Source organism: Sinohyriopsis cumingii, unplaced genomic scaffold (assembly GCF_028554795.1).
Source record: "Sinohyriopsis cumingii isolate HCF-2022 unplaced genomic scaffold, ASM2855479v2 utg002043l, whole genome shotgun sequence".
In the NCBI taxonomy this organism is placed as follows: Eukaryota; Metazoa; Mollusca; class Bivalvia; order Unionida; family Unionidae; genus Sinohyriopsis; species Sinohyriopsis cumingii.
In genome coordinates, this window is record NW_028316112.1 from 1,236,376 (window position 1) to 1,308,464 (window position 72,089).

The window sequence follows — 72,089 nt, forward strand, 5'->3', positions numbered from 1 at the left end:
TCATGGCATGTCCTACAGTGACATGTTACATTAACAATACATACGATTGCCCGTTAATTAAATTGGTGTAAATGGAAAGACCATAAGAAACTGCACACAAATATATTTGAGCAGAGTAAGACATTGTGAGGAACTCACAAAACGGTAATATTTCTTCATCACGTTTGCTCTGTCTGAGGATAATAACAAACTGTCAGCAACATTTTGATATCAAGGTATGGATGTTATCGACTTGAATTCTTGTTAAAGACATTTACATGAAAATATATATCGATATATTTTTATGTGTGTAGAAATCGGCTTAAGTTTATTTTGATAGCAAATATATGAAAATGTCATACAATCGATTGGTTCATAACAAAATCAATAGGTAAGTAAAACTAGGTATACTGTATATGATTGAAAATAGCAGTCTCAAGACTGTTTATGATGCCATGAATGATGGACACGAATAGGTTTATCTCATTAAGGTTAATAATCTATGATACACGATATAACTTTATAATATTATGTGACTGTGTACTGATCTCTGTTTTCATAAATGCACGTATTAATGTGTTTTGTGGTTTTGTGATTTAACGAATCGTATAGACATATTGCCGTTTCAAAAGAACGTCGTCACACCAAAGGAACTTTAAATATATTATAAAGGACCAATATTCTTGAGACAATCTTTACTGTAATCCTATCTTGAAGATATGAGAAAAAAGTATACATGACCAACATTTCAGTTCACTTTCCTCAATACCTTCTTCTCCAAATGTTATCGGTTTATAGTACTTTTCATATGATTTCAAAATTTCATACACAATACTTGTATACAAACCCTGGTCAAGAACTAACTTTACAGGCATTGCTAACTAGTCTTAACTCATCTAGAAAAATTACACGTTAATTTTTACCAAACAACGATATCTTACTCTGTTTACAATCAGTATCGATCGTTTGTACGAAATGACTCTAAATGCATATAAATTACCTATATTAAATTACACGTTTCCTTTCAAATATTTAGATTTTATGAAATTTCATACGTTCTACGCAAATAAAGTTTCATGTATATCACCTAAAAAATTTAATCAGTATTAAACACATCCTAAATCTTTAAACCTGTTTGCAGAAAACCTTGTGATAGCATGACTTTAGTGCCTTTGTTCTAGTCCCATTTATTACTTCTCAGTGAAAATTATTTTGTTGTTGCATTTTGATTTCTTACTTTATCTAAGGACCGGCTTATTTCAACTTCTATTATTTGTAACATTATGTCATTATGTCATTACCATGTCAATGTATGATCTGAGCATTATGTTTGCGTTCAATGAACTACCTCTTATTTTCTATATTTGTATATATTATTTAATTATTATTATTATTATTATTATTATTATTATTATTATTATTATTGAAATTGAATATTTTGCTTCAGTTTGATATTTGTTTGTGGTGATCTTTTTATTTCTGTTGTTGCTTTTTCCCGTCCGTAAAGTTTCATTTGTCGTATTCACTTGAATAATTCATTGTTTATATTTTAATGGTGTCTTGTCTTTCGTTTCTGTTTGCTTTTCTCTAGTTGAAATTGTTTCGTGGATTTATTGTGATTTGTCCAATTTTGTATGGTGAAAGGGTGGTGCTGGTACATTTTTACTTCCTGCTGTGCAGTTGTCCTTACTGAGTTTTCATTTCACTCGTCTTGTATTCGTTTTCTTAGCTTTCTGTAGTGTAGTGTTAACTCTGCTTCGACGTCTGTGTAATGAGGACTGTGGTAATCATATATATATCAATCTTCTATCTCCTCATTCCCTCTTTTTGTTTTGTTTATTTTGGTGTTTTCGTTCAATGTGGCAGTCCATTTAAGTACTTGTTTCTTTTGTCTCTGACGATTTAATTTTCTTTTGTATTCAAATCTACGATATAAGTATAATGTAGTAATGAATTATTGCCAATATTCCAACAAACACTGGACTTGATTACATCGGTTTCGTAAGAATATTTTATAAAATTTGTTAGACAAACTTTTTGGACCATAACTTTGTGTTTGTTTTCAAGAATACAGATGTCATATTTTCAGTAAAATGTGGTCTTTACAAACCAGGTTCGACCAATTTGATCCACACGATGATTGAACTCTGTTCAGGATCCTGATATAAAATTGCTTATGGAGAGAGAGAGAGAGAGAGAGAGAGAGAGAGAGAGAGAGAGAGAGAGAGAGAGAGAGAGAGAGAGAGGAATTTAGATTGCTGTTCAAAATATAATCGTTGTCATCAAAGTCGTTTGGGGTAAAATCTCATTGTAGTAGTTTCACATGCTTGATATAAATAGTGCTCTAATTGTTAAGCATTAATGAAATACAATTCTAAATAAATAAAATATATGTTTTCGCAATGTTGCCACAATTGATTACATATACTATTTTCATATAACATGAACTAAACACGTCAGCATTAATTGCCATTTATCATAATGCATTAACCATTTACATTGATCAGAAATAATGGGTCTAAATCCTTACAACTGTAAAAGTTACATCAGATTCCATTTTTCTCTAAGTTATTATTGTCTCAATATTTTACTGCTACTAGAAGGTTGTTGGGGACACTTGACACACGAGAATAAATGTTTTTCTTGCATAGTCATCTTCCGGTTCTAAATATCTTAGATGCCATCGAAGACGATGTATAAGTTTGTTAGTAGAGCAACTTCCGTCACACCTAGCATCCCGTCTCTCTCTCTCTCTCTCTAACATACACGTGCACACACACGAACAGATAAAAACATCAATACGAAAAGCATGTTTTGAGCTACAAATAATATATTGTGAATAGTAATGTTAAGACCATTCAGAGAAACTGCACTATGTCCTCTCAAGTTAAACTTCGCGAGACTAACACTATGTAAGGATTCAAATTTATGACGGCATAAGATAGTTTCGTATTGTAGTAGTCAGTTCTTGCGAATCCAAGCGCACTGTGACCAAGCCTTCCTCTGGCACCTGTCAGAATAAAGTAGGTATACAACTTCTTAAACTCAGACGCGTACTTTACTTGCCATTAGAAATTGATATAATTACAGAATATTGCTGGCACCTCGGCCCGGTTTGATCTTTTCCTTTAAAGATCCGGTTTATAATTCGTTGCTCTAACAGTGTAATCAGGAACGTTAAAGATATATATGAGAGCTAGGAGTTTGGCTAGTGAGTTGTTCTTGTAATTAGTATGAGCTACGCATTCCTCAAGTTGTCACATGCAACATCGATATTCCACAGCGGATTATTGTTTGATGCTTTCCAGCTTGTATATTTCTTATTCTGTTATTAATTTTTCAAGTGTGAAATATTTCCTAACATATTAAATTATTATTATCATTATTATTATTATTATTATTATTATTATTATTATTATTACACAAACATCTGTGAAAGTGTTTCTGACCTATTATTTTGAATTGATTGAAATATATATGCAGACATTGAAAATACAACCTACAAATATTGTATGCGCTTTTCAAGCTGCGGTAATGGAAATAATATTCATATTTATTTGATGTTGCTGGATGTTGGCACTGTTTTACCTGTTGACAGAATGAATATTTGCATGGCCCATCTGATACATAACTAAAATGGATGTAAGGTAGTGTCCGACATTTTTGTAATGTTGGTCTTCTTCCTATTATAATTAAATGCACTCTCGGTATCTTATCCTTTTTGCTTATAACTCTAGCCAAACTGCCAATATTTTCTTATATTTACCTTTCCTTTTAATTTGAATAATAAAGGGAGTAAGATGTCATCAGACCCATTGTCAATATATGGAAACTCGATAAATGGGTCACCTTAATCGTATTGTATGTAAATTAGTGTTAAACACATAAATAAAAACTTAAATTACTTTATGTTACTTCATCTATGTGATCAACTTCGTGCCAACACAGAAATAAACATTGAGAGAGATAGAGAAAACGAGAAAGGTCATTGCTGAGAAACAAACTTTGAATGAGATTCTATTATTTATTCTAGCTTAGAAACGATCTATTTCAATTGATAAAGGTGTGTCCTGACAAATTACTGCATCATTCACACGCCTTGTAGTCGTGTCCCCACGATGAGCCAAGCTTATAAACAAACATTAAATTATATAAATGCATATAGCCAACCGTTTACCCAATCAGACCTAATCCTTTACAAAAACAGTGTGACAGAACGTCTGAACTTACAGTAAACCCATTTAAGAACATCTAAAGTTATATGGCTGCCTGAAATCAGTTATGTCGCTCTCCAGACAATGTTATGGCCATGCTATGAGCCAAACTTTAAAACAGACCTAGAAGGCTATATACCTCTTGTATTCACAGACACATCTATGTACAGCATCAGACGCAAGCTTTGAGAATGACCTTTTGGTTTATTTCCACTTAGAACCAGAAAACACGTTGCGTATGTATGACACCGCCCACCCCACCCCCGACAACCAACATCCTCACTGAATAGAACCAAACATATAAAAACAGACATAACAAGTTGATTGTGCTAATCTCCAACAACTTTATTGCTGAGGAAACAGACTTTAATAAGATTTTGTTAAATAATCTATCTCAGAACAGAATTATTTATAGTGATCCTTTCCTTCTCGGCCCATAAAGAAGGGTGTTTACACATTTTAAGACCATCTTCCCGCTCAGAAGAAAACTTATAAAACAGAGTATATCGATGCATATAGCCATCAATGTCCCAATAGGATTCTACAGAAACATCCTAAAAGGGTTAGAACTGGCCATCCGTGTGTAACGCACTGTTACATTATAAAGAATGAAGCCCCAACTATGAGATCATTTTGATTTGCAACCTACACGCGATCAGACTTCAATGCTAAACACATGAAGGATCTTTTTGAAACTGTAAATGTGTCTTGTTTTTTAAAGTTCTTGAAGGAAGTTTACTTCCATTCAAAATGATAGCTTGTGTGCAACCCTCTTCGTTTTGAATATTTTTTTTACAAACTTTCGTACTGTTAACCACCCTTAATTATCATTTTCTGATCTTTCTACAATTTGCAAAGAGCGTTTACTTTCCCAGTTGATCGCGGACCCTCGTATATTTTCATTACGTTTTTCTTGTGTAAATATTCGCCATTTTACAGAATAGTTGATCAGGCTGATTCTGAATTTTGTGACGATTCCAACAAATCCAGCCCAAATGTTTTATAACAAGTCTGCTCTGATTTGTAAACAAAATTCAGATATATTTATGGAAGACCAATACATGACCCACATTATAGTAGCAAACTGCTTGAAACAAATATCTTACGATGGTTTCCTTATAAACATAACTAAGTATAGTCAGGATACGCAATGGAATGATTAGGGTATTCAGATAAACATATACTCATGGATACAGCTAATGACAATTATGATTCGACTCCAGACAATGACAAGCAGAAAAGAATGTATCAATTACCTAATACGCCAAAACAATAAAACAATACATCTGTAGGACGTTCTGACAAACATACCAAGCGTGGGTCAAACAAAGCCATTATATGATGCTTTCCGAGGAAGAAGAAATATAAATAGGCGACAATATAAATAAAGGAACTTTAAGGATATTCAAACGGTTATGTAAGTGCAAATTATGCAAATGATTGTCACTCTCCTTTTCAAAAATTGAAACGAACCATACAAAAAATACTTTGAAACCAGCAGTAAACGTCTTTCAATCTGTAGGACATTCAGAAAGCCAAGAGTGCAAGAATCAGGCTAAAAACAAATAGGGTATCTTCCCAGAAGCTGAGACGAGGAAATGAAAGAAGGAAGAAATCAAAATGTACAGATTAGCATGAAAGCATGATTAATATCAAGAATCCATGCAGTGATTCCAGCTACAGCACAATTTGTGTTTTACTTACTATTGTTGTCATTTTTGTCAGCATTATTCGTTGCCTTGGCTATTTATTCAGTGGCTAATAAGCGTCTTGTTGCCTTAGTAAATTCGCCACAATTGGCACATGAACCGGATCGTTCGTCATTTTCGCAATACGTTGAGCCTGCAAGCAAAAGGTTAGTCATTTTAATTAACGAAACGGTCCTTCAGAATGTGGATCTGAGCAGTGAGATTAAATTATCACATAAATGTATCGTTTCTAAATTTTAAACGCTATTAAAAGTGTGTTCCGTGAAAAAACTAGTTCAGCATGAGGAGATTGTTATGTTTTCTTTTTATGATTGCTTATGTGCAAGGAAAAAACTGATAGGCGGTGCCATAAAACTGCAACATGTAGATTGTTGTCAATGGAAAGATTTACAACAGTCTTTCTCAAACATAAATCGATGATTCTGTCTGTACGAAAGATACATTGCCGTTTAAGTATCTTTTCAACTTTGGTTCTGAGCAATGACATACTTTTTTCAGGAGAAAGAGAATTTATTTGGTGCGTTTGAGAAGGTTCATTGTTCATTCAGATATTCTATCGCGTTGTTTTTGTACAGGATTAGATATGACTGGAGAAATGTTGGCTATATTCAGATGTATACTCATATATCTGTTGATCAGATTGGTTCACGGCTGGAAACTGACTATAATGCGCTAGAATAATGTGGTTCGGACTCAAGACACCGACATTTCCACTGATATAGATATCGGGTCCGAGGTGGAATATATATCAAATTCTTATTAAAAATTTCGTTCTCAGCATTAATCTGCATGGTGCTTAATAGCAGCAGCGTGTTTCCTCTGTGTTAATATTTGATTCTGTACAAGGACGAAGTTGGTTCTATAGAGTGGGTGGGGGCGATAAAAATGCAACGTTTAAATTGATCTGGTTGAAAAGGTAATGACGCCCACAAGGACTATCTCTAAATTTGTTTCTCATGGATGGAATAAATTATTATGTGGATATAATATGTCTATAGACGTTTAAGTCTAAATTCAACTCTGGTTCTGAGCAAGGATTTACTTATTCTGGACAGCGACATACATGTAATTAGTTTTGAACATTGATAAGAAAAAATAGTGCGTTTCATTAGATTCAATATAGGTTTATACAACTATCGTATTGTTTTTGTAAGGAATTTCTTCAGATTTGAAGGTATACACTCTAATGTTTGTTATAAACTTGGTTCATGCTTGGGATATGACCAGTAGGCGTGTGCAAGGTGTGGTTTCGAACAGGTGTCACGAGGTTAACGCTAGAACTTTATCGGTTGTGTGTTAGATATTAAATCAAATGATATTAAAAAAATGTCTCACATCAATAAGCTTCATGAAGTTGAGCACGAGCAGCTTGTTCTGCCAGTTTTAATATTTGTCTTTCGAGTCTGGACAATAATTTCCCCTTACGAACATTGCTTTTGTGATCTTGATATTCAAATAATATCTCGTTAAAAGGCCCTTTGTCAGCTAAACTTTATTTGAATTTAGAATATACCTCTAGTTCCACTGTTTTTATAGACATACACTCGCACGCTCCTCACACTCAAACATATTTACAGAACTGAAATTAAGTTTGTTTTAAACTGTATGTTTCAAATAGAAACAAAAACAACTTTGTGTGTGCTCCTCCTCTCTCTCTCTCTCTCTCTCTCTCTCTTCATTGACTCCACCATCTCTTTCACCAAAGAAATATTAGCGTTAACGCATGTTGGCTAATCTGTTATCAAACACTGATGACACGTTTACGAGTACGAAATACAACCAACCTATTTGTAACTATTAGAAAAAGAATTTCTCATTTTAGTCTTACCATATGTGACTTAAGGCCATGCAAAATTATAAAGTGATTGACGTAAGAAATTGTTACGTTAGCTAGATAGATAGATAGAGAGAGAGAGAGAGAGAGAGAGATAGATAGACAGATAGATAGATGATTGATAGATAGATAGATTTGTAACATTACGACAAGGTAATCCAGTGGAAAAAAGGAAGACTGTGTAAAATTAGAGGAGAGCGATTGTGATGCATATGTTATTGCTGTCACTTCAGCTATTAATTACCACCAGAGATTTTGATGTGCACATCAGACATTCCGTTCAGGAAGTTTGGAGAAAATATTACACAGAAGCAAACAAAAACAACAGTAACCTGAAAAGAAATAATCATGAAAGGAAATAGGGCCAGCTCGAGTTTAAGTTTTGCAATAGTTTGGGAAATATGTACAACGCCTGGTCACGAACCTCTAAATTAACAAGATAATGTTAGAAGCGTGTGAATAATAAAGTAAATGACGAGCGAACTGAAGACAGATCTCAATGAAGGTATCTAGAAGATATACGATTCGATGAGTTCTCTCAAATAACGAATTTACCAATAACAAACAGACTATATCATTCAAGCCACTTGTACAATAGAAACTTATTTATTTTGAGTGAGTGTAGCAAGAGTGTACGTAGTGTGATTTCTATCAGTAGTAATAAAACTAGAAAATTGTAACCAAATTGGGTATAGACGGAACGATTTAGTAGCTTATCATTGCTAACTGTAATGAAACGGCAGCTACGACATCTTTCACTTTTGAATGGCCATTCGCGCTCTCTGAAAGCATACTCTAATTGCTTTGTTTGATCCATGCAAAATATGGTTATCGAAGCCTCCTAGAGGCGAATTGTTTTACTGTTTTTAGAATGAATGTAATTGCGTTGTACGTTAAAGATATTCGTTGTTTGAAGTAGGAATATGTCCTTCTGTAGCTGTGTCTGTGACCATATGCTTATCTGAATGCACTAATGATTCCGTTACATACCCTAACTACTATTAGTTATGATTTAAGGCAAAGCATAACAATAAAGTCCTTTCTATCTGTTCAGAGGACGAAATTAATTGCAAGAAAATGTTAAAACTTCAATGGAAATAGCCATACGATTTTTAGCAAATCAGAGCGTAGTTGTTATAATAAATTACATTTAGACCGAATTTGCTGTAAATTTTCCAACCCTCTCCCACTAACCCTAAAGATGCAATCTTCGATCATGTACCTGTTACTCGAATATACCCAATACAACAATGATTAAATGTCTATAAATATAGAATGAGGCCGATCAGTTCCTCTGTAAAATGGATGGTATTTACATGTACCACACCACCCAATCTATTACCTCTGTGCTATTCATATACTGGTGGAAGACTAATGTATGGCTTATATTTTACAGGTGTTTCTGACTGCGACAGAAACAGATATTACACAGAGATTCAGAGCATTCATATTGTATTTGCGGTATGTAGTAAGAGAATTTCGACAGTAATGAAATTTCATAAATCCCACATTCTTGACGGTATTTGGACAATAATACAGATCCAGTTGATAATGACTTTGATGATGCTATATGGCACTGTTCCACACATCTGCATCAGCCAAATATATATTTATCGGCTAAATAAACATAATATCATACTCGATGAATCAATGGAGATGCATGAATCAGGCCAATTAAAATAAATGAGATCAGGGAGTAATCAATTTTATATTATCTAATACATGTTATATATGGTTATGTTTGATTATGTATTCTGCTATGCAATTTAAAATTATCTTTTCACAAGGTCTTCTGCAAAGAGACATAAAGATTTAGGCAGTGTTTAATTCCTATTAAATTGGTACAAATGGTTGACTAAATGCAGTTATATACTCTAATGTATATTAATTGGCGTGCTTCATTGTGGTAACATGACTATAAGGCCTGTAAATAATGTGGAATTGAGACTGCCGTTTACATTCGGATCGTTGTCATTGTACTCTAACGGGATCACGAGTAATAAAATAGCACATATATCCCAGCAGTATTCTTCTGACATACACAATGCTCTAATTGTTAAGTATAAATGAAATCCAATTTTAAATTAGGAGACAATCCGTCTAAATTCTTAGAGATGTAAAAGTTACACAAGGAATCTTCAGAAGCAAAATTATTTTGTTGTCATAGAAGATGCATACGTTAATTAGACCAGAACCCCACTCACATCCTCCCTCCCTCCCTCTCTCTCTCTCTCTCTCTCTCTCTCTCTCTCTCTCTCTCTCACTCTCTCTCGCTGTTCTCACTCAAACATACGAGCGCACACAAACATACAGACACAAAGATGAAGACCACAAACATATCTGAGGTAAGAAAATTTTATTCTGAGTGGAAATGTTAAGAGCTTCCACGAGTATGCACTATGTGAGCTCTAGTAGAACGTCGCCAGATTTACACAGTGTATGGATTTAGATTTATGACGCCTTGTATGGTTTCGTGTTTAGCACTGCTTTTCTCTGGTGACTGTCAGAATATTGTCGATATTCAACTTCCTCAACTCAGAGTCACTTTTTTCGAGCTATTATTGTTTGTTATAACTGCAAAATATTGCATGTACCTAGGCCTGTTACGTTAAATCTACATATGTGTGTTGGATATTTGGGTAGCAAATTGTTACTGCAAATATTATGAGCTACGAACATCTCCTTCTGTCACATGCAGCACCCATCTTCCCACATCCGATCATCAAATTATTTGTTGAAGTATCTCCAGCTTTTATATTTCTTGTACTGCTATTAAGTTTCCTACTGCGAATTATTTCGTAACATGCAAAATCACCATGATTATCATCATCATCATAATTATCATCATCATTATTATTATTATTATTATTATTATTATTATTATTATTATTATTATTATTATCATTATTATTCGGATAATGCAGAAGATGATGATGACTATCCGTATCGGTAATGGTATCGTTCCAAAGATATCGATGAAAGTTCGACTGGCATGAACGTGTATTTTTCTAATAGGCTTCGGTGATCCGGGCGTTATTGAAACTTATAGGTCATTGATAGATATTTTCTTGTAAAGGGATGTAGCCTTTGGCAGTGAGAAACCCACGGATCCACGACTGTTTCATTTTTGAATGGCTGATATTACCCAGCCAGTCATTTCATATTTCCCAGTCTGAAACGATTGAACAGTTTTCCATATTTTACTTTTACCATTCGTGCTTAGAATTCTCGTCCATTCTATTGTATGATTGGATCCAATTAGTATAAAGACATGACCGCAAGTAATGCAAGATAACATTGAAATTTTAAACTATTTGACACCGTGCATTTAGTTTCTAACATACCATGAATATTGAAAAGAAATGGAAGTATTCCGTAAATGTTAAATATTCCTCTCCAAACAAGTCAAGCGCAAGCATGTTGTGACCTGCTCTTTCGAATTCATTGCGATATAAATCGGGCATTGAATGTGCAGCCTAAATATTTTATCCGCTTTAAAATCTTCTACAATGTTAAAATATTCTATATTTTCTTTTTCTAGACGTTCACCCTGCTATACACGTTAATAGATAGAAAAAAATGTTTCACCGAAAGATGTATAATTTACTTTTATGCAAGGTGGTGACTGACTTATTACCATTTGATTATGACACAAAAGTGAAACCTCTCCTCTGGGCTATTTTTATATAAATGGAAACTGGATACAGGAGTCACTTCAAATGTTCTTTATGTAAAGCAATTCAAAATACTTAACAATTTGAATGTACAGTTTGGTGTATCAGCTATAGCACCAACTTCGTCCATGCACAGTAATCAACATTAAGAGAGATACAATGCTGCTGTTGTTAAAATAGTTTATTGCTGAGAAAGAAAATAGTAAGAAATTGTATTGTTTATTAAAGCTGAGAGTCAATATATTTCAAAGTATAAATTTGTGTCCGGACAAAGAACCACATTATTCACACACATTATAGTTATATCGTCATGAGGAACCAAGTTTATAAACAGACATTAGGGTATACCTTCATTTTGCCAACCGTTTACTCAATAAGATTAATCCTTTACAGAAACAGCTCGATAGCAAGCCTGAACTAACAGTGAACCTGTTAAAGCAAAACAGCTCGATAGCAAGCCTGAACTAACAGTGAACCTGTTAAAACGCCTTTAAGTTTACATAACTGCCCAAAACTAAGTATTTCCTTTGGCAAAACAAAAGATGATCGGGCACAGAACATAAATCGAATATAGTCATAAACGACTATAAACCTCTTCAAACCACATAATCATCTGTGTATTCCATCAGACACTAGCTTTCAGAAAGACATTTGAGTGTATTTCAAATTACAGCCCGACCATACGTGTGCCCCCTCCAGATGTTTGGTTTTGTTTTATTTTTGTTTGGAGGTGGGGGTATATTTTTGTTGTTGGTGGGGTTTTTTTGCAGAGCAGATCAGGGTTGTGATGCCAAATAATCTTTAGGACAAATTTGCTGTAATCTTCCCAACACTCGCACTAACCTTGATAATCCAATGTTCCATCGCATCGCTCTCATTCGAATATAGCCCCTACAGCAAAATATGGAAGGTCCCTAAGTATAGAATCAGGTCAGTCAACTATTCTGAAAAATGGCGTGCATTTAGTTGAACCACTCCGCCCAGTTTGTTACTTGTCTGTTGTTGATACATTGGTCGAAGACAAAAGTACAACTTGTATTTCACAAGTGTTTCTGACCGGGGAAAACACAGGTATTGCATATATATTCAAAACATTATTTTTGTATTTTCGGTATGTAGTAGCAGCCGTTTAACAGCAATGACTTCATAAGTCATACATTCTTGATCATATTTCAATAATAATGTACATCCACTTGATAAATATTTTGATGATGCAATACCAAACTGTTCCGGATATATGCATCAGATAAAAATGTATTGATCGGCCAAATAAACAAAACAAAATTCAAATTCGATGAACACATGAAGAAGATATGCATGAAACAAACCAATTAACATGTTTGCCATGAGACTGGGTAGTAATCGACTTGATGTTATTTCATATATGTCAGGTATAGTTCTGTTTGATTATGCTTTCCGTTGTTCAATTTTAAAATAACTTTATTTGCCTGTCTCACAGTTACGTTCAAGTATTTAAAAAGTCAGATTTGTATGCACATGTTTACTCTTTGTTTCCGCAGTTAAATTAAAATTAGCGTTTCCATATACATTCATCAGAAAATGTGTTTAACTTCTAAGTCTTACTATGCTATATGTGATTCTATATCATGGACGATTATAAAGTACATAAAATGGACAAAATAGTTCGTTGCTACATATATATATACACACACACACACACACACACACACATATATATATATATATATATATATATATATATATATATATATATATATATATATATATATATATAGACAGAGAGAGAGAGAGAGATTAAATGAAATGTGAGCTTACACTTTTTATCCCCAATTTAATGGTCGTTTTCAATGAAAGAATGTAGATATATATGCATAAGTCCAACTAACATATTTGGAAGTGTATGGGTGGTAATCAACTTCACGTTATTTCGCGAATGATGGATTGATTGATTATGCATGTTCTGTGCACCAGAACTGTAAGTATATTTAGCGCCACGGAATGGTTGCATCCTAGATCAATAACAGCTGATATAAATTTGGTTATCGACAACTGTTAGAGTAAACAATTAAATGAAATCATTATTTAATTACTTGTGAGTTGAATATCAATTATATCTATTATAAATAGAAGAGAAAATTAACTGATGCGACTAATTGACAGCTTGTACAAAGACGTATTGACTGCTTTAAAGGTTTAAATGGATCAAGAAAGTCAAAGAGATATTGATTTATACATATCATAAAGCTTATACAGATCAAGAAAGACAATGACGTATTGATAGCCGTAATTGTTTATGTAGATCAAGAAAGACAAAGCTGTATTGACAGCTGTGTATGTTTTTATATCTCAAGACAAAGACATATTGACAGCCGTATAGGTTTATGCAGATCAAGAAGGACAAAACGTATTGACAACTATGTAGGTTTATACAATTCAAAACAAAGACGGATAGGCAATATTAAACCTGATGAAGATTAAGAAAGACAAAAACGTATTAACAGCCGTGAATGCTAATACAGATCAAGATCTGGACGTAATGGCAGCCGTGAAGGCTTATACAGATCAAGATCAGGACGTATTGACAGCCGTGAAGGCTTATACAGATGAAGAACGATAAAGACGGATTGACAGCCGTGAAGGCTTATACAGATCAAGATGAGGACGTATTGACAGCCGTATGGGTTTATATTGATCAAGAAAGACAAAGACGTATTCACAGAATTATACGATTAAGCAAACCATTAAGTAAATAATCATGTATAACATTTACAGACATCACTAACTGTTGTTGAACTGAATAATGAATTTTTTAAAAATTGTTCACACCTCTTAAGAACAAAGTATTAGCAGACAGAAACAAAATAGAAACTAACGTTGACAATATTTATAAAGGTTGGATAAAACAAAAATAAAATCGAAAATATGGACAAGTTATTTAATGATAAAGCAGAAGGAATACACACAATGACTTGCCACTTGAATCAAAGAACATTTTTCCTGAGCCTCGACTGAGTCCATTCTTTTCCTTTCGCCACTAATTCAAGGCAACAGTACCTGTCAAGTGAATGGGTTTTAACATTGCAAATGCCACAAATAATGTTCCTCTAATCACTTATGACCAAACAGACACGAGTCGTTAACTTTACAAATGCGTGCAATTTCCTACCTCAAATGTGTATTACCCATAACCAACCATTCAAAAAACCGTAGATAGACAGTATCCTGTATTGAAACACAATTACTACGACCCTATAGTTTTAAACTAACTAATAAAATGGAGCAAAATAAAAATAAATAATCTAATTCCCTTAAATACAAACTGAAGACACAAATAAAATTATAGGATAACGAATTTAGTCACATTTAGTCCATAAAGTTCCATCATCACTCTTAAGGAATAAAGTTCTAATTCAATTTCATTTGTGCTTGAAATAAGATTCAACAATGGGTGTGTGGATGGCTTGTAGTAGCATATGACGTGGCAATCTCAACGGTTTTTTGATGAACCACAAAATAAAATCCAAGATGTCTTTGTTTTGAATTCACTATAATGCCCGTTTAAATTTTCTTTCGAAGACTATTATTTAAGAGCCTTTTGTATTTCCAGTTAAAAATAATTTGAAAACATAATGTACCCAAATCAGATACTGAGCACAGCAAATGCAAATGATTCGGCTTTAAGGTCTAACAGCACGAATGAATAATTTCTGAATAAACAAGCTTACAAAGAACTCTACTTGGCCCAGGTCACAATTAGTATTTTTGGCAATGCTATGTCTTAATGAAATTTATCCATTCTAAAATAATTATGCCAATAAAAATATAATAAACAGCGTTGTAAACATAATGTGATTGACTCAAACCAAGTTAATTATCCTAATATTTAACCCACAATCACACAAAAAAAAATATTATCTATGAATTACATTTTGACCAGAATAAAAAACAAAGTTGTCTTTAGTCAGGGACACAGTGCAGTTGACTTTGGACAAGGTTAAATCCAAACTACAATTAAACATATCAATCCACGATGGAGGAAAACTAACAAACACAAATAAAAATTAAATATTCGAAACACAATTAGGTAATAGTTTAACATCGGTCTCCATTACAGAGAAAACAATCTTAGCAAGCTATACCGGTTTATAAATTCTGAAGTCTACGCTTTTATTATCTATATAGATTGAAATGTCTCAAAACAAGTCAGATGTGAATCGCACAATTTAACTTGGTACTATTTTTTCATGAATATCTATATGGGTTTGGTGAACATCGGGGGGAACTAAGCCTGAGGCCAGATCGGTGCTTCACTCAAGTATTCTTAGTTTACCTTATCGATTAAGTATACTAAACAAGATAAGAGAATTCCCAAAGATAAAAATATTTGAGATGGTTCATCATATGAACCTAACTCAATCTCCTATCATGATTAAAGTACATTATAAGGTCTACTCCTTGAACTCTGCTGATTATTTGGTTCCCAAATATCTTCTCAACACCGGCTCTCATCAACGAAATAATCATTACAGTCTGACAAAGCTATACACGGATACATAAATACAAATAGTACATACCTTGAGTTTATCACAATAAATATTCCTCCTCGGATTTCAGATTCAGTCATTGCAAATCTATCATGTTCTTTAAGAAAGTATACGTACCTTACTTCTTTCACTCTAGAATTGTAAGCTAGTAATAGAGATTCAAAAATTGATCTACGGCTGCTTATAATTATTCATGATCAAAGATCTCGTTTTCGTAGCAATAAAATAAATCTATCTTTCTTTAGTCGCCAGCTTCGCCAAAAGAAATTAATCTGAATGTATTATACAATCTGTTACATTTTGTGCATTAATTCTTAATCCGTTTAGTTGTTAAATATATTATCGATGATATTCATAGAACTTGACTAGAAAGGGTATTGAGTATGATCGATAGATTATATATATATATATTATATATATATATATATATATATATATATATATATATATATATATATATATATATATATATATATATATATATATATATATACTCAAGGTAATAGCATAAAAGTTATATAATTGTATTTCTATCGGGAATTTAAAAGTGCAATAGACGTTTATTGTATCAAAAGTTCCTTTATATCGTGCACATTGTAGTGCTGATCACGCGTAGGTTTGATAGATCGAAACAATCTATAATAATGTACTTAACAGTGAATGATTCATTGCAAGTCTTATGTTGCGTATTTAGGCTCGAATAAACAGTGAAAACAACAAGCTTTGAAAAAACTTTAATAATTTATTTCCCAGGAAAATTCTGTAAGAATGGAAAAAATATGAACTTACGGTTTTAAGAATCAAATCCAAAAATAACATAAGAATAATCCACGAATACAATTTTTGAAGTCCTTATAACAAAATGTTCTACTGATTCCAAGTTAGAGTCCCGACCAAGAATCCAAGATGGAAGACGATGACGTATGCTGTATTATGTAGTGTTGTAGCCTACAGTTCCTTGTAGAAACGATAATTATCACTCCGGTTTTAGAAATCTAAATATTTTTTATATAAAAACTGTCCTTGTTCAACAATTTAACATGAGCACATGTATTTTCCAGGAAAAAATAATTAATCCTTTCGAATCCAAGCAATCTGAAATAACTCCAAGCACCACAACATACAACTTCCAGTGTAAGAGCCCAGCTAACTGAGAATATCTCTCAAAACAAAGGTTATATCGTATTCTAAAACTTAGAAAGGGGTCACATCATCATGTTCCAGAATCTCGTAGAAGTTATGTCCTTGTTAAAGATCGCGTACACACAGTGTGGTCCTGACGAAAACGAAACATTTTACTCTAAGAAAAAAGAAATTGTTTACATCTTAAACAGCTAGTTCTATCATGACCTCGACAACAACCAATCATTTTAAAATAGTAATATAACTTATTTACGTTGTTGCTACTAATTTTGAATCATGGTAAGGATCTATATCAAGCACCTGGTGTTTATAAAACGAACAGTCAAAGGTCAAACTATTTTCTGGAAAAAGTATCATCTCCAGTGAATAAATTTACATTTCAATAGAATGTAATGAAGAATGAAAAAATTTAAACTGACAATTAATTAATTAAAATGAATGTATGTTAAATCAAATATAATTAAATCAAATATACATAACACAATAAATGCACTCTGGCTGGTCTGTGCCATTTAGCATGTAAGAGTGGGTAATATAAGTATGACCAATTCTAATTCTTCCAATGACTATCTCGTCCCTACGGATGGTTTTCTAGCAAGAAGCCCATTCTGCTAAGGTTGGTTTGATCGCATCAAGTTTGTTATTCACTGCATCATTCCATAATGCATGCAACTTGAGGCGTGAAAACTTTGTGATACTAGGTTTAAAATCAGTGTATGGTATTTTAAAATCATGGTTCTGGGAATAGGGCCATTTTAGAAGCGCGGTCTGATTTTCATTACCTTTAATACCAAACTAGCTGGGTAACAAACGGTATACTATATTGTGAATGGTACACATCTCAATATTTTTAGTGAGAATATTGGTGAGTACTGGATTTGCTAATGTTATATTGTGTAGTGACTGAATTACTGATATTGAAGCGGAGAAGAAAATGGAGCTCAAAATACATTTCCTTTCGATATATTCCACAGCAGGGTCTATAGCTCTGATTTCGGCTGAGAAACAAAATCGATGTTCCATTTGGTAAGCGATAACTTTTCCATCAACACCCATTCATTGAACGCTACTACTTTATGTACATCTAGAGATTTCACGCATTTAGCTTTAAAATTCTTTATGTGTGGAATCAATGTCGCTTTTTAGTCGATGGTAATACCTAGAAACTCAACAACTGGTGTAAGTGTTCCGTCCAGCGTGAGTTTAGGCTCCTCGCGGTGTCTTCGTAACTGACAGAAATGCATGCGTTCTGTTTTTTATTTTGAGAATGAATTTGAAACCGTGGCAATAGCCCGATTTTGAATCTTATTGAAAGTTTGGTGTAGTTGTCTTTCAATTGTATGCATGTACTTTGATCGATAGGATATTAAGAAATCATCAACGTATAGGGAACAATCTACACCAGGAGCCAAACACTTGGTGATGCCATCAATCTTAATGTTGAAAAGCGATACATCTAAAATACTGCCCTTTGTCACACCCATCTCTTGCTCGTACGTACCTTGACTTCATTGTTAAGAGAAAGTTTGACATAAAGGAGGGCAGACGGCCTTTTAGACCCAGATACTACAGGTCATTCAGCAGCGAGTACTTCCATGTCGTGTCATTGGCCATTTCTAAATCAAAGAAAACCGCTACTAAATGTTCTTTCTTGATCATTGCGTCGCAAATAAATGTTTCCAGTCTAACCAGATGATCCTTTCTGCTACGGCCATATCGACACCCACTTTGAAAAGGAGATGTTAAATTGTTAGTTTCCAAATACTATATAAGCGAAGAATTTAGCAATCTTTCTATTGTTTTACATACACCGCTCGTTAGGGCAATGAGGCGACAATTGGTAGGATCTGTATTATCTTTACCTGGTTTGGGAATTGGTATTACTGTTGCTTCTTTCCAAACTTTTGGTATATTACAAGTAATTCATAAGTCATTGAAGATTTACAGAAGAGCTGTTAGTAATTGTTCTAGTAGGTGTTCCTAAAACTGATAATGCATTTCGATAGGCCCAACGAAGGTATCTTGAGCCCTTTCCAAAGTTATCGTTAGCTCCAATAATGAAAACGGTTGATTATAGCTTTCTGATTATTATACGTGACTTTCAACAGTGGTTTTTCTTTTTGAGTTTTTTTAAACTCTGAGGACTTCTGAATAATTAGAGAACTATCTTCAAGTATATAGAGTAACAAGAGATTAAAGTAGAAACGCATTTTTTCATGACGATCTTTTGTTTTCTTTGAAGGTGCGGTGAGCTTTAGCCCAGAGAATATGGTACTTATTTAAATTTTTGAACGTAAGACGATTATTAAATTTTCTCAGCGCTTCTATGGCTCACTTACATTCTTTAGTGAAGCAAGGTTTTATGGTTCATTTAATGTTCGGTAAGTGACCTTCCAATCATAGTCCAAAAGCAGCGAAGGAGAACAAATTGTTAAATCGATACATTTGTATGTACCCGTTCCTGGATTTAAATACATCGGAGATTTGGTGTTATATAAACACAAATCGCGTCTAAAAATGAAGTCTTCTACTTTTTCGCCTCTGGCACTTGTATGAGTTGATCCCCATACAGTCGTATAGGCATAAAATCCCCGAGCAGACCAAATGGCGCGGGCAGTTGTTGAGCAAGGTTTTTTAATTAATTTGGTATGTTTGGTGATATCAAAATAGAACAAGAGGTAATCTCTCAATGTAGAGTAACGCTTACAGCAATGGATTGCAAATTTATGTTACCTATCCAAGCCATATTTATAGATTTATAGTCAGCCATATTCATTGGTTCAATGATGCTTTAACAATAACAATAAAGAGCAAAAATTGGACTTCACTGACGCTGGTTGCTTTGTAAATTTAACAAAATAATCATATTTTTGCATTATATACATCCTTTTAATTATTTGAGTACATAATCCATTGTGTTATTGTAATTGAAAATTAGATTCCTTTATTTAACGATAACGATAGTTAGCATTGTCTTGTTTGCTTTTATAAATTATTAGCATGTCTACGAGACTGTATCTTCCTCTATCTGCTATTCTACTAGATCGAAGGATGTTCTCTTGTTCGTTGACATTAACATAAACATTAACTTAATCTTCATGGCTTTCATATTTTGTACATTTTTTCATTTATTAAACCAGTGTTTATATTCATATACGCGTTTTGTATGGCCTATACGGATGGTCTTATATAAGTGTAAAATAGTCTCCATTACAGAAATCTAACATTAATTTTCTACTCTCTGTATATTACTGCAAGTTCGTTTACCAGTAAATCTACATTTGATGTAATGTTCCCAACACGTAAACTTAAATAATGTATCTGATTAAAAGTCCAATGTCCATATAAACTTCCTTTTTGATCCAATGTAGTATTAAGTGCATGAAACAGATCTTTATCTTTAAGTTGTATCTACTTTTTGTTTATTACATATTTACTACCAACATACATAACCAATGCAGGATTAATGTGTTCATTGCAGAAAAGTGAAATGTTTTTCTTATTGTTACAATTTTTATATTTGTTTATTTATTGGGGGCTGGGCTTTTTGAAATTTCTCAATGGTCTCTTACAACCTTAATATGGCACTATAAATAACAATGATTTTATATTCCGTTTTCATTTTCTTCCTTTCTTATTGGCAGAATCGATACCTTTCTTATAAGCAGAATCAATAAAGCTAATTAGCCGTTTTCTGAGGTGAATCATTCATTTAGTTAGCTATTATTGCTCAACTTCTATCAATAAAGATCTTGTTAGTTCCAGACAGGAGAAAAGTTAAGGGAAAGTGTAATTTCCATCATTAAGATTTTAGTATTTTTTATTAAGTAACTCCGATAAATGTATATAGTAATACCGTATTTGTTTAGTACGATATTTTGTTTTATTCTCTTACAAATCTAAGGACCATAGTCCAATATTTTCTTCTTGTTCTTTGTCTTCTCTTTTATATTTGTAAGACCATGGACAAAGGTAATTCTCACGGAAACATTACCAGCCACTGGCCCTGATTTTTCTGATAATAATTCGCCGACTTCCGGCCCAGTCCTTTAGTAAATTATTGAAGCCTGTTACCTAGGTAACCATTGTTTATCAAATTAATTTTTGAAGACCACTGGGGAAGAACACAGGTCTCCTTCACAGAGACGGCATACGTTGTGTCTCATCGAGTATTGCTTTAATTCTAAGAAAAGATGTTATTTATTTCATGGATGAAAAATTCTGCATTTTGTTAGTATGAATTAAACGACACTTTAGCCTGCAAATTTAAAATTGAAAAAGTTTTTCGCTTTCGTTTTTATTATATCTTTTCTCATAATAATGCAAGACAAAACCGCTAATGAAGCCGCTTGACATGAAATACAAATACTTAATTAAACATCAAGAAATGCCGCAACTTTAGCCTCATTCTTGACTAATCTAATGTTAAACCTGACTTTACCTGCCCGTAAATCATCACATATAAAATATTTATACAGGCTGGAAAATTTGTATAACACAAATGCCATATTCATGTAATGAAATATGAGCGTATTTGAAATTTGAAATTTTAATTTGCATTCGACTGATACTAGGGAAGATCGATTACGCATACATGTGGACGTAATGCCTGATCATATATAAGGACTCAAGGCTTAAACTAGTCTTTGATACGATCCTAATGGCCGTTTGGCACATACTAAACGAAAATAATGAACTGAATGAGACATACAAGGTGTCCACCGCAGACGTCTATCACATGCTTAATCAAACTGAGCCGGACGTATGAGTGTACAGACGTCTAATATAATCCTAAAACAACAAGGCTTGACTGACAGCTGGTGGTATATAGGTGGAGCTTGGTCATTCGTCACATTTATCCCTATATAAATATTTCAAACTGCTGATTGAAACGGCCTGTATTCCGTATCAGACACCATCCACTTCAAGGCTCTTGTGAAAGAAGAACATATTCAATACAAAACAAGGGTATTGTTTTTGAATTAACAATTATATTTTTCAACGTGTCGTGCCAATATGATGGGAACATCTAAAGTCAGATTCTCTATTCGTTTTGTATTATGCTTGTTATTTCCATTTCCGGAGCTACTTGCTGAATACAATAACCAGGTCCCAAAACATATTGATATTCCCATCAAGTCAAGACAACATGGCAAGGACAAGTCTTTGAACGCTGCTTTGCGTGAACAAACAGAATACGAGACGAAAACTGCGTTTGATGGATCGGCTGTGAACATTTCCTGCAGCGAAGATAAGGTTGTGGATATTCGTTTAGCGAATTACCATGCATATTGCAATATTTGGAACTTTCTAATTCCTTGGTACAGCTTATACTATGTTTATATTGTCGACAATTGTGGTGCGGCCTGTGAAATGAACGATGTCACTGACAAAGCAATTACTATTTGTATTCAATCCAACAAGTGTTCAATACCTGCTGACAACAATGTGTTTGGTGATCCTTGTCCTAAGCTATCGAAACAGCTTGAGGTTACATCAAGGTGTGTTGAACGTGCTTAAACGGACCACAAGTACTTTACAGCTACATAACATGCAAATGCAAATACAACAATTTGATATATAATTCCATTCAGTTTTGAAATAACATTTCAACTGTCCCACAAGTACTTTGAGTGTGTGTGTTTGATTTGAAATTTTAACGTAGCTTTAACAATGTTTCAGTCATATCGCTAAGATGTCTGCAGTGTGGCAGTTTACAGTGATATTTAGCACTGGGGCAGCATGTCGCAGACATGTAACATGGTGTCCCACCCAGTCACATAATCCTGACACCAGGCCAACCAGTCCTAACACTAACCTCTTATTGCTTAGCGCCAAGCGAGGCAGCTGTTAGAAACATGTTTATAAGTTTTTGGTATGACTCGACCGGGGATGGAACCCACGACCTCCCGCATCCGAGGAGGATTCTCTAACCAATAGGCCACCGGAGCGGTCCAAATACTTTGATAATGATGGTGGAGTTTCATGTAATCCAGTTTGTATACTGAGCTTCGTTTATTTTAAACTTAGGCAAGTACATGTATTTGGCTTTAGTTTGTATAGGATACTTACGTGTACCTCTTGTACGATTGGGAAACTCGAAATAAAACATGTTATAGAAATTCCAAGTGGACTGTATTATTTAAAAGCAAAGTCTCCAGATATTACCTTCAATCTCAGCAAGCTCTTGAAACAAAGAACATTTAGGATAATAAAAAATAAACGTGGTCGGAATTATTTGTCTGTCATTATGAAATGTTCCATTTATGTATGTCTGTAAACTCGAAAGTACTAACAACTAAATGAAATTAGCGCATTTGAAGTTGTGTATAGTCGATTAATCGTGATGGTTTAGTAATCTAAATAAAAAGTATTGTAATACCTTGCAAGAGTTCCACAAGTGTCATTTTTTTATGTTTCGCTCTCTCTCTCTGTCTCTCTCTCTCTCTCTCTCTCTCTCTCTCTCTCTATATATATATATATATATATATATATATATAGAAAATGGCCACTATATACCTATGGCTAATTCTATAGAATGTTTGTTATCGAGATATACGAGGAAACGAGCTAATTGATTTTAGTACTGTAATATACATGTATACATATACTGAATACCCAACGCATCACACACATGCATCTCACTATGTGGAAACTCCAGCTGGATTTCAATGTAACAGTACTTGTCTTGACATTTGTCGTCTTGTGGATACAGTCTGCCACAATGTAAGGTCACAAATGTTCGAAAATATACACGTATGATATAATTTTCATATGTTCTTTTCCGTTTTCTTTTACGGCCCGGTTACGATATCAAGCCACGTAGGCTCATATTCATGTGAAGATGGCCACTAAAGAAACCAAAAATGATTACATAAAGTAAAATATATGAAGGGTTTGAAGTGATTGCTTGGTTGTGCAAAGAAAACTATCATTTCAAAATAAAGATCGATTATGTAAAAGTTCAAACTGTACAGCCATTCCTATGCTTTGTAGGTTAGCAGATATACAGCATTTTAAGACTTTCCAGGAGGTAATGTTATCCATCGCACTGTAAAGAAAGTAACTCGAGGGAACATTTTGTCTCGTGCTCCTTTTTAGTGAGGCCCCTATCCTTAAATAACCTGGTTAATGAATTAGTGCTTTTTGACAGTCAAATTGCACCCCTGAGTAAAAAAATGTTATATTATATTGGATTGAAATTTAAGTAACTGCGATACTAATATCGATATGAGATATATTAAAACTAGAATTGCACCTAAGAAACTGGGTCACAAAATGTGCTTGTGAGACAAATACTAGTAATGAAGAAATAGAGTACAAAACATTTTTGGTACAGGAATAATCAAAGATAGTAAACAATGAAACGTAGAAACAGTAAGCATAATATTCTTTAGAGGTAATACAGGTCAAATTGTGGTATAAAATCTGCAGTATTAGTTGTTAAAATGTAAGCGTAAAGCCACTTAACCTTGGTAATAATCTTTAAACGGTATTCAGCTTCCATTCAACCAGTTTTAAACATTCTTCAACTAACATGTGTCATTACACAATTTTATTTATAGAAAATTTCAGACCACCGCTTTACATCTTCCAGTTTGATTTTTTTAAAAAAAAAAAACTATATGCTCAATTTAAATTATTTCTTTGAGATATGAATATCAATTATATAAAAATATAAAATTTTTTAACAAATTACATGCTAAAATTAGCAAGCACGTGTTGATATGGGTTGGTTTAAGTGAATAAAAATTATCCTTAATGATCACATAAAAATCACCAGCTGAGTTAGTAAATGTTCATACATTATTGATTCAGTCTGATGATAGTGAGTACAAATATATATAAATATATCCACTTACTGTTATAAAAAAGGGACACGACTAAAAGGCGTGTTAATAATTCAATACTTTGTCGGGACACAAATGTATCCACTTGAAATAGATCGTTTCTGAGCTACAATAAATAATATAATCTCATTCAAAGTTTGTTTCTCAGCAATTACCTCTCTCTCTCCCTCTCCCTCTCTCTCTCTCTCTCTCTCTCTCTGTTTATTTATGTGTTGGCATGAAGTTGGTCCTATACATGAAACAACATAAAGTAATTTTTATTTTTATTTCGTTGTTCAACACATTTACATAACTTACGTTTAAGGTGACCCCTCTATCCAGTTTCCATTTACAGGAAATGTGGGTCTGATGACACGTTCCACCATTTAAAATTAAATTAACAGGAAAGGCATCAGCAACTCAGGTTTGTGGTATATCAAATCTGATATGCGATAAGAAACTATTGGTAGTTTGGCTAGAGTTATGAGCGAAAAAGATAAGATACCGAGATGGCATTCAGTTATAGTACAAAGAAGACGGACATTACAAAAAAATTTAAACACTAGCTTGCAGCCAGTTTAATTATTTATCTGATAAGTCAAAGGAACAATCAATCTGTTAACAGGTATAGCATTGCCAACATCCAGAAACATCATATAAAATTGAATATTCTTTCCATTACCGAAGCTTGAAAAGCGCATACACCATGTGTAGGTTGTATTTTCAATGTCTGCAAATATATGTCAATCAATTCTTAATAGTAAGTCAGAAACACTTCAGCAGACGTTTTTATAATAATAATGATAATAATGATAATAATAAAAACACCCATAATAATAAAAAAATGCAAGCTGGAATAACCTAAATAAATAATAATCCAATGTGAAATGTGACAACTTGGGGTATTCGTAGCTCATACTAATTACAAGAACTCACTACCCAAACTCCTTGCTCACATAGATAGCTTTAACGTTCCTGATTACCCTGCTAGAGCAACGAATTATAAATCGGATCTTTAAAGGAAGAAATCTAACCGGGCCTAGCTGCATGTAATATTCAGCAATTATAACAATCTCTAAGGGCAAGTAAAGTACGTACGAGTTGAACAAGATGTTTAACTACTTTATTCTGACAGGTGCCAGAGGAAGGCGTGGCCAAGTGCGCTTGGATTCGCAAGGAATGACTTCGACAATATGAAAATATCTTATTGCGTCATAAATCTGAGTCCATACATAGTGTTAGTCTCGTCAAGTTCAACTCACGGGCACATAGTACAGTTTCCGTGAATGGTCTTAAATTACTACGCACAGTATATTATTTCTAGCTCAAAACATGTTTGTCGCGTTGATGTGTTTATCAGTAGGTATGTGTGCACGTGTATGTTTGAGAGAGAGAGAGAGAGAGAGAAACAAAGAGAGACGGTATGCGAGGTATGACGGAAGTTGCTGGACTGACACACATATGCCTCTTCTTCAATGGCATCTAAAATATGTTGGTTCTGAAGATGACTGGATAAAATGAGAACACAACACCATGTGATGAAAGATGAATATTTATAAAATGAATTAATAAAAATGTATATATTATACAAATGCATACGTTTCATTCAATTACTTTATCCAAACATTCACAGATAGGAAAACAATAAAATAATTCATAGATTAAAATGTATCTCACACAATGAAAATAAGAGTCAAATAATATCATGGAATGAAAAGATTCAAATAATCTCATAGAACGAAAGTGAGATTCATATAATCTCACGTAATGAAAGTGATCAAAATGACTCAACTGTATTCAGTTGAAACAACAATCATTTGAAACAAACATACAACTCGGTCATTTGTACAGCTGTATGATTCATAAATATTTGTGAAAACTTGCAAATATGTCCACTGACAAACAACAAACAGTTCTCCCGAATCCTTGGGTTGGCCCACGCTTGTATTGGCCATACAAAGCCTTCATTGATCCTCCGTGCGCACAAGTTTACAAATTCGCGCTTTTGTCTTCGTATGGCCTTGATGGTTTCATCATCTTCCATGCCCATATAGACACGCACACGACCAGACAGACAACATGATATACCAGCTCACACATACGTACATACAGCTACAATAAAACCAAACTGGTCATAATAACAGGTACAGAATTAAAATCTATAGATACATGCTACTAAACTAAACCCCTAATAGCAACTAGTAAAAATTCAAAAGTTAACAACGTTTCAAATCCGCGTAGTAGTAAAGGCATCATTTCACGATACAAACATTCAAAACTGAATATGCATCACATATTAAATAAATTACAAATGTAACACTTACCCCTATGGCTGTAGAACAAAAATGGAGAACATTCACTACTTGACAAGATCCAAAATGACCAGTGTTTCAGTTAGAAAAGTAACCTGCCTTAAATCTACAGTAGAGTGAATATTAGTAAGGGTAAAATACCCGCGCAAAACGTGCTTTTAGTGTCTAGCCGCAAGCTATCTACGACGAGATACATTTGCACAGTCGTATGATTCATAAATATTTGTACTAGTTCAGTCGCTTACCTAGAAAAACAATTATCCACACTAGGTAAATTTGTATGCATGTACGACGAAAATGATCAAATCGTTCAAAGGAGAAACCAAGTTACTTCTTTCCTTATTCTGTGACAACGACTATCAAAGAAAAACCTATCCGCAACAACCTTCTAGCAGCAGTAAAATATTGAGACAATAATTTCTTACAGACCAATGCAATCTTTCAAAATTTCAATAATAATAATAATAATAATAATAATAATAATAATAATATAACATGATTATAATGCGCTTGAATAGTGTGGTTCTCACTCAAGACATAAACATATCCACTGATACAGATATCGGTATTTTGGGACATTTATAAAAATAAAAAAGTATGGCATCTGAATACATTCAATGTACGTTCATACAGCCATCGAGCTGTTTTTGTAAAGGATTTCTTCAGATTGTTAGGTATTCACTCTGTTGTTTGTTATAAACACGGTTTATGCTTGGGACATGACCATTAGTCGTGTTAAAGGTGTGGTTTCAAACAGGTGGCACGAACTTCACGCTATAATTGTATCTGTTCTGAGCTAGAATATTATATAAAATGACATGAAAAGAATGTCTCACATCAATGAGCTTCACAAAGTTGAGCACGAGCAGCTTGTTCGGCCTGTTTTAATATTTTTTCTTTCGAGTCTGGACAAGAATTTACCCTTACGAACATTGCTTTTGTGATCTTAATCTTCAAATATTATCTCATCAAAAGTCTCTTTGTCAGCAAAACTTTATTTGAATTTAGAAAACAAAAACTCTAATTCTGACAGTTATCATAGACATACACTCGCACGCCCCTCATACGCACAAACATATTCACAGAACTGAAATAAAGTTTTTTTTAAACTGTATATATGTCTCAAACAGAAACAAAAACAACTTCTTTGTGTGTGCTTCTCTCTCTCTCTCTCTCTCTCTCCATTTACTTCTCCATTTACATCACAATATCTTTCATCACAGTAATATTCGTGTCAATGCATGCTGGCTAAACTGATATCATACACCGATGACACGTTTATCATTCTGTGTACGAAATTCAACTCACCGGTTTGCAACGCAAAGTCCTATATATTATTGGATTAAAGCATATCACACAACAACTACACCAATAATAATAATAATAATAATAATAAAAGTTTCATGAACATATCTTTAACATTTTGTTTTCAACTGGGTACATTTTGCAGAGCATTTTCATTATCATCAGTGATGATGATTCATTGTGTTAGTCCTAAATCTTAAGCCAAAGGTTCTAGTTATAAATAAAAACACCAACAAGAACACTATAATAATTATTATATTAACTTGAATTTATACTTTTCGATTCATAAATATATACACACACAAGGTGTCACACAAATTATTTAGGTTAGAACTGGTAATTTATTTCTGTTTCCAATTAGCGTGGGTGGAGGGAAGACCAATGTTCCTGTCGAACTAGACGCAGTTCACTTAATCCCTATGTTTCTAGGTAGGGCAAACATAACGGAGAACGATCATCCCTGTGTCTGTTTTTTTATTTCCTTATATTTATCAACCATGTCAGAATTGTACACAAATGTTCATCTGCTTTAAAATAAATATAACATCATCTTTTTCTGATTCTGTTATTTTGATTTCATGGGCACAAGTGGAAAGAGACAATATTTTAAATACAATTAAGATCTATATAAAATGGGAAATTACATTCAAATTATATGGATATGGACACAGCTATACCCATATTTCTCTATGTTTTACTTACCTAAGCATATACATAAATTTCTACTGGAATCTACACGCTGTGCCTAGCAAGCTAAGTATTGATCAAATGCACTTGTAGTTCATTTACGTACAGGAGATATAGTTAAATCCATATTTATGTATTAGCAAACACGTGAATTGTTCTAGAGAGGGAAAAGAGAAATTGTTTGTATTTGGTAAATTACTGATGAATTTTCCACATTTTAGTCATTTAAAGTCATACGAAGCTACACTGCATCGCTGGACACATTAGTTGTATGATTCAGCTTATCGAAACACGTCAGAGTTTTCTCCATGTTCAGATATGTAAAATGCTTTTGGAAATATGGCGAAGTTCGCCATTTGGGACGAAAATATTCCCATTTACTCAAACACGAAAATCTCCCATTCTGTTAAAATATGAAATTACTTGTCGCATGTACAAATTGTTGCACAGTATGGTTATTTTATAAACAGATGTTACGTAATGGAATGTCTGTTACGTCGTATCAAATACAATTTAAAGATAAATTGCCATTTTAAGAATTTCAAATGTTTTTGCCATGGTATTATCAGATCAAGTGCATTGTTGAAATGTTTGGATTGTTTGGGCCCAAAAGAGGCCTTATAGTACCTACCCTATATAATTTTGGTATTAAACGTAACCCATAATCTATACTGTCATTTCAAAATGATTACTTTCTTGTTCCGTTCCTTTGATTTCTTTAAGCAATGTATATTCGTCCCCATTACTGGGCATTACTATTAATTACTATACATTACTGTCGAATTATGTTCCTCATTGTATTTAGGGAGATCCAGATTGACTACAATTACTTATAATACAGTTTGATGTTGACGTAGTCATTACGCACATACTGGCGAATCCCTGTTCTATAAATAGCAAATTGAAGGTCGCAAATGACCATGATACCAGTGACGAATTCCCGATTCCTATCTCAACAAAACAAACAATGCTTAACTCTACCATAGACGCGCCAATTCAACACTGGAATTTAAAGATTTAGGATGTGGTTAATCCTGATTAAACGGTTAAGAATGTTGGTTATGCATGAAACTTGATTTGCATAATATGTATGAAATTTCATTCAATCTAAATATTCGAAAGCAAACGTGTAATTTAATATTGATAATTTACATAAACTTAGAGTCATTGCTTGTTTCATGAACGAATATATCCACCAATTACCTTGCTCGAATGTTATTATTACGAAAATGATTGTAAAGAGAGTAAGATATCGTAGTTTGGTAAAGAATAAACGTATACTTTTTCTATATGTGTTCAGACTAATTAGCAATGCCTGGTAAGTTATTTCTTGACCAGTCTTTGTTATACAAGTATTGCGCATGACATTTTGAAGTCATATCAGAAATAATAATGTAAAACGATAACATCTGAGGAGAAGGTATAGAGGAAAATCAGCAGAAATGTTGGTCATATACAATGTTTTCCCATATGTTCAAGATAGGATTACAGTCAATATTGACCCAAGAATATTCGTCCTTTATAATTTATTTAAAGTTCCTTTGGTGTGACGACGTTCTTTTGAAGCGGTAATATAACTACAAAATTCGCCATAAAGAGAGGGATAATGACACAGATCTGTTTTCTTCTTTCAAAGTGTTTAAATTAGTCAGGCTTGTACATTTGCTAATGGGTGACCAAGTGGTCTAAGGCACTCGACTTTATAGATTACTTTTGTCTCACTTCTTTCTGCTTTGCTTCCATTCTCGGCAATAGTTGGTATGACAAAAAGATTGTCGCTTCTTAGGTCGATGGTTCTTCTCAGGTTTTTCCTCCATCAAATTAAAATGGCCGTCATATATAGCCTACGATAAGTTGACAAATACTTTAAATCAAAATACCATAAAACACATCGGTAAATATGTGCATATATGAAAACAGAGATCAGTACACGGGCACATAATATTATACAGTTATATCGTGTATCATAAATTATTAACCTTAATGAGAAATAAACCTATTCATGTCCATCATTCATGGCATCATAAACAATATTGGGACTCCACGTATCAATCATATACAGTACACCTAGTTTTACTTACCTATTGATTTTTTTATGTACCTATTGATTGAATGACATTTTTATATACTTGCTATCAAAATAAACTTAAGCGCATTCCTACACACATCATAATATTTCGAAACATATTGTCATGTAGATGTCATGTCTTTAACAGTATTTAAAGTCGATAACAAGCATACCTCGAGATCAAAATGTTGCTGGCAGTTTGTTATTATCTTCAGACGCACCAAATGTGATGAAGTACTATTACTGTTTGTGGGTTCCTCGCAGTACCTTACTTTGCTCCAATGTATTGTTTGTGTGTATTTTCTTCAGGCATTTCATTTTCACCTATTTAGTTAATGGACAATCGTACATATTGTCACTGTAACTTGTCACTGTATGACATGCCATGTTTAAGATATTTATTTCAACACTCCATCTCCATATTAGAATTTGTTATCTTTAATCTATCGCTCTAATAATTAAATGAATTGTCTTTTTCTTTAAAGGTATATTGCTCTTAACTGTGGAATGTTATTACTATTTAATTTATTTATTACCGGCTAATACATGCATATGCAACTACTAATTTAGATCATATAACCTAAAAAATTATAAATTTGTAGCTGATAAAATTAAAGTTTTGCATTTATACTATTCATTGGTAGAGATTGATATTTATTTTCTATAGACATTAGTATTATTGTACCTTATTATTATTATTATTATTATTATTATTATTATTGAATGAAAAAGATTTAACTTAGCAAAAACGCTGTATATTTTATTAAGTGGATATGATCGGAATTGGCTCAAGTAAAGTAGACTGCCTGTAAATGATAGGGGCTGGATCTATGCATGGATATACTACTCTATGTTTATAATCTGGCGGTGAGCGGGAACATGGCCATGGGAGTGTATAGTGTGGCTTTGAGCCGTGACACGAAGTTATCACGTTAATGTATTCGATCTAAGACATAATATTTAAAGACTTATTAAAAGTGTTTTCCGAGAAAAAAAAACCTTGGTGGAGTTCAGCATGATAAGATTGTTATGTCTACTTTTTATGAGTGTTTTTGTTCAAGTAGACAGCTGATTCTCGATAGGAGGTGCCATACAACTGTAACATGTAGATTGTTGTCAATGGAACGATTCACAACAGTCTTTCTCAAAACCTGCTTCTGATGAAGTACATAGATGATTCTGTCTGTAAGAAAAGTCTACTGCAGTTTAAGACTATTTTCAGCTTTGGTTCTGAGTAAAGCCATATATTTTCTGGAGAAAGAGAATTGATTTGGTACGTTTTCGAAGGATCACTGTTCATTCAGATATTCTACCGCGTTGTTTTGTACAGTATTAGATCTGACTGGAGAAGTGTTGGTTATATTCAGGTGTATAATCAAACATCTGTTGATCAGATTGGTTCACGGCTGGGACATGACTATAATGCGCTCGAATAGTGTGGTTCTGACTCAAGGTACAAACATATTCACCGATATAGATATCGGTTCCGAGGTAGAATATATAACACATTCATATTAAAAATTTCTTTCTCATCAATAAACTGCATGGTGCTTTAAAGCAGCAGCGTTTTTCTTTCTCTGTGTTAATATTTGATTCTGTACAAGGACGAAGTTGGTTCTATAGAGTTGGAGGGCCATAAAAATACAATATTTAAATTAATCTGGTTGAAAGAGTAAAGCCGTCGACAAGGACTATCTCTAAATTTATTTCTTACTGATGGAATAAATTATTACGTGGATATAACATGTCTATAGACGTTTTAGTCTATATTCAACTCTGGCTCTGAGCAAGGATTTATTTATTCTGGGCAGAGACATAATTATTTTTGGACATTGGTAAAAACAATTATGGCGTCTGAATATATTCAATGTAAGTTCATACAGCTATCGGGGTGTTTTGGTAAAGGATTTCTTCAGATTTGCAGGTATACACTCTAATGTTTGTTAAAAACTTGCTTCATGCTTGGGACATGACCAGTAGGCGTGCGAAAGGTGTGGTTTCGAACAGGTGGCACGAAGTTAACGCTAGAACTTTATCGGTTCTGAGCTAGAATATTAAATCAAATGACATTAATGGAATGTCCCACATCAATAAGCTTGTTCTGCCTGTTTTAATATTTTTATTTCGAGTCTGGACAAATATTTCCCCTTTCGCACATTGCTGTTGTGATGTTGATCTTCAAATAATATCGCAGTAAAAGTATCTTTGTCATCAAAACTTTATTTGAATTTAGAATAAAAGTCTAGTTCTGACTGTTTTCAAAGACATACACTCGCAAGATTCTCTCACACACACACACACACACAAACATATTCACAGAACTGAGATAAAGTTTTTTCAACTGTATGTTATGTCTCGAATAAAAACAAAACAGCTTCTTTGTGTGTGCTCATCCCCCCCCCCCTCTCTCTCACTCTCGCTCTATATTTATTCCACAATCTCTTTCAGCACAGAAATATTCGTGTCAACGGATGCTGGCTAAACTGATATCATACACTGATGACACGTTTATCATTCTGAGTACGAAATAAAACTCACCGATTTGCAGCGCAAAGTGCTATATATTTCTGGATTAAAGCATATGATACAACAACAATGCCAATAATAATAATAATAATAATAATAATAATAATAATAATAATAATAATAATAAAAGTTTGATGAACATCTCTTTAACATTCTTTTATCAGCTGGGTACATTTTGAGAGCATTTTCATTATCATCAGTGATGCTGATTCAGTGTGTTAGTCCTAAACCTAATCCAAAGATTCTAATTGTAAATAAAAACATCAACAAGAACACACTATAATCCATTATTATATTAACTTGAATTTATACTTTTTGATTCTTGACATATATATATATATATATATATATATATATATATATATATAGAGAGAGAGAGAGAGAGAGAGAGAGAGAGAGACAGAGAGAGAGACAGAGAGAGAGAGAGATAGAGAGAGAGAGAGAGAGAGAGAGAGATACAAGATGGCACACACATTATTTAGGTTAGAATTGGTTAATTTATTTTTGTTTCCAATTATCGTGGGTAGAGGGAAGACCAACGTTTCTGTCGAACTAGACGCGGTTTACTTAATACCTAGGTAGAAGGTAGGGCAAAAGTAACAGAGAATGATTATCGCTGTGTCTGTTGCTTATTTCCTTATATTCATCAACCATGTCAGAATTGTACACAAACATTCATGTGCTATAAAATAAATATAGCAACATCTTTTTGTGATTCTGTCATTTTGATTTCATGGGCACAAGTGGGAATAGCCTATATTTTAAATAAAAGGGACATCTATTTCAAATGGAAAATTACATACAAATTATATGCATATGGGCACAGCTATACCCAGTTTTCTATATGTTTTACTTACCTGAGCATATACATAAATTTCTACCTGGAATCTACACGCCCTGCCTAGCAAACTAAGTATTGGTCCGATGCACTTGTATGATTCAGCTTATCGAAACACGTCAGAGTTTTCTCCATGTTCAGATAAGCCAGATGCTTTTGGAAATATGGCGAAATTCGCCATTTGGGACGAAAATATTCCCATTTACTCAAACACGAAAATCCCCCATTCTGTTAAAATATGAAATTACTTGTCGCATGTACAAATTGTTGCACAAGATTGTCATTTTATAAACAGATGTGACGTAATGAACTGTCTGTTACGTCGTATCAAATACAATTTAAAGATGAATTGCCATTTTATGCCGTTCAAAATGTTTTTGCCATAGTATTAATAGATCAAGTGCATTGTCGAAACGTTTTAATTGTTATGGCCGCAAAGAGAATTTCTATTACCTAGCCTGTATAGTTTTGGTATTAAACGTAACAAATAATCTATACTGTCATTTCAAAATGATTAATTTCTTGTTCCATTCCTTTGATTTCTTTAAGCAATGTATATTCGGCCCCATTACTGTACATTACTATTAATTACTATACATCACTATCGAATTCTGTACCTCATTGTATTTAGGGAGATCCAGATTGACTACAATTACTTGAAATACATTTTGATGTTGACGTAGTCATTACGCACATACTGGCGAATCCCTGTTCAATAAATAGCAAACTGAAGGTCGCAGATGACGATGACAAAAAAAGAAACAATGACTAACTCTACCATAGATGCGCCAGTTCAACACTGGAATGTAAAGAGTTAGGATCTGGTTAATCCTGATCAAACGATTAAGAAAGTTGGTTATACATGAAACTTTGTTTGTGTACTATGTATGAAATAATTTCATACATTCGAAATATTCGAAAGCAAACGTGTAATTTAATATTGATAATTTACATTAATTTAGAGTCATTGTTTGCTTCATGAACGAATATATCAACCAATTACCTTGCTTGAGGGTCATTATTCCGTACACTCGAACGAAAATGAAAGTAAAGAGAGTAAAATATCGTAGTTTGGTAATTATTAAATGTGTAATTTTTCTAGATGAGTTCAGACTAATTAGTAAGTTATTTCTTGACCAAGGTTTGTTATACAAGTATTGTGCATGAACATTGGAAATCATATCAGAAATAATAATATTAAACGATATTATTTGGGGAGAAGGTATAGAGGAAAGTCAACAGAAATGTTGGTCGTATATAATTTTTTCTGATATGTTCATGATAGCATTAGATTAAAGATTGACCCAAGAATATTCGTCCTTTATAATTTATTTAAAGTTCCTTTGGTGTGACGACGTTCTTTTGAAGCGGTAATATAACTACAAAATTCGCCATAAAGAGAGGGATAATGACACAGATCTGTTTTCTTCTTTCAAAGTGTTTAAATTAGTCAGGCTTGTACTTTTGCTAATGGGTGACCAAGTGGTCTAAGGCACTCGCCTTTATAGATTAATGTTGTCTCAGTTCTTTCTGCTTTGCTTCCATTCCCGTGTTGGCAATAGTTGGTATGTCAAAAAGATTGTTGCTTCCCTTAGGTCGATGGTTCTTCTCAGGTTCTTCCTCCATCAAATTAAAATGGCTATGATGTATAGCCTACGATATGTTGACAAATCCGTTAAATCACAGAACCATAAAACACATCGGTAAATACGTTTAGTTAATGGACAATCGTATTTTATGTTACTGTAATTTGGCACTGACATGTTTAAGATATTTATTTCAGCACTCTATATCCATATTGACTGTTGTTTTCTTTAATCTTTCGCTCTAATAATTAACTGAATTGTCTTTTTCCTTAAAGGTATTTTTCTCTGAACTCTAGACCGTCGTGGAATGTTATTTAATTCTTTTATCAATGGAAAGATTCACAACAGTCTTTCTCAAATCCTGCATCTGATGAAGTTTATAGATGATTCTGTCTGTACGAAAGGTCCATTGCCGTTTAAGACTATTTTCAACTTTGGTTCTTGACAAAGCCATATATTTTCTGGAGAAAGAGAATTGATTTGGTGCGTTTTCGAAGGTTAACTGTTCATTCAGATATTCTATCGCGCTGTTTTTGTACAGGATTAGATATGACTGGAGAAATGTTGGCTATATTCAGATGTATACTCATATATCTGTTGATCAGATTGGTTCACGGCTGGAAAATGACTATAATGTGCTAGAATAATGTGGTTCTGACTCAAGACACCGACATATCCACTGATATAAATAACGGTTCCGAGGTGGAAGATATATAAAATTCTTATTAAAAATTTCGTTCTCAGCATTAATCTGCATGGTGCTTAATAGCAGCAGCGTGTTTCCTCTGTGTTAATATTAGATTCTGTACAAGGACGAAGTTGGTTCTATAGAGTGGGTGGGGGCGATACAAATACAACGTTTAAATTGATCTGGTTGAAAAGGTAATGACGCCCACAAGGACTATCTCTAAATTTGTTTCTCATGGATGGAATAAATTATTATGTGGATATAATATGTCTATAGACGTTTAAGTCTAAATTCAACTCTGGTTCTGAGCAAGGATTTACTTATTCTGGACAGCGACATAATTAGTTTTGAACATTGACAAGAAAAAATAGTGCGTTTCATTAGATTCAATATAGGTTCATACAACTATCGTATTGTTTTTGTAAGGGATTTCTTCAGATTTGAAGGTATACACTCTAATGTTTGTTATAAACTTGGTTCATGCTTGGGATATGACCAGTAGGCGTGTGCAAGGTGTGGTTTCGAACAGGTGTCACAAGGTTAACGCTAGAACTTTATCGGTTGTGTGTTAGATATTAAATCAAATGATATTAAAAAAATGTCTCACATCAATAAGCTTCATAAAGTTGAGCACGAGCAGCTTGTTCTGTCAGTTTTAATATTTTTCTTTCGAGTCTGGACAATAATTTCCACTTACGAACATTGCTTTTGTGATCTTGATATTCAAAAAATATCTCGTTAAAAGGCTCTTTGTCAGCTAAACTTTATTTGAATTTAGAATATTCCTCTAGTTCCACTGTTTTTATAGACATGCACTCGCACGCTCCTCACACTCAAACATATTTACAGAACTGAAATTAAGTTTGTTTTAAACTGTATGTCTCAAATAGAAACAAAAGCAACTTTGTGTGTGCTCCTCCTCCCCCCCCCCCCTCTCTCTTCATTGACTCCACCATCTCTTTCACCACACAAAATATTAGCGTTAACGCATGTTGGCTAATCTGATATCAAACACTGATGACACGTTTACGAGTACGAAATACAACCAACCTATTTGTAACTATTAGAAAAAGAATTTCACATTTTAGTCTTACCATATGTGACTTAAGGCAATGCAAGATTATAAAGTGATGACGTAAGAAAATATTGCGTTAGATAGATAGATATAGATAGATAGATAAATAGAGAGAGATAGATAGATAGATAGATAGATAGATAGATAGATAGATAGATAGATCGATAAATAGATAGATAGATAGATGATTGATAGATAGATATATAGATTTGTAACATTACGACAAGGTAATCCAGTGGAAAAGAAGGAAGACTGTGTAAAATATGAGGAGAGCGATTGTGATGCAGATGTTATTGCTGTCACTTCAGCTATTAATTAGCATCAGAGATTTTGATGTGTACATCAGACATTCCGTTCAGGAAGTTTGGAGAAAATATTACTCAGAAGCAAACAAAAACAACAGTAACCTGAAAAGAAATAATCATGAAAGGTAATAGGGCCAGCTCGAGTTTAAGTTTTGCAATAGTTTGGGAAATATGTACAACGCCTGGTCACGAACCTCTAAATTAACAAGATAATGTTAGAAACGTTTGAATAATAAAGTTAATGAGAAGCGAACTAACGACAGATCTCAATGAAGGTATCTAGGAGATGTACGATTCGATGAGTTCTCTCAAATAACGAATTTACCAATAACAAATAGACTATATCATTCAAGCCACTTTTACAATAGAAATTTATTTATATTCAGTGAGTGTAGCAAGAGTGTACGAAGTGTGATTTCTATCAGTAGTAATAAAACTAGAAAATTGTAACCAAATTGGGTATAGACGGAACGATTTAGTAGATTATCATTGCTAACAGTGATGAAAATGGCAGCTACGACATCTTTCACTTTTGAATGGCCATTCGCGCTCTCTGAAAGCATACTCTACTTGCTTTGTTTGACTCATGCAAAATATGGTTATCGAAGCCTCCTAGAGGCGAATTGTTTTACTGTTTTTAGAATGAATGTAATTGCGTTGTACGTTAAAGATATTCGTTGTTTGAAGTAGGAATATGTCCTTCTGTAGTTGTGTCTGTGACCATATGCTTATCTGAATGCACTAATGATTCCGTTACATACCCTAACTACTATTAGTTATGATTTAAGGCAAAGCATAACAAAGTCCTTTCTATCTGTTCAGAGGACGAAATTAATTGCAAGAAAATGTTAAAACTTCAATGGAAATAGCCATACGATTTTTAGCAAATCAGAGCGTAGTTGTTATAATAAATTACATTTAGACCGAATTTGCTGTAAACTTTCCAACCCTCTCCCACTAACCCTAAAGATGCAATCTTCGATCATGTACCTGTTACTCGAATATACCTAATACAACAATGATTAAATGTCTATAAATATAGAATGAGGCCGATCAGTTCCTCTGTAAAATGGATGGTATTTACATGTACCACACCACCCAATCTATTATCTCTGTGCTATTCATATACTGGTGGAAGACTAATGTATGGCTTATATTTTACAGGTGTTTCTGACCGCGACAGAAACAGATATTACACAGAGATTCAGAGCATTCATATTGTATTTGCGGTATGTAGTAAGAGAATTTCGACAGTAATGAAATTTCATAAATCCCACATTCTTGACGGTATTTGGACAATAATACAGATCCAGTTGATAATGACTTTGATGATGCTATATGGCACTGTTCCACACATCTGCATCAGCCAAATATATATTTATCGGCTAAATAAACATAATATCATACTCGATGAATCAATGGAGATGCATGAATCAGGCCAATTAAAATAAATGAGATCAGGGAGTAATCAATTTTATATTATCTAATACATGTTATATATGGTTATGTTTGATTATGTATTCTGCTATGCAATTTAAAATTATCTTTTCACAAGGTCTTCTGCAAAGAGACATAAAGATTTAGGCAGTGTTTAATTCCTATTAAATTGGTACAAATGGTTGACTAAATGCAGTTATATACTCTAATGTATATTAATACGCGTGCTTCATTGTGGTAACATGACTATAAGGCCTGTAAATAATGTGGAATTGAGACTGCCGTTTACATTCGGATCGTTGTCATTGTACTCTAACGGGATCACGAGTAATAAAATAGCACATATATCCCAGCAGTATTCTTCTGACATACACAATGCTCTAATTGTTAAGTATAAATGAAATCCAATTTTAAATTAGGAGACAATCCGTCTAAATTCTTAGAGATGTAAAAGTTACACAAGGAATCTTCAGAAGCAAAATTATTTTGTTGTCATAGAAGATGCATACGTTAATTAGACCAGAACCCCACTCACATCCTCCCTCCCTCCCTCTCTCTCTCTCTCTCTCTCTCTCTCTCTCTCTCTCTCTCGCTGTTCTCACTCAAACATACGAGGGCACACAAACATACAGACACAAAGATGAAGACCACAAACATATCTGAGGTAAGAACATATTATTCTGAGTGGAAATGTTAAGAGCTTCCACGAGTATGCACTATGTGAGCTCTAGTAGAACGTCGCCAGATTTACACAGTGTATGGATTTAGATTTATGACGCCTTGTATGGTTTCGTGTTTAGCACTGCTTTTCTCTGGTGACTGTCAGAATATTGTCGATATTCAACTTCCTCAACTCAGAGTCACTTTTTTCGAGCTATTATTGTTTGTTATAACTGCAAAATATTGCATGTACCTAGGCCTGTTACGTTAAATCTACATATGTGTGTTGGATATTTGGGTAGCAAATTGTTACTGCAAATATTATGAGCTACGAACATCTCCTTCTGTCACATGCAGCACCCATCTTCCCACATCCGATCATCAAATTATTTGTTGAAGTATCTCCAGCTTTTATATTTCTTGTACTGCTATTAAGTTTCCTACTGCGAAATATTTCGTAACATGCAAAATCACCATGATCATCATCATCATCATAATTATCATCATCATCATTATTATTATTATTATTATTATTATTATTATTATTATTATTATTATTCGGATAATGCAGAAGATGATGATGACTATCCGTATCGGTAATGGTATCGTTCCAAAGATATCGATGAAAGTTCGACAGGCATGAACGTGTATTTTTCTAATAGGCTTCGGTGATCCGGGCGTTATTGAAACTTATAGGTCATTGATAGATATTTTCTTGTAAAGGGATGTAGCCTTTGGCAGTGAGAAACCCACGGATCCACGACTGTTTCATTTGAATGGCTGATATTACCCAGCCAGTCATTTCATATTTCCCAGTCTGAAACGATTGAACAGTTTTCCATATTTTACTTTTACCATTCGTGCTTAGAATTCTCGTCCATTCTATTGTATGATTGGATCGAATTAGTATAAAGACATGACCGCAAGTAATGCAAGATAACATTGAAATTTTAAACTATTTGACACCGTGCATTTAGTTTCTAACATACCATGAATATTGAAAAGAAATGGAAGTATTCCGTAAATGTTAAATATTCCTCTCCAAACAAGTCAAGCGCAAGCATGTTGTGACCTGTTCTTTCGAATTCATTGCGATATAAATCGGGCATTGAATGTGCAGCCTAAATATTTTATCCGCTTTAAAAGCTTCTACAATGTTAAAATATTCTATATTTTCTTTTTCTAGACGTTCACCCTGCTATACACGTTAATAGATCGAAAAAATGTTTCACCGAAAGATGTATAATTTACTTTTATGCAAGGTGGTGACTGACTTATTACCATTTGATTATGACACAAAAGTGAAACCTCTCCTCTGGGCTATTTTTATATAAATGGAAAATGGATACAGGAGTCACTTCAAATGTTCTTTATGTAAAGCAATTCAAAATACTTAACAATTTGAATGTACAGTTTGGTGTATCAGCTATAGCACCAACTTCGTCCATGCACAGTAATCAACATTAAGAGAGATACAATGCTGCTGTTGTTAAAATAGTTTATTGCTGAGAAAGAAAATATTAAGAAATTATATTGTTTATTAAAGCTGAGAGTCAATATATTTCAAAGTATAAATTTGTGTCCGGACAAAGAACCACATTATTCACACACATTATAGTTATATCGTCATGAGGAACCAAGTTTATAAACAGACATTAGGGTATACCTTCATTTTGCCAACCGTTTACTCAATAAGATTAATCCTTTACAGAAACAGCTCGATAGCAAGCCTGAACTAACAGTGAACCTGTTAAAGCAAAACAGCTCGATAGCAAGCCTAAACTAACAGTGAACCTGTTAAAACGCCTTTAAGTTTACATAACTGCCCAAAACTAAGTATTTCCTTTGGCAAAATAAAAGATCTTAAGAACAAAGTATTAGCAGACAGAAACAAAATAGAAACTAACGTTGACAATATTTATAAAGGTTGGATAAAACAAAAATAAAATCGAAAATATGGACAAGTTATTTAATGATAAAGCAGAAGGAATACACACAATGACTTGCCACTTGAATCAAAGAACATTTTTCCTGAGCCTCGACTGAGTCCATTCTTTTCCTTTCGCCACTAATTCAAGGCAACAGTACCTGTCAAGTGAATGGGTTTTAACATTGCAAATGTCAAAAATAATGTTCCTCTAATCACTTATGACCAAACAGACACGAGTCGTTAACTTGACAAATGCGTGCAATTTCCTACCTCAAATGTGTATTACCCATAACCAACCATTCAAAAAACCGTAGATAGACAGTATCCTGTATTGAAACACAATTACTACGACCCTATAGTTTTAAACTAACTAATAAAATGGAGCAAAATAAAAACAAATAATCTAATTCCCTTAAATACAAACTGAAGACACAAATAAAATTATAGGATAACGAATTTAGTCACATTTAGTCCAGAAAGTTCCATCATCACTCTTAAGGAATAAAGTTCTAATTCAATTTTATTTGTGCTTGAAATAAGATTCAACAATGGGTGTGTGGATGGCTTGTAGTAGCATATGACGTGGCAATCTCAAAGGTTTTTTGATGAACCACAAAATAAAATCCAAGATGTCTTTGTTTTGAATTCACTATAATGCCCGTTTAAATTTTCTTTCGAAGACTATTATTTAAGAGCCTTTTGTATTTCCAGTTAAAAATAATTTGAAAACATAATGTACCCAAATCAGATACTGAGCACAGCAAATGCAAATGATTCGGCTTTAAGGTCTAACAGCACGAATGAATAATTTCTGAATAAACAAGCTTACAAAGAACTCTACTTGGCCCAGGTCACAATTAGTATTTTTGGCAATGCTATGTCTTAATGAAATGTATCCATTCTAAAATAATTGTGCCAATAAAAATATAATAAACAACGTTGTAAACATAATGTGATTGACTCAAACCAAGTTAATTATCCTAATATTTAACCCACAATCACACAAAAAAAATATTATCTATGTATTACATTTTGACCAGAATAAAAACAAAGTTGTCTTTAGTCAGGGACACAGTGCAGTTGACTTTGGACAAGGTTAAATCCAAACTACAATTAAACATATCAATCCACGATGGAGGAAAACTAACAAACACAAATAAAAATTAAATATTCGAAACACAATTAGGTAATAGTTTAACATCGGTCTCCATTACAGAGAAAACAATCTTAGCAAGCTATACCGGTTTATAAATTCTGAAGTCTACGCTTTTATTATCTATATAGATTGAAATGTCTCAAAACAAGTCAGATGTGAATCGCACAATTTAACTTGGTACTATTTTTTCATGAATATCTATATGGGTTTGGTGAACATCGGGGGGAACTAAGCCTGAGGCCAGATCGGTGCTTCACTCAAGTATTCTTAGTTTACCTTATCGATTAAATATACTAAACAAGATAAGAGAATTCCCAAAGATAAAAATATTTGAGATGGTTCATCATATGAACCTAACTCAATCTCCTATCATGATTAAAGTACATTATAACGTCTACTCCTTGAACTCTGCTGATTATTTGGTTCCCAAATATCTTCTCAACACCGGCTCCCATCAACGAAATAATCACTACAGTCTGACAAAGCTATACACGGATACATAAATACAAATAGTACATACCTTGAGTTTATCACAATAAATATTCCTCCTCGGATTTCAGATTCAGTCATTGCAAATCTATCATGTTCTTTAAGAAAGTATACGTACCTTACTTCTTTCACTCTAGAATTGTAAGCTAGTAATAGAGATTCAAAAATTGATCTACGGCTGCTTATAATTATTCATGATCAAAGATCTCGTTTTCGTAGCAATAAAATAAATCTATCTTTCTTTAGTCGCCTGCTTCGCCAAAAGAAATTAATCTGAATGTATTATACAATCTGTTACATTTTGTGCATTAATTCTTAATCCGTTTAGTTGTTAAATATATTATCGATGATATTCATAGAACTTGACTAGAAAGGGTATTGAGTATGATCGACAGATTATATATATATATATATATATATATATATATATATATATATATATATACTCAAGGTAATAGCATAAAAGTTATATAATTGTATTTCTATCGGGAATTTAAAAGTGCAATAGACGTTTATTGTATCAAAAGTTCCTTTATATCGTGCACATTGTAGTGCTGATCACGCGTAGGTTTGATAGATCGAAACAATCTATAATAATGTACTTAACAGTGAATGATTCATTGCAAGTCTTATGTTGCGTATTTAGGCTCGAATAAACAGTGAAAACAACAAGCTTTGAAAAAAACTTTAATAATTTATTTCCCAGGAAAATTCTGTAAGAATGGAAAAAATATGAACTTACGGTTTTAAGAATCAAATCCAAAAATAACATAAGAATAATCCACGAATACAATTTTTGAAGTCCTTATAACAAAATGTTCTACTGATTCCAAGTTAGAGTCCCGACCAAGAATCCAAGATGGAAGACGATGACGTATGCTGTATTATGTAGTGTTGTAGCCTACAGTTCCTTGTAGAAACGATAATTATCACTCCGGTTTTAGAAATCTAAATATTTTTTATATAAAAACTGTCCTTGTTCAACAATTTAACATGAGCACATGTATTTTCCAGGAAAAAATAATTAATCCTTTCGAATCCAAGCAATCTGAAATAACTCCAAGCACCACAACATACAACTTCCAGTGTAAGAGCCCAGCTAACTGAGAATATCTCTCAAAACAAAGGTTATATCGTATTCTAAAACTTAGAAAGGGGTCACATCATCATGTTCCAGAATCTCGTAGAAGTTATGTCCTTGTTAAAGATCGCGTACACACAGTGTGGTCCTGACGAAAACGAAACATTTTACTCTAAGAAAAAAGAAATTGTTTACATCTTAAACAGCTAGTTCTATCATGACCTCGACAACAACCAATCATTTTAAAATAGTAATATAACTTATTTACGTTGTTGCTACTAATTTTGAATCATGGTAAGGATCTATATCAAGCACCTGGTGTTTATAAAACGAACAGTCAAAGGTCAAACTATTTTCTGGAAAAAGTATCATCTCCAGTGAATAAATTTACATTTCAATAGAATGTAATGAAGAATGAAAAAATTTAAACTGACAATTAATTAATTAAAATGAATGTATATTAAATCAAATATAATTAAATCAAATATACATAACACAATAAATGCACTCTGGCTGGTCTGTGCCATTTAGCATGTAAGAGTGGGTAATATAAGTATGACCAATTCTAATTCTTCCAATGACTATCTCGTCCCTACGGATGGTTTTCTAGCAAGAAGCCCATTCTGCTAAGGTTAGTTTGATCGCATCAAGTTTGTTATTCACTGCATCATTCCATAATGCATGCAACTTGAGGCGTGAAAACTTTGTGATACTAGGTTTAAAATCAGTGTATGGTATTTTAAAATCATGGTTCTGGGGATAGGGCCATTTTAGAAGCGCGGTCTGATTTTCATTACCTTTAATACCAAACTAGCTGGGTAACAAACGGTATACTATATTGTGAATGGTACACATCTCAATATTTTTAGTGAGAATATTGGTGAGTACTGGATTTGCTAATGTTATATTGTGTAGTGACTGAATTACTGATATTGAAGCGGAGAAGAAAATGGAGCTCAAAATACATTTCCTTTCGATATATTCCACAGCAGGGTCTATAGCTCTGATTTCGGCTGAGAAACAAAATCGATGTTCCATTTGGTAAGCGATAACTTTTCCATCAACACCCATTCATTGAACGCTACTACTTTATGTACATCTAGAGATTTCACGCATTTAGCTTTAAAATTCTTTATGTGTGGAATCAATGTCGCTTTTTAGTCGATGGTAATACCTAGAAACTCAACAACTGGTGTAGGTGTTCCGTCCAGCGTGAGTTTAGGCTCCTCGCGGTGTCTTCGTAACTGACAGAAATGCATGCGTTCTGTTTTTGATTTTGAGAATGAATTTGAAACCGTGGCAATAGCCCGATTTTGAATCTTATTGAAAGTTTGGTGTAGTTGACTTTCAATTGTATGCATGTACTTTGATCGATAGGATATTAAGAAATCATCAACGTATAGGGAACAATCTACACCAGGAGCCAAACACTTGGTGATGCCATCAATCTTAATGTTGAAAAGCGATACATCTAAAATACTGCCCTTTGTCACACCCATCTCTTGCTCGTACGTACCTTGAATTCATTGTTAAGAGAAAGTTTGACATAAAGGAGGGCAGACGGCCTTTTAGACCCAGATACTACAGGTCATTCAGCAGCGAGTACTTCCATGTCGTGTCATTGGCCATTTCTAAATCAAAGAAAACCGCTACTAAATGTTCTTTCTTGATCAATGCGTCGCGAATAAATGTTTCCAGTCTAACCAGATGATCCTTTCTGCTACGGCCATATCGACACCCACTTTGAAAAGGAGATGTTAAATTGTTAGTTTCCAAATACTATATAAGCGAAGAATTTAGCAATCTTTCTATTGTTTTACATACACCGCTCGTTAGGGCAATGAGGCGACAATTGGTAGGATCTGTATTATCTTTACCTGGTTTGGGAATTGGTATTACTGTTGCTTCTTTCCAAACTTTTGGTATATTACAAGTAATTCATAAGTCATTGAAGATTTACAGAAGAGCTGTTAGTAATTGTTCTAGTAGGTGTTCCTAAAACTGATAATGCATTTCGATAGGCCCAGCGAAGGTATCTTGAGCCCTTTCCAAAGTTATCGTTAGCTCCAATAATGAAAACGGTTGATTATAGCTTTCTGATTATTATACGTGACTTTCAACAGTGGTTTTTCTTTTTGAGTTTTTTTAAACTCTGAAGACTTCTGAATAATTAGAGAACTATCTTCAAGTATATAGAGTAACAAGAGATTAAAGTAGAAACGCATTTTTTCATGACGATCTTTTGTTTTCTTTGAAGGTTCGGTGAGCTTTAGCCCAGAGAAAATGGTACTTATTTAAATTTTTGAACGTAAGACGATTATTAAATTTTCTCAGCGCTACTATGGCTCACTTACATTCTTTAGTGAAGCAAGGTTTTATGGTTCATTTAATGTTCGGCAAGTGACCTTCCAATCATAGTCCAAAAGCAGCGAAGGAGAACAAATTGTTAAATCGATACATTTGTATGTACCCGTTCCTGGATTTAAATACATCGGAGATTTGGTGTTATATAAACACAAATCGATTCTAAAAATGAAGTCTTCTACTTTTTCGCCTCAGGCACTTGTATGAGTTGATCCCCATACAGTCGTATAGGCATAAAATCCCCGAGCAGACCAAATGGCGCGGGCAGTTGTTGAGCAAGGTTTTTTAATTAATTTGGTATGTTTGGTGATATCAAAATAGAACAAGAGGTAATCTCTCAATGTAGAGTAACGCTTACAGCAATGGATTGCAAATTTATGTTACCTATCCAAGCCATATTTATAGATTTATAGTCAGCCATATTCATTGGTTCAATGATGCTTTAACAATAACAATAAAGAGCAAAAATTGGACTTCACTGACGCTGGTTGCTTTGTAAATTTAACAAAATAATCATATTTTTGCATTATATACATCCTTTTAATTATTTGAGTACATAATCCATTGTGTTATTGTAATTGAAAATTAGATTCCTTTATTTAACGATAACGATAGTTAGCATTGTCTTGTTTGCTTTTATAAATTATTAGCATGTCTACGAGACTGTATCTTCCTCTATCTGCTATTCTACTAGATCGAAGGATGTTCTCTTGTTCGTTGACATTAACATAAACATTAACTTAATCTTCATGGCTTTCATATTTTGTACATTTTTTCATTTATTAAACCAGTGTTTATATTCATATACGCGTTTTGTATGGCCTATACGGATGGTCTTATATAAGTGTAAAATAGTCTCCATTACAGAAATCTAACATTAATTTTCTACTCTCTGTATATTACTGCAAGTTCGTTTACCAGTAAATCTACATTTGATGTAATGTTCCCAACACGTAAACTTAAATAATGTATCTGATTAAAAGTCCAATGTCCATATAAACTTCCTTTTTGATCCAATGTAGTATTAAGTGCATGAAACAGATCTTTATCTTTAAGTTGTATCTACTTTTTGTTTATTACATATTTACTACCAACATACATAACCAATGCAGGATTAATGTGTTCATTGCAGAAAAGTGAAATGTTTTTCTTATTGTTACAATTTTTATATTTGTTTATTTATTGGGGGCTGGGTTTTTTGAAATTTCTCAATGGTCTCTTACAACCTTAATATGGCACTATAAATAACAATGATTTTATATTCCGTTTTCATTTTCTTCCTTTCTTATTGGCAGAATCGATACCTTTCTTATAAGCAGAATCAATAAAGCTAATTAGCCGTTTTCTGAGGTGAATCATTCATTTAGTTAGCTATTATTGCTCAACTTCTATCAATAAAGATCTTGTTAGTTGCAGACAGAAGAAACGTTAAGGGAAAGTGTAATTTCCATCATTAAGATTTTAGTATTTTTTATTAAGTAACTCCGATAAATGTATATAGTAATACCGTATTTGTTTAGTACGATATTTTATGTTTTATTCTCTTACAAATTTGAGGACCATAGTCCAATATTTTCTTCTTGTTCTTTGTCTTCTCTTTTATATTTGTAAGACCATGGACAAAGGTAATTCTCACGGAAACATTACCAGCCACTGGCCCTGATTTTTCTGATAATAATTCGCCGACTTCCGGCCCAGTCCTTTAGTAAATTATTGAAGCCTGTTACCTAGGTAACCATTGTTTATCAAATTAATTTTGAAGACCACTGGGGAAGAACACAGGTCTCCTTCACAGAGACGGCATACGTTGTGTCTCATCGCGTATTGCTTTAATTCTAAGAAAAGATGTTATTTATTTCATGGATGAAAAATTCTGCATTTTGTTAGTATGAATTAAACGACACTTTAGCCTGCAAATTTAAAATTGAAAAAGTTTTTCGCTTTCGTTTTTATTATATCTTTTCTCATAATAATGCAAGACAAAACCGCTAATGAAGCCGCTTGACATGAAATACAAATACTTAATTAAACATCAAGAAATGCCGCAACTTTAGCCTCATTCTTGACTAATCTAATGTTAAACCTGACTTTACCTGCCCGTAAATCATCACATATAAAATATTTATACAGGCTGGAAAATTTGTATAACACAAATGCTATATTCATGTAATGAAATATGAGCGTATTTGAAATTTGAAATTTTAATTTGCATTCGACTGATACTAGGGAAGATCGATTACGCATACATGTGGACGTAATGCCTGATCATATATAAGGACTCAAGGCTTAAACTAGTCTTTGATACGTTCCTAATGGCCGTTTGGCACATACTAAACGAAAATAATGAACTGAATGAGACATACAAGGTGTCCACCGCAGACGTCTATCACATGCTTAATCAAACTGAGCCGGACGTATGAGTGTACAGACGTCTAATATAATCCTAAAACAACAAGGCTTGACTGACAGCTGGTGGTATATAGGTGGAGCTTGGTCATTCGTCACATTTATCCCTATATAAATATTTCAAACTGCTGATTGAAACGGCCTGTATTCCGTATCAGACACCATCCACTTCAAGGCTCTTGTGAAAGAAGAACATATTCAATACAAAACAAGGGTATTGTTTTTGAATTAACAATTATATTTTTCAACGTGTCGTGCCAATATGATGGGAACATCTAAAGTCAGATTCTCTATTCGTTTTGTATTATGCTTGTTATTTCCATTTCCGGAGCTACTTGCTGAATACAATAACCAGGTCCCAAAACATATTGATATTCCCATCAAGTCAAGACAACATGGCAAGGACAAGTCTTTGAACGCTGCTTTGCGTGAACAAACAGAATACGAGACGAAAACTGTGTTTGAGGGATCGGCTGTGAACATTTCCTGCAGCGAAGATAAGGTTGTGGATATTCGTTCAGCGAATTACCATGGATATTGCAATCTTTGGTACTTTCTAATTCCTTGGTACATCTTATACTATGTTCATATTGTCGACAATTGTGGTGCGGCCTGTGAAATGAACGATGTCACTGACAAAGCAATTACTATTTGTATTCAATCCAACAAGTGTTCAATACCTGCTGACAACAATGTGTTTGGTGATCCTTGTCCTAAGCTATCGAAACAGCTTGAGGTTACATCAAGGTGTGTTGAACGTGCTTAAACGGACCACAAGTACTTTACAGCTACATAACATGCAAATGCAAATACAACAATTTGATATATAATTCCATTCAGTTTTGAAATAACATTTCAACTGTCCCACAAGTACTTTGAGTGTGTGTGTTTGATTTGAAATTTTAACGTAGCTTTAACAATGTTTCAGTCATATCGCTAAGATGTCTGCAGTGTGGCAGTTTACAGTGATATTTAGCACTGGGGCAGCATGTCGCAGACATGTAACATGGTGTCCCACCCAGTCACATAATCCTGACACCAGGCCAACCAGTCCTAACACTAACCTCTTATTGCTTAGCGCCAAGCGAGGCAGCTGTTAGAAACAGGTTTATAAGTCTTTGGTATGACTCGACCGGGGATCGAACTCACGACCTCCCGCATCCGAGGAGGATTCTCTAACCAATAGGCCACCGGAGCGGTCCAAATACTTTGATAATGATGGTGGAGTTTCATGTAATCCAGTTTGTATACTGAGCTTCGTTTATTTTAAACTTAGGCAAGTACATGTATTTGGCTTTAGTTTGTATAGGATACTTACGTGTACCTCTTGTACGATTGGGAAACTCGAAATAAAACATGTTATAGAAATTCCAAGTGGACTGTATTATTTAAAAGCAAAGTCTCCAGATATTACCTTCAATCTCAGCAAGCTCTTGAAACAAAGAACATTTAGGATAATAAAAAATAAACGTGGTCGGAATTATTTGTCTGTCATTATGAAATGTTCCATTTATGTATGTCTGTAAACTCGAAAGTACTAACAACTAAATGAAATTAGCGCATTTGAAGTTGTGTATAGTCGATTAATCGTGATGGTTTAGTAATCTAAATAAAAAGTATTGTAATACCTTGCAAGAGTTCCACAAGTGTCATTTTTTTATGTTTCGCTCTCTCTCTCTCTCTCTCTCTCTCTCTCTCTCTCTCTCTCTCTTTCTCTCTCTCTCTCTCTCTCTCTCTCTCTCTCTCTCTCTCTCTATATATATATATATATATATATATATATATATATATATAGAAAATGGCCACTATATACCTATGGCTAATTCTATAGAATGTTTGTTATCGAGATATACGAGGAAACGAGCTAATTGATTTTAGTACTGTAATATACATGTATACATATACTGAATACCCAACGCATCACACACATGCATCTCACTATGTGGAAACTCCAGCTGGATTTCAATGTAACAGTACTTGTCTTGACATTTGTCGTCTTGTGGATACAGTCTGCCACAAGGTAAGGTCACAAATGTTCGAAAATATACACGTATGATATAATTTTCATATGTTCTTTTCCGTTTTCTTTTACGGCCCGGTTACGATATCAAGCCACGTAGGCTCATATTCATGTGAAGATGGCCACTAAAGAAACCAAAAATGATTACATAAAGTAAAATATATGAAGGGTTTGAAGTGATTGCTTGGTTGTGCAAAGAAAACTATCATTTCAAAATAAAGATCGATTATGTAAAATTCAAACTGTACAGCCATTCCTATGCTTTGTAGGTTAGCAGATATACAGCATTTTAAGACTTTCCAGGAGGTAATGTTATCCATCGCACTGTAAAGAAAGTAACTCGAGGGAACATTTTGTCTCGTGCTCCTTTTTAGTGAGGCCCCTATCCTTAAATAACCTGGTTAATGAATTAGTGCTTTTTGACAGTCAAATTGCACCCCTGAGTAAAAAAATGTTATATTATATTGGATTGAAATTTAAGTAACTGCGATACTAATATCGATATGAGATATATTAAAACTAGAATTGCACCTAAGAAACTGGGTCACAAAATGTGCTTGTGAGACAAATACTAGTAATGAAGAAATAGAGTACAAAACATTTTTGGTACAGGAATAATCAAAGATAGTAAACAATGAAACGTAGAAACAGGAAGCATAATATTCTTTAGAGGTAATACAGGTCAAATTGTGGTATAAAATCTGCAGTATTAGTTGTTAAAATGTAAGCGTAAAGCCACTTAACCTTGGTAATAATCTTTAAACGGTATTCAGCTTCCATTCAACCAGTTTTAAACATTCTTCAACTAACATGTGTCATTACACAATTTTATTTATAGAAAATTTCAGACCACCGCTTTACATCTTCCAGTTTGATTTTTTTAAAAAAAAAAACTATATGCTCAATTTAAATTATTTCTTTGAGATATGAATATCAATTATATAAAAATATAAAATTTTTTAACAAATTACATGCTAAAATTAGCAAGCACGTGTTGATATGGGTTGGTTTAAGTGAATGAAAATTATCCTTAATGATCACATAAAAATCACCAGCTGAGTTAGTAAATGTTCATACATTATTGATTCAGTCTGATGATAGTGAGTACAAATATATATAAATATATCCACTTACTGTTATAAAAAAGGGACACGACTAAAAGGCGTGTTAATAATTCAATACTTTGTCGGGACACAAATGTATCCACTTGAAATAGATCGTTTCTGAGCTACAATAAATAATATAATCTCATTCAAAGTTTGTTTCTCAGCAATTACCTCTCTCTCTCCCTCTCCCTCTCTCTCTCTCTCTCTCTCTCTCTCTCTGTTTATTTATGTGTTGGCATGAAGTTGGTCCTATACATGAAACAACATAAAGTAATTTTTATTTTTATTTCGTTGTTCAACACATTTACATAACTTACGTTTAAGGTGACCCCTCTATCCAGTTTCCATTTACAGGAAATGGGTCTGATGACACGTTCCACCATTTAAAATTAAATTAACAGGAAAGGCATCAGCAACTCAGGTTTGTGGTATATCAAATCTGATATGCGATAAGAAACTATTGGTAGTTTGGCTAGAGTTATGAGCGAAAAAGATAAGATACCGAGATGGCATTCAGTTATAGTACAAAGAAGACGGACATTACAAAAAAATTTAAACACTAGCTTGCAGCCAGTTTAATTATTTATCTGATAAGTCAAAGGAACAATCAATCTGTTAACAGGTATAGCATTGCCAACATCCAGAAACATCATATACAATTGAATATTCTTTCCATTACCGAAGCTTGAAAAGCGCATACACCATGTGTAGGTTGTATTTTCAATGTCTGCAAATATATGTCAATCAATTCTTAATAGTAAGTCAGAAACACTTCAGCAGACGTTTTTATGATAATAATAATAATAATGATAATAATAATAAAAACACCCATAATAATAAAAAATGCAAGCTGGAATAACCTAAATAAATAATAATCCAATGTGAAATGTGACTACTTGGGGTATTCGTAGCTCATACTAATTACAAGAACTCACTACCCAAACTCCTAGCTCACATAGATAGCTTTGACGTTCCTGATTACCCTGCTAGAGCAACGAATTATAAATCGGATCTTTAAAGGAAGAAATCTAACCGGGCCTAGCTGCATGTAATATTCAGCAATTATAACAATCTCTAAGGGCAAGTAAAGTACGTACGAGTTGAACAAGATGTTTAACTACTTTATTCTGACAGGTGCCAGAGGAAGGCGTGGCCAAGTGCGCTTGGATTCCCAAGGAATGACTTCGACAATATAAAAATATCTTATTGCGTCATAAATCTGAATCCATACATAGTGTTAGTCTCGTCAAGTTCAACTCACGGGCACATAGTACAGTTTCCGTGAATGGTCTTAAATTACTACACACAGTATATTATTTCTAGCTCAAAACATGTTTGTCGCGTTGATGTGTTTATCAGTAGGTATGTGTGCACGTGTATGTTTGAGAGAGAGAGAGAGAGAAACAAAGAGAGACGGTATGCGAGGTATGACGGAAGTTGCTGGACTGACACACATATGCCTCTTCTTCAATGGCATCTAAAATATGTTGGTTCTGAAGATGACTGGATAAAATGAGAACACAACACCATGTGATGAAAGATGAATATTTATAAAATGAATTAATAAAAATGTATATATTATACAAATGCATACGTTTCATTCAATTACTTTATCCAAACATTCACAGATAGGAAAACAATAAAATAATTCATAGATTAAAATGTATCTCACACAATGAAAATAAGAGTCAAATAATATCATGGAATGAAAAGATTCAAATAATCTCATAGAACGAAAGTGAGATTCATATAATCTCACGTAATGAAAGTGATCAAAATGACTCAACTGTATTCAGTTGAAACAACAATCATTTGAAACAAACATACAACTCGGTCATTTGTACAGCTGTATGATTCATAAATATTTGTGAAAACTTGCAAATATGTCCACTGACAAACAACAAACAGTTCTCCCGAATCCTTGGGTTGGCCCACGCTTGTATTGGCCATACAAAGCCTTCATTGATCCTCCGTGCGCACAAGTTTACAAATTCGCGCTTTTGTCTTCGTATGGCCTTGATGGTTTCATCATCTTCCATGCCCATATAGACACGCACACGACCAGACAGACAACATGATATACCAGCTCACACATACGTACATACAGCTACAATAAAACCAAACTGGTCATAATAACAGGTACAGAATTAAAATCTATAGATACATGCTACTAAACTAAACCCCTAATAGCAACTAGTAAAAATTCAAAAGTTAACAACGTTTCAAATCCGCGTAGTAGTAAAGGCATCATTTCACGATACAAACATTCAAAACTGAATATGCATCACATATTAAATAAATTACAAATGTAACACTTACCCCTATGGCTGTAGAACAAAAATGGAGAACATTCACTACTTGACAAGATCCAAAATGACCAGTGTTTCAGTTAGAAAAGTAACCTGCCTTAAATCTACAGTAGAGTGAATATTAGTAAGGGTAAAATACCCGCGCAAAACGTGCTTTTAGTGTCTAGCCGCAAGCTATCTACGACGAGATACATTTGCACAGTCGTATGATTCATAAATAGTTGTACTAGTTCAGTCGCTTACCTAGAAAAACAATTATCCACACTAGGTAAATTTGTATGCATGTACGACGAAAATGATCAAATCGTTCAAAGGAGAAACCAAGTTACTTCTTTCCTTATTCTGTGACAACGACTATCAAAGAAAAACCTATCCGCAACAACCTTCTAGCAGCAGTAAAATATTGAGACAATAATTTCTTACAGACCAATGCAATCTTTCAAAATTTCAATAATAATAATAATAATAATAATAATAATAATAATAATAATATAATAACATGATTATAATGCGCTCGAATAGTGTGGTTCTCACTCAAGACATAAACATATCCACTGATACAGATATCGGTATTTTGGGACATTTATAAAAATAAAAAAGTATAGCATCTGAATACATTCAATGTACGTTCATACAGCCATCGAGCTGTTTTTGTAAAGGATTTCTTCAGATTGTTAGGTATACACTCTGATATTTGTTATAAACATGGTTTATGCTTGGGACATGACCATTAGTCGTGTTAAAGGTGTGGTTTCAAACAGGTGGCACGAACTTCACGCTATAATTGTATCTGTTCTGAGCTAGAATATTATATAAAATGACATGAAAAGAATGTCTCACATCAATGAGCTTCACAAAGTTGAACACGAGCAGCTTGTTCTGCCTGTTTTAATATTTTTTCTTTCGAGTCTGGACAAGAATTTACCCTTACGAACATTGCTTTTGTGATCTTAATCTTCAAATATTATCTCATCAAAAGTCTCTTTGTCAGCAAAACTTTATTTGAATTTAGAAAACAAAAACTCTAATTCTGACAGTTATCATAGACATACACTCGCACGCCCCTCATACGCACAAACATATTCACAGAACTGAAATAAGTTTTTTTAAAAGTGTATATATGTCTCAAACAGAAACAAAAACAACTTCTTTGTGTGTGCTTCTCTCTCTCTCTCTCTCTCTCTCTCTCTCTCTCTCTCCATTTACTTCTCCATTTACTTCACAATATCTTTCATCACAGTAATATTCGTGTCAATGCATGCTGGCTAAACTGATATCATACACCGATGACACGTTTATCATTCTGTGTACGAAATTCAACTCACCGGTTTGCAACGCAAAGTCCTATATATTATTGGATTAAAGCATATCACACAACAACTACACCAATAATAATAATAATAATAATAATAATAATAATAATAATAATAATAATAATAATAATAATAATAATAAAGTTTCATGAACATATCTTTAACATTTTGTTTTCAACTGGGTACATTTTGCAGAGCATTTTCATTATCATCAGTGATGATGATTCATTGTGTTAGTCCTAAATCTTAAGCCAAAGGTTCTAGTTATAAATAAAAACACCAACAAGAACACTATAATACATTATTATATTAACTTGAATTTATACTTTTCGATTCATAAATATATACACACACAAGGTGTCACACAAATTATTTAGGTTAGAACTGGTAATTTATTTATGTTTCCAATTAGCGTGGGTGGAGGGAAGACCAATGTTCCTGTCGAACTAGACGCAGTTCACTTAATCCCTATGTTTCTAGGTAGGCAAACATAACGGAGAACGATCATCCCTGTGTCTGTTTTTTTATTTCCTTATATTTATCAACCATGTCAGAATTGTACACAAATGTTCATCTGCTTTAAAATAAATATAACATCATCTTTTTCTGATTCTGTTATTTTGATTTCATGGGCACAAGTGGAAAGAGACAATATTTTAAATACAATTAAGATCTAAATAAAATGGGAAATTACATTCAAATTATATGGATATGGACACAGCTATACCCATATTTCTCTATGTTTTACTTACCTAAGCATATACATAAATTTCTACTGGAATCTACACGCTGTGCCTAGCAAGCTAAGTATTGATCAAATGCACTTGTAGTTCATTTACGTACAGGAGATATAGTTAAATCCATATTTATGTATTAGCAAACACGTGAATTGTTCTAGAGAGGGAAAAGAGAAATTGTTTGTATTTGGTAAATTACTGATGAATTTTCCACATTTTAGTCATTTAAAGTCATACGAAGCTACACTGCATCGCTGGACACATTAGTTGTATGATTCAGCTTATCGAAACACGTCAGAGTTTTCTCCATGTTCAGATATGTAAAATGCTTTTGGAAATATGGCGAAGTTCGCCATTTGGGACGAAAATATTCCCATTTACTCAAACACGAAAATCTCCCATTCTGTTAAAATATGAAATTACTTGTCGCATGTACAAATTGTTGCACAGTATGGTTATTTTATAAACAGATGTTACGTAATGGAATGTCTGTTACGTCGTATCAAATACAATTTAAAGATAAATTGCAATGTTATGACTTTCAAAATGTTTTTGCCATGGTATTATCAGATCAAGTGCATTGTTGAAACGTTTGGATTGTTTGGGCCGAAAAGAGGCCTTATAGTACCTACCCGGTATAGTTTTGGTATTAAACGTAACCCATAATCAATATTGTCATTTCAAAATTATTACTTTCTTGTTCCGTTCCTTTGATTTCTTTAAGCAATGTATATTCGTCCCCATTACTGGGCATTACTATTAATTACTATACATTACTGTCGAATTATGTTCCTCATTGTATTTAGGGAGATCCAGATTGACTACAATTACTTATAATACAGTTTGATGTTGACGTAGTCATTACGCACATACTGGCGAATCCCTGTTCTATAAATAGCAAATTGAAGGTCGCAAATGACCATGATACCAGTGACGAATTCCCGATTCATATCTCAACAAAACAAACAATGCTTAACTCTACCATAGACGCGCCAATTCAACACTGGAATTTAAAGATTTAGGATGTGGTTAATCCTGATTAAACGGTTAAGAATGTTGGTTATGCATGAAACTTGATTTGCATAATATGTATGAAATTTCATTCAATCTAAATATTCGAAAGCAAACGTGTAATTGCTTGTTTCATGAACGAATATATCCACCAATTACCTTGCTCGAATGTTATTATTACGAAAATGATTGTAAAGAGAGTAAGATATCGTAGTTTGGTAAAGAATAAACGTATACTTTTTCTATATGTGTTCAGACTAATTAGCAATGCCTGGTAAGTTATTTCTTGACCAGTCTTTGTTATACAAGTATTGCGCATGACATTTTGAAGTCATATCAGAAATAATAATGTAAAACGATAACATCTGAGGAGAAGGTATAGAGGAAAATCAGCAGAAATGTTGGTCATATACAATGTTTTCCCATATGTTCAAGATAGGATTACAGTCAATATTGACCCAAGAATATTCGTCCTTTATAATTTATTTAAAGTTCCTTTGGTGTGACGACGTTCTTTTGAAGCGGTAATATAACTACAAAATTCGCCATAAAGAGAGGGATAATGACACAGATCTGTTTTCTTCTTTCAAAGTGTTTAAATTAGTCAGGCTTGTACATTTGCTAATGGGTGACCAAGTGGTCTAAGGCACTCGACTTTATAGATTACTTTTGTCTCACTTCTTTCTGCTTTGCTTCCATTCTCGGCAATAGTTGGTATGACAAAAAGATTGTCGCTTCTTAGGTCGATGGTTCTTCTCAGGTTTTTCCTCCATCAAATTAAAATGGCCGTCATGTATAGCCTACGATAAGTTGACAAATACTTTAAATCAAAATACCATAAAACACATCGGTAAATATGTGCATATATGAAAACAGAGATCAGTACACGGGCACATAATATTATACAGTTATATCGTGTATCATAAATTATTAACCTTAATGAGAAATAAACCTATTCATGTCCATCATTCATGGCATCATAAACAATATTGGGACTCCACGTATCAATCATATACAGTACACCTAGTTTTACTTACCTATTGATTTTTTTATGTACCTATTGATTGAATGACATTTTTATATACTTGCTATCAAAATAAACTTAAGCGCATTCCTACACACATCATAATATTTCGAAACATATTGTCATGTAGATGTCATGTCTTTAACAGTATTTAAAGTCGATAACAAGCATACCTCGAGATCAAAATGTTGCTGGCAGTTTGTTATTATCTTCAGACACACCAAATGTGATGAAGTACTATTACTGTTTGTGGGTTCCTCGCAGTACCTTACTTTGCTCCAATGTATTGTTTGTGTGTATTTTCTTCAGGCATTTCATTTTCACCTATTTAGTTAATGGACAATCGTACATATTGTCACTGTAACTTGTCACTGTATGACATGCCATGTTTAAGATATTTATTTCAGCACTCCATCTCCATATTAGAATTTGTTATCTTTAATCTATCGCTCTAATAATTAAATGAATTGTCTTTTTCTTTAAAGGTATATTGCTCTTAACTGTGGAATGTTATTACTATTTAATTTATTTATTACCGGCTAATACATGCATATGCAACTACTAATTTAGATCATATAACCTAAAAAATTATAAATTTGTAGCTGATAAAATTAAAGTTTTGCATTTATACTATTCATTGGTAGAGATTGATATTTATTTTCTATAGACATTAGTATTATTGTACCTTATTATTATTATTATTATTATTATTATTATTATTATTGAATGAAAAAGATTTAACTTAGCAAAAACGCTGTATATTTTATTAAGTGGATATGATCGGAATTGGCTCAAGTAAAGTAGACTGCCTGTAAATGATAGGGGCTGGATCTATGCATGGATATACTACTCTATGTTTATAATCTGGCGGTGAGCGGGAACATGGCCATGGGAGTGTATAGTGTGGCTTTGAGCCGTGACACGAAGTTATCACGTTAATGTATTCGATCTAAGACATAATATTTAAAGACTTATTAAAAGTGTTTTCCGAGAAAAAAAAACCTTGGTGGAGTTCAGCATGATAAGATTGTTATGTCTACTTTTTATGAGTGTTTTTGTTCAAGTAGACAGCTGATTCTCGATAGGAGGTGCCATACAACTGTAACATGTAGATTGTTGTCAATGGAACGATTCACAACAGTCTTTCTCAAAACCTGCTTCTGATGAAGTACATAGATGATTCTGTCTGTAAGAAAAGTCTACTGCAGTTTAAGACTATTTTCAGCTTTGGTTCTGAGTAAAGCCATATATTTTCTGGAGAAAGAGAATTGATTTGGTGCGTTTTCGAAGGATCACTGTTCATTCAGATATTCTACCGCGTTGTTTTGTACAGTATTAGATCTGACTGGAGAAGTGTTGGTTATATTCAGGTGTATAATCAAACATCTGTTGATCAGATTGGTTCACGGCTGGGACATGACTATAATGCGCTCGAATAGTGTGGTTCTGACTCAAGGCACAAACATATTCACCGATATAGATATCGGTTCCGAGGTAGAATATATAACACATTCATATTAAAAATTTCTTTCTCATCAATAAACTGCATGGTGCTTTAAAGCAGCAGCGTTTTTCTTTCTCTGTGTTAATATTTGATTCTGTACAAGGACGAAGTTGGTTCTATAGAGTTGAAGGGCCATAAAAATACAATATTTAAATTAATCTGGTTGAAAGAGTAAAGCCGTCGACAAGGACTATCTCTAAATTTATTTCTTACTGATGGAATAAATTATTACGTGGATATAACATGTCTATAGACGTTTTAGTCTATATTCAACTCTGGCTCTGAGCAAGGATTTATTTATTCTGGGCAGAGACATAATTATTTTTGGACATTGGTAAAAACAATTATGGCGTCTGAATATATTCAATGTAAGTTCATACAGCTATCGGGGTGTTTTGGTAAAGGATTTCTTCAGATTTGCAGGTATACACTCTAATGTTTGTTAAAAACTTGCTTCATGCTTGGGACATGACCAGTAGGCGTGCGAAAGGTGTGGTTTCGAACAGGTGGCACGAAGTTAACGCTAGAACTTTATCGGTTCTGAGCTAGAATATTAAATCAAATGACATTAATGGAATGTCCCACATCAATAAGCTTGTTCTGCCTGTTTTAATATTTTTATTTCGAGTCTGGACAAATATTTCCCCTTTCACACATTGCTGTTGTGATGTTGATCTTCAAATAATATCGCAGTAAAAGTATCTTTGTCATCAAAACTTTATTTGAATTTAGAATAAAAGTCTAGTTCTGACTGTTTTCAAAGACATACACTCGCAAGATTCTCTCACACACACACACACACAAACATATTCACAGAACTGAGATAAAGTTTTTTCAACTGTATGTTATGTCTCGAATAAAAACAAAACAACTTCTTTGTGTGTGCTCATCCCCCCCCCCCTCTCTCTCACTCTCGCTCTCCATTTATTCCACAATCTCTTTCAGCACAGAAATATTCGTGTCAACGGATGCTGGCTAAACTGATATCATACACTGATGACACGTTTATCATTCTGAGTACGAAATAAAACTCACCGATTTGCAGCGCAAAGTGCTATATATTTCTGGATTAAAGCATATCATACAACAACAATGCCAATAATAATAATAATAATAAAAGTTTGATGAACATCTCTTTAACATTCTTTTATCAGCTGGGTACATTTTGAGAGCATTTTCATTATCATCAGTGATGCTGATTCAGTGTGTTAGTCCTAAACCTAATCCAAAGATTCTAATTGTAAATAAAAACATCAACAAGAACACACTATAATCCATTATTATATTAACTTGAATTTATACTTTTTGATTCTTCACATATATATATATATATATATATATATATATATATATATATATATATATACAGAGAGAGAGAGAGAGAGAGAGAGAGAGAGAGAGAGAGAGAGAGAGAGAGAGAGAGAGAGAGAGATAGAGAGAGAGAGAGAGAGAGAGATACAAGATGGCAAGATTTTGTTTCCAATTATCGTGGGTAGAGGGAAGACCAACGTTTCTGTCGAACTAGACGCAGTTTACTTAATACCTAGGTAGAAGGTAGGGCAAAAGTAACAGAGAATGATTATCGCTGTGTCTGTTGCTTATTTCCTTATATTCATCAACCATGTCAGAATTGTACACAAACATTCATGTGCTATAAAATAAATATAGCAACATCTTTTTGTGATTCTGTCATTTTGATTTCATGGGCACAAGTGGGAATAGCCTATATTTTAAATAAAAGGGACATCTATTTCAAATGGAAAATTACATACAAATTATATGCATATGGGCACAGCTATACCCAGTTTTCTATATGTTTTACTTACCTGAGCATATACATAAATTTCTACCTGGAATCTACACGCCCTGCCTAGCAAACTAAGTATTGGTCCGATGCACTTGTATGATTCAGCTTATCGAAACACGTCAGAGTTTTCTCCATGTTCAGATAAGCCAGATGCTTTTGGAAATATGGCGAAATTCGCCATTTGGGACGAAAATATTCCCATTTACTCAAACACGAAAATCCCCCATTCTGTTAAAATATGAAATTACTTGTCGCATGTACAAATTGTTGCACAAGATTGTCATTTTATAAACAGATGTGACGTAATGAACTGTCTGTTACGTCGTATCAAATACAATTTAAAGATCAATTGCCATTTTATGCCGTTCAAAATGTTTTTGCCATAGTATTAATAGATCAAGTGCATTGTCGAAACGTTTTAATTGTTATGGCCGCAAAGAGAAATTCTATTACCTAGCCTGTATAGTTTTGGTATTAAACGTAACCCATAATCTATACTGTCATTTCAAAATGATTAATTTCTTGTTCCATTCCTTTGATTTCTTTAAGCAATGTATATTCGGCCCCATTACTGTACATTACTATTAATTACTATACATCACTATCGAATTCTGTACCTCATTGTTTTTAGGGAGATCCAGATTGACTACAATTACTTGAAATACATTTTGATGTTGACGTAGTCATTACGCACATACTGGCGAATCCCTGTTCTATAAATAGCAAACTGAAGGTCGCAGATGACGATGACAAAAAAAGAAACAATGACTAACTCTACCATAGATGCGCCAGTTCAACACTGGAATGTAAAGAGTTAGGATCTGGTTAATCCTGATCAAACGGTTAAGAAAGTTGGTTATACATGAAACTTTGTTTGTGTACTATGTATGAAATAATTTCATACATTCGAGATATTCGAAAGCAAACGTGTAATTTAATATTGATAATTTACATTAATTTAGAGTCATTGTTTGCTTCATGAACGAATATATCAACCAATTACCTTGCTTGAGGGTCATTATTCCGTACACTCGAACGAAAATGAAAGTAAAGAGAGTAAAATATCGTAGTTTGGTAATTATTAAATGTATAATTTTTCTAGATGAGTTCAGACTAATTAGTAAGTTATTTCTTGACCAAGGTTTGTTATACAAGTATTGTGCATGAACATTGGAAATCATATCAGAAATAATAATATTAAACGATATTATTTGGGGAGAAGGTATAGAGGAAAGTCAACAGAAATGTTGGTCGTATATAATTTTTTCTGATATGTTCATGATAGCATTAGATTAAAGATTGACCCAAGAATATTCGTCCTTTATAATTTATTTAAAGTTCCTTTGGTGTGACGACGTTCTTTTGAAGCGGTAATATAACTACAAAATTCGCCATAAAGAGAGGGATAATGACACAGATCTGTTTTCTTCTTTCAAAGTGTTTAAATTAGTCAGGCTTGTACTTTTGCTAATGGGTGACCAAGTGGTCTAAGGCACTCGCCTTTATAGTTTAATGTTGTCTCAGTTCTTTCTGCTTTCCTTCCATTCCCGTGTTGGCAATAGTTGGTATGTCAAAAAGATTGTTGCTTCCCTTAGGTCGATGGTTCTTCTCAGGTTCTTCCTCCATCAAATTAAAATGGCTATGATGTATAGCCTACGATATGTTGACAAATCCGTTAAATCACAGAACCATAAAACACATCGGTAAATACGTTTAGTTAATGGACAATCGTATTTTATGTTACTGTAATTTGGCACTGACATGTTTAAGATATTTATTTCAGCACTCTATATCCATATTGACTGTTGTTTTCTGTAATCTTTCGCTCTAATAATTAACTGAATTGTCTTTTTCCTTAAAGGTATTTTTCTCTGAACTCTAGACCGTCGTGGAATGTTATTTAATTCTTTTATCAATGGAAAGATTCACAACAGTCTTTCTCAAATCCTGCATCTGATGAAGTTTATAGATGATTCTGTCTGTACGAAAGGTCCATTGCCGTTTAAGACTATTTTCAACTTTGGTTCTTGACAAAGCCATATATTTTCTGGAGAAAGAGAATTGATTTGGTGCGTTTTCGAAGGTTAACTGTTCATTCAGATATTCTATCGCGCTGTTTTTGTACAGGATTGGATATGACTGGAGAAATGTTGGCTATGTTCAGATGTATACTCATATATCTGTTGATCAGATTGGTTCACGGCTGGAAAATGACTATAATGTGCTAGAATAATGTGGTTCTGACTCAAGACACCGACATATCCACTGATATAAATAACGGTTCCGAGGTGGAAGATATATAAAATTCTTATTAAAAATTTCGTTCTCAGCATTAATCTGCATGGTGCTTAATAGCAGCAGCGTGTTTCCTCTGTGTTAATATTAGATTCTGTACAAGGACGAAGTTGGTTCTATAGAGTGGGTGGGGGCGATACAAATACAACGTTTAAATTGATCTGGTTGAAAAGGTAATGACGCCCACAAGGACTATCTCTAAATTTGTTTCTCATGGATGGAATAAATTATTATGTGGATATAATATGTCTATAGACGTTTAAGTCTAAATTCAACTCTGGTTCTGAGCAAGGATTTACTTATTCTGGACAGCGACATAATTAGTTTTGAACATTGACAAGAAAAAATAGTGCGTTTCATTAGATTCAATATAGGTTCATACAACTATCGTATTGTTTTTGTAAGGGATTTCTTCAGATTTGAAGGTATACACTCTAATGTTTGTTATAAACTTGGTTCATGCTTGGGATATGACCAGTAGGCGTGTGCAAGGTGTGGTTTCGAACAGGTGTCACAAGGTTAACGCTAGAACTTTATCGGTTGTGTGTTAGATATTAAATCAAATGATATTAAAAAAATGTCTCACATCAATAAGCTTCATAAAGTTGAGCACGAGCAGCTTGTTCTGTCAGTTTTAATATTTTTCTTTCGAGTCTGGACAATAATTTCCACTTACGAACATTGCTTTTGTGATCTTGATATTCAAAAAATATCTCGTTAAAAGGCTCTTTGTCAGATAAACTTTATTTGAATTTAGAATATTCCTCTAGTTCCACTGTTTTTATAGACATACACTCGCACGCTCCTCACACTCAAACATATTTACAGAACTGAAATTAAGTTTGTTTTAAACTGTATGTCTCAAATAGAAACAAAAACAACTTTGTGTGTGCTCCTCCTCCCCAACCCCCTCTTCATTGACTCCACCATCTCTTTCACCACACAAAATATTAGCGTTAACGCATGTTGGCTAATCTGATATCAAACACTGATGACACGTTTACGAGTACGAAATACAACCAACCTATTTGTAACTATTAGAAAAAGAATTTCACATTTTAGTCTTACCATATGTGACTTAAGGCCATGCAAGATTATAAAGTGATGACGTAAGAAAATATTGCGTTAGATAGATAGATATAGATAGATAGATAAATAGAGAGAGATAGATAGATAGATAGATAGATAGATCGATAAATAGATAGATAGATAGATGATTGATAGATAGATATATAGATTTGTAACATTACGACAAGGTAATCCAGTGGAAAAGAAGGAAGACTGTGTAAAATAAGAGGAGAGCGATTGTGATGCAGATGTTATTGCTGTCACTTCAGCTATTAATTAGCATCAGAGATTTTGATGTGTACATCAGACATTCCGTTCAGGAAGTTTGGAGAAAATATTACTCAGAAGCAAACAAAAACAACAGTAACCTGAAAAGAAATAATCATGAAAGGTAATAGGGCCAGCTCGAGTTTAAGTTTTGCAATAGTTTGGAAAATATGTACAACGCCTGGTCACGAACCTCTAAATTAACAAGATAATGTTAGAAACGTTTGAATAATAAAGTTAATGAGAAGCGAACTAACGACAGATCTCAATGAAGGTATCTAGGAGATGTACGATTCGATGAGTTCTCTCAAATAACGAATTTACCAATAACAAATAGACTATATCATTCAAGCCACTTTTACAATAGAAATTTATTTATATTCAGTGAGTGTAGCAAGAGTGTACGAAGTGTGATTTCTATCAGTAGTAATAAAACTAGAAAATTGTAACCAAATTGGGTATAGACGGAACGATTTAGTAGATTATCATTGCTAACAGTGATGAAAATGGCAGCTACGACATCTTTCACTTTTGAATGGCCATTCGCGCTCTCTGAAAGCATACTCTACTTGCTTTGTTTGACTCATGCAAAATATGGTTATCGAAGCCTCCTAGAGGCGAATTGTTTTACTGTTTTTAGCCTTGAATGTAATTGCGTTGTACGTTAATGATATTCGTTGTTTGAAGTAGGAATATGTCCTTCTGTAGTTGTGTCTGTGACCATATGCTTATCTGAATGCACTAATGATTCCGTTACATACCCTAACTACTATTAGTTATGATTTAAGGCAAAGCATAACAAAGTCCTTTCTATCTGTTCAGAGGACGAAATTAATTGCAAGAAAATGTTAAAACTTCAATGGATATAGCCATATGATTTTTAGCAAATCAGAGCGTAGTTGTTATAATAAATTACATTTAGACCGAATTTGCTGTAAACTTTCCAACCCTCTCCCACTAACCCTAAAGATGCAATCTTCGATCATGTACCTGTTACTCGAATGTACCCAATACAACAATGATTAAATGTCTATAAATATAGAATGAGGTCGATCAGTTCCTCTGTAAAATGGATGGTATTTACATGTACCACACCACCCAATCTATTACCTCTGTGCTATTCATATACTGGTGGAAGACTAATGTATGGCTTATATTTTACAGGTGTTTCTGACCGCGACAGAAACATATATTACACAGAGATTCAGAGCATTCATATTGTATTTGCGGTATGTAGTAATAGAATTTCGACAGTAATGAAATTTCATAAATCCCACATTTTTGACGGTATTTGGACAATAATACAGATCCAGTTGATAATGACTTTGATGATGCTATATGGCTCAGTTCCACACATCTGCATCAACCAAATATATGTTTATCGGCTAAATAAACAAAATATCATACTCGATGAATCAGTGGAGATGCATGAATCAAACCAATTAAAATAAATGAGATCAGGGAGTAATCAATTTTATATTATCTAATACAAGTTATGTATGGTTATGTTTGATTATGTATTCTGCTATGCAGTTTAAAATTATCTTTTCACAAGGTCTTCTTCATAGAGACATAAAGATTTAGGCAGTGTTTAATTCCGATTAAATTGGTACGAATGGTTGACTAAATGCAGTTATATACTCTAATGTATATTAATTGGCGTGCTTCATTGCGGTAACATGACTATAAGGCCTGTAAATAATGTGGAATTGAGACTGCCGTTTACATTCGGATCGTTGTCATTGTACTCTAACGGGATCACGAGTAATAAAAACCAAATACATCCCAGCAGTATTCTTCTGACATACACAATGCTCTAATTGTTAAGTATAAATGAAATCCAATTTAAAATTAGGAAACAATCCGTCTAAATTCTTACAAATGTAAAAGTTACGCAAGGCATCTTCAGAAGCAAAATTATTTCGTTATCATAGAAGCTGCATACGTTAACTAGACCAGAACCCCACTCACATCCTCCCTCCCTCCCTCCCCCTCCCTCTCTCTCTCTCTCTCTCTCTCTGTCTCTCTCTCTCTCTCTCTCGCTGTTCTCACTCAAACATACGAGGGCACACAAACATACAGACACAAAGATGAAGACCACAAACATACCTGAGGTAAGAACATATTATTCTGAGTGGAAATGTTAAGAGCTTCCACGAGTATGCACTATGTGAGCTCTAGTAGAACGTCGCCAGATTTACACAGTGTATGGATTTAGATTTATGACGCCTAGGAAGGTTTCGTGATTAGCACTGCTTTTCTCTGGTGACTGTCAGAATATTGTCGATATACAACTTCCTCAACTCAGAGTCACTTTTTTCGAGCTATTATTGTTTGTTATAACTGCAAAATATTACATGTACCTAGGCCTGTTACGTTAAATCTACATATGTGTGTTGGATATTTGGGTAGCAAATTGTTACTGCAAATATTATGAGCTACGAACATCTCCTTCTGTCACATGCAGCACCCATCTTCCCACATCCGATCATCAAATTATTTGTTGAAGTATTTCCATCTTTTATATTTCTTGTACTGCTATTAAGTTTCCTACTGCGAAATATTTCGTAACATGCAAAATCACCATGATCATCATCATCATCGTCATCATCATTATTATCATCATCATCATCATCGTCATCATCATCATCATTATTATTATTATTATTATTATTATTATTATTATTATTATTATTCGGATAATGCAGAAGATGATGATGAATATCCGTATCGGTAATGGTATCATTCCAAAGATATCGATGAAAGTTCGACAGGCGTGAACGTGTATTTTTCTTACAGCCTTCGGTGATCCGAGCATAATTGAAACTAATAAGTCATTGACAGGTATTTTCTTGTAAAGGGATGTAGGCTTTGGCAGTGAGAAACCCACGGATCCACGACTGTTTCATTTGAATGGCTGATATTACCCACCGAGTCATTCCATATTTCCCAGTGTGAAACGACTGAACAGTTTTTCCATGTTTCCCTTTTACCATTCGTGCTTAGAATTCTCGTCCGTTCTATTGTATCGTTGGATCCAGTTAGTATAAAGTCATGCAAGTAATGCAAGATAACATTGAAATTTTAAACTATTTGATACCGTGCATTTAGCTTCTAAAATACCATTAATATTGAAAAGAAATCGAAGTACTCCGTAAATGTTAAATATTCCTCTCCAAACACGTCAAGCGCAAGTATGTTGTGACCTGCTCTTTTGAATTTATTTCGATATAAATCAGGCATTGAATGTACAGCCTAAATATTTTATTCCGCTTTAAAATCTTCTACAATGTTAAAATATTCTATATTTTCTTTTTCTAGATGTTCACCGTGCTATACACATTAATAGATCGAAAAAAATGTTTCACCGAAAGATGCATAATTTACTTTTATGCAAGGTGGTGACTGACATATTTCTATTTGATTATGACACAAAAATGAAACCTCTCCACTGGGCTATTTTTCTATAAATGGAATCTGGATACAGGAGTCACTTTAAATGTTCTTTATGCAAAGCAATTCGAAATACTTAACAATTTGAATGGACAGTTTGGTGTATCAGCTATAGCACCAACTTCGTCCATGCACAGTGATCAACATTAACAGAGATACAATGCTGCTGTTGTTAAAATAGTTTATTGCTGAGAAAGAAAATCTTAAGAAATTTTATTATTTATAAAAGCTGAGAGTCAATATATTTCAAAGTATGAATTTGTATCCGGACAAAGAACCACATTATTCACACACATTTTAGTTATATCGTCATGAGGAACCAAGCTTATAAACAGACATCAGGGTATAACTTCATTTTGCCAACCGTTTACTCAGTAAGATTAATCCTTTACAGAAACAGCTCGATAGCAAGCCTGAACTAATAGTGAACCTGTTAAAGCGCCTTTAAGTTTATATAATTGCCTAAAATTAAGTATGTCCTTTGGCAAAATAAAAGATGGTCGGGCACAGAACATAAATCGAATATAGTCATAAACGACTATAAACCTCTTCAAACCACATAATCATCTGTGTATTCCATCAGACATTAGCTTTCAGAGAGACATTTGAGTGTATTTCAAATTTACGGCCCGACCATACGTGTGCCCCCTTCAGATGTTTGGTTTTATTTTATTTTTGTTTGGAGGTGGAGGTATATGTTTGTTGTTGGTGGGATTTGTTTTGCAGATTAGATCAGGGTTGTGATGCCAAATAATCTTTAGGACAAATTTGCTGTAATCTTCCCAACACTCGCACAAAGCTTGATAATCCAATGTTCCATCGCATCGCTCTCATTCGAATATAGCCCCTACAGCAAAATCTTGAAGGTCCTTAAGTATAGAATCAGGTCAGTCAACAACTCTGAAAAACAGCGTGCATTTAGTTGAACCACTCCGCCCAGTTTGTTACTTGTCTGTTGTTGATACATTGGTCGAAGACAAAAGAACGACTTGTATTTCACAAGTGTTTCTGACCGGGGAAAACACAGGTATTGCATATATATTCAAAACATTATTTTTGTATTTTCGGTATGTAGTAGCAGCCGTTTAGCAGCAATGACTTCATAAGTCATACATTCTTGATCATATTTCAATAATAATGTACATCCACTTGATAAATATTTTGATGATGCAATACCAAACTGTTCCGGATATATGCATCAGATAAAAATGTATTGATCGGCCAAATAAACAAAACAAAATTCAAATTTGATGAACGCATGAAGAAGGTACGCATGAAACAAACCAATTAACATATTTGTCATGAGACTGGGTAGTAATCAACTTGATTTTATTTCATATATGTCAGGTATAGTTATGTTTGGTTACGTTTTCCGTTGTTCAATTTTAAAATAACTTTATTTGCCTTTCAAATGAAGCAAACTATTACTTAGTTCCATGCAGAATGTGAATGTGTAAATATAACAGCTTATATTCAACACCAGTGTCAAAGAGTAGGTTTGATTTACTTGAAAGATATTAGTTTTGCAAACGTTTCGTAGACAAATACTCTCCTTGAGTATTAATGGAGATGTTTAAACGTTGTTCAGTCTACAGACAATTTAGAGGGTTCACGAATCACTAAATATAGGATTTGATTTGTCAAAGCCTGACCATATTCACACAACAAATATGTATCACACCTACGTTCAAGTATTTGTATGCAGATGTTTATTCTGTGTTGCGGCAGTTTAAAATTAAAATTAGCGTTTCCATATACAATCATCAGAAAATGTGTAAAACTTCAAAGTCTTCTATACTATATGCGACTCAATATCATGGACGATTATAAAGTACTTAAAGTGGATAAAATAGTTCGTTACCATATATATATATATATATATATATATATATATATATATATATATATATATATATATATATATAAAGAGAGAGAGACATAGATAGATAGGTAGATAGATCTGTGTGTGTGATTTGGATTTTTAACGTAATTTTAAAAAAATTCAGTCTGATCGCTACGATGCCTGCAGTGTGGCAGTTTATAGTGATGTCCAGCACTGGGGCACTATGCCGCAGCCATGTAGCATGATGTCCCACCCAGACACATTATCCTGACACCAGGCCGACCAGTCCCAACACTAACCTCTTAATGCTGAGCGCCAAGCGAGGCAGTTGTTAGTATCATTTTTGTAAGTCTTTGGTATGACTCGGCCGGGGATCGAACCCACGACCTCCCGCCTCCAAGGCGGACGCTCTAACCAATGGGCCACCGGAGCTAAAACGTCTGATCGTAAATGCTGGTTGATAAAATAGTCCACTTAAGCATTACAGTAGCTAGTCAAATATATTTAAGTA